This window comes from Hevea brasiliensis, chromosome 2 (assembly GCF_030052815.1).
Source record: "Hevea brasiliensis isolate MT/VB/25A 57/8 chromosome 2, ASM3005281v1, whole genome shotgun sequence".
NCBI lineage: Eukaryota > Viridiplantae > Streptophyta > Magnoliopsida > Malpighiales > Euphorbiaceae > Hevea > Hevea brasiliensis.
Genome location: NC_079494.1, coordinates 14,698,700 through 14,770,788, shown reverse-complemented (window position 1 = coordinate 14,770,788; position 72,089 = coordinate 14,698,700).

Below are 72,089 nucleotides of genomic sequence, written 5' to 3'. Positions count from 1 at the left end.
ATATTCATTGTAACACCCCCGTTGCATAGCCTGGTATATTTCACTGTTCCGGTGACCAGTGTCAGTCCGGACAATTATTGGGATTAGGGCCACACCTAAGACAACTTGAGAAGCCATAAACACAAATAATTAGTAATGTTTAATTAGTTAACTACAAATAAGAAAAAACATAACATAAGAGGTTAAACGAGCCGAGAGTCACAGCGATGAGTGACCTCCTCGGGAACAACTACGAAGTCATTTTAAACTCAAATTTCGAACCATAAAAAGTGACCCTGCGGTCCTTAGGACCCTTATGAACACAGTGGAAAAGAGAAAATCACGAAAAAGAACTGTTAAGCCAGTCAAATAATTAGGTCAGAGAGCCGGAAGAAATATTGGATTATTTGCAAATCGGGTTGAACCGGTGAGGGGCGATTTGGTCAATTGACCCCGAGAGCTGACTCCTGACCTAACTGTCAAATAAAATTAGAAAAAAGAAAATTTTGGAATCAAGAATTAAATTAAAGATCTAATAGAAAAAAATAAAAAATAAAAAAAAAGAAAAAGAAAAAGATGGAAAAGTCAAAGTTGATGACATCATGAATGATGTCATAAACAAATTAATTAAGTGAATTATTAAATTGAAAATTTTGGTCTTCAAAAAGGAATAAAGATGAAAGAAAATAAAGAAAAAAAAACAAAAAAAATCCTTTCTTCTTCTTCTCTCTTTGCCGCCCCATTTCTCCCTCTCATCTCCATGAAAGCTTCTTCCATTTAAGCTTACATTAAGCTTAATTTTTCCTTACCCAACCATAATAACTCTCATAAGAACTTCATTAAAGCTTGTAGTTGCAACTTGAGAAGAGAATTACAAGAAGAAAGAGGAGCTAAAGATAGGGTTTTGAGGATTAAAGAGAGGTGAGCATGTTAACTTATTAATTTCCATTTTTAATGCATCATTAGTTATTGAATTAGCTTGTAATGTGTTAAAATGAAATAAAAATATGGGGAAGAACAAACTGAATTTTCGGGCAGCTTGAGAGGAGTATGGTTTGCATGAATATGATGCAATTGAATGAGTTTAGAAACCTTACTTAGTTAAATGATTAACATTAAAACCATTAGAAGTAGTTAAATGCATGAAAGTGATGAGTTAGGGTTTTGAATGCTAGGGTTTGTGAACCAAATTTTGGAGAAATGCACAAATGATGACTTTGGTCTATTGTGAGATGAAAAATGGTCAATAATGACCAAAAGAGATGTGTGGGAATTGTTGGAATGAAAACTAAATTCGTAGGTCCAATGGTCATGCTGCTGGCAGCATGACCAAACCCACTTTGAAGGACCAAAACTCAAATTTTACAAGCCCAATTGATATGCCACCAATTGGAGATGAAAATAGACATAAAATGTCACAATTTTCATTAAGGAACCATGGCCAAAAACTGACCAAAACTTGGTGAAACAATTGACCAAAGTGAAATGAGAGCAGGCTGCCACTGCACCAAACTGACCAAATGAAACTGTTCATTTGGTCATAACTCGAGTTAGACAGGTCAAATTGACCTGAAATTTGGCCAGGGGTTAGAGGAGATATAGACCTAAAACTTTCATGAAGAATATCACCCCAAATTATGCCATTAACCCATTCAAATTATTGAGCAAAGTTGAGTTACCAAACCTGCAACTCTGCAGATTTTCATTTGAGCAGTAATGTTTGGATGGCTATAACTCTCTCTAGAAAACTCGGATTTAGGCGATTCTTGAACCGATGGAAACCTAAGACATAGTAGAAAATTTCATCTGAAGAAAGTTAGACCAAATTATGAACTTAACTTGATCAAATTACTGACCAAAGTTGGATCAAAATCTGCCAGAACCCAAGATACCAGTATGAACAGTGCACGTGAATAGTAAATTTATTTTGGCCATAACTTGAGCTACAAAACTTCGATTGGGGTGATCCAAAAAAGAGAATACACTTAAGACAATAAGGAACATTTTCTATGAAGGAAGTTTTGTCAAATTCCAACAGTAGATCGACCAATGGAATAGTACAACTTCGGAGCACAAAACCGAAAATTAGCAATTTTGCCAAAATGACCTAAACTTTGAGGAAATGACCGAAACCAACAAGTTTAATGACCAAAATGTGGTATGTGGGTGAAGTTGGAATTCCCATACCTATTAAGCCTTAAAAAGTCAATAATTTGACTTGAATAGTATAGTGAATAGTAACCCAAAACACAAAAACTTCGAGAACATCGAATTTAACGCAATAGAGCTAGTTAAAGTGAAGTTAAATTTATTTTTGGATTTATGTTACGTTCTAGTACTGAAACATTGTAAAATTTTGTGTTTCAGTTGAAAATAATACCGGGAAGGAACCCGAAGAACCGAGTCAAGGCTAAGGGACGACTCGTTTGAGGTTTGTGCACAATAAACCCTATTTAAGCATTTTACCCTTGAAAAATTGATTTAGCATGCATTATGAATTTATGAACTTTGGTGTTGCCACCTTGTGATCAAATTGTAACTTTGGAAATTGATTTGATTTTTTTGTATGCAATATTTGAATGAAATGTTTGAAATGGATTTTTGATTCACACTTAGCATGACAGTTACTTATTATTCCTCCTCCATTTATGGGGTTGAGATCGATTATTTTCCTCCCTCTCTGGCTTACCAGTTGAGGTTGTAGATCGGATGAGTACTCATTAGCTAGCTAGCCACCTCCCTCATTGATTTCGATTAATGGGGTTGTAGATTGCTTTGTCGTGGTGTACAACACCACATTGATCGAAAATTTTGTGTCATTGCTTAAGTTGTGTATGACTTTGGCAACACTGTGTTTATGAAATTGTTTGACTAAACTGTGTTTAATAGATTATTTGACAAAAGGGTGTTATTATGAACTTTGATCATTATTGAAATGTGATTGAGAAACATTTGAATTGCTTTTGGTAATGAATGATTTATTTATTGCATTTTAAATTTTTATTGTGCACCACTGAGTATTTTTATACTCAGCGATAGCTTATTTTGCTGTCGCAGATAAGAGCAAGGAGAAAGCAACAGAGTGAGCTGCTGTTAAATCGAGGACTACTTGGATCTTTTGTACGGGTATTATTTTATGGCCTTGTAGATAAATTTTGATGTAAATATGGAAATGTTATATGTATCAATATAAAGTCGAGCAGTTGTAAATAAATTGTAATAATATTATTTTGGATTTTCTACGGTAATTTACTATTTGTACATATGAATTTGTTAATGAAGATATTAAATATTTTGAGATGAGAAATCTTGATTTGTATTGTGAAATTATTTGAAGTGCCTTGAATTGAGTTTATTTGAGAATTATTGGTGGTTGGGAGTTGTGAAACATTTTGGGAGTGTTTTTCTCAGGTAATTGAAGAACAGTTTCCTCCAAAAACAAACGGAACGCTATCAAAATTTTTATAAAATTTGCGACAAAATTTAAATGGACAAAATTTTTACTAGTATTTAAACTTTGAATAAATGGTTTTTAATTTCTACCAAAATGCTCACCACTTCCAAAATGTAAGAAAATTGTTTTAAAATCCCTTGTAGGGTACTTAATGAGTTATCGGTAGGTGAAGTTCGGTAGTTCATTAAGTATTCTACGGGATCATGTTATGCCTTACGGAGGGGTAAGGTGTGACATGTTTTAGTGGTATCAGAGCATGGTTTTGCAATAAATTTTGACTATGTATGTGAATATTTCTTTGATAAGTACAACTACTCAAGTGTCTTTAATTGATACATATGACATATTTACATCATGAATCTGCACTAATGGAGGCCAACCTCCTTGTGTTTGATCTCAGGAAGTAGAAAATTGTGAAAAACGGAATGGAAGGAGGAGATCATTCCGAAGAACAATCTGTTGAGGCTAAGGTTCAAGGGGAAGCCCCAGCACTCCAGAATGTGAGTGGGTCAACCACTCCAGCTCCTGCTCCAGCACCGCAGTTTCCTGCTCAATTTGTACAGCAGATGGCTGCATTTTTCCAGCAAATGGCGGGTAATGTGCCACCCCAAGCTCAGATGCCAATACCTGTAGCACAACCACAGCCTTGAGCTCGGCAATATGAAAAACTGATGAAATTTGGGGCCACTGAGTTTAAAGGCACTGTGGATCCACTGGAGGCAGAACAGTGGTTGGAAAGAATGGAGCGAGTTTTCAGGAAGCTACAGTGTACAGAAGAATTGAAGTTTGAGTATTCTATTTCATTGTTGCAAGGGGATGCGTTTGAATGGTGGAAGACCATCCCCCACAGCCTGGTTGAGCCACAATGTCTTGACATGGGACAGACTTTTGAGGAGTTCAGCGAAATGGGTTCCCGATGCATATGTGGATATGAAGTTGCAAAAATTTTTGAGTTTGAAACAAGGGAACCAAACTATAGCAGAGTATGAGAGAGACTTCTCAAGGCTAAGCCACTATGCTGGAAGCTTAGTCTCCACCCCCAGAGACAGATGCAAGAGGTTTGAGTCCGGGCTAAGGCAGAGTCTGAGAATGCAAGTTGTGGGTTTCAGACATCAGAATTTTGCTGAATTGATCTCACAAGCCTTGGAATTAGAAAGGATAGAATCCAAAGGGGCAGTGAAGAAGGGTTCACAAGAGAAAGAGAAAACTGAAAAGACTACTGAACAAGTATCTGGAAGTGGTTCTGGGAAGAGGAAACAGTTTGGGGGATCTAGCTCCCGTAGAGGCAGAGGCAGATTTTCTGGCCAAAGACCACCCGATGCAGTCGTGAGACCAGCGAGCACCCGAGGAGCTCTATCGGTCTGGCAGTGTGAAACGTGTGGTAGAACTCATGGTGGGGTTTGTTTCAAGGCTACTGGTGCATGTTTTAACTGTGGAGAATGGACTATGATGTGCTAGTAACTAGTTCATTAGGCCAGGAGGTCAGGGTAAATAGGTTATATAGGGACTGTCCTTTGGTGATCCAAGGACACACTTTTTTGTCTGATTTGATTGAAATGCCCTTTAGAGATTATGACATTATCTTGGGCATGGATTGGTTAACCAGGCATCATGCCATGATTGACTGTAGACTGAAGACAGTCACTTTTGGTCTTCCTCAGTATGGTGATGTAGTAATACATGGGGAGAGGCAGTTATTGCCTTCAAACATCATTTCAGCTGCACTAGCCAGAAAAATGATTAGAAAAGGGTGTGAGGCGTACTTGGCACATGTGATAGACACCCAAGTGGAGAGTCCAGCATTGGAGGACATTCCTACTGTATGTGACTTTCCGAATGTGTTTCCTGATGAATTGCCAGGATTACCTCCAGAAAGGGAAGTGCAGTTTGAAATTGATGTTATGCCTGGTGTGGACCTAATCTCTATAACGCCATATAGAATGGCACCAGCAGAACTAAAAGAATTGAAAGTGCAGTTGCAAGAACTGCTTGACAAGGGCTTCATCCGCCCTAGTGTGTCACCTTGGGGAGCGCCAGTGTTGTTTGTAAAGAAGAAAGATGGCACTCTCCGTTTGTGTATTGATTATCGGCAGTTGAATAAGGTGACAATAAAGAATAGATATCCATTGCCCCGCATTGATGACTTGTTTGATCAGTTGAGGGGTGCAGCTGTGTTCTCCAAAATTGACCTGAGATCAGGTTATTATCAGCTGAAAGTACAAGAGCAGAGTATTTCTAAAACTGCCTTCAGAACCCGCTATGGCCATTATGAGTTTTTGGTTATGCCATTCGGATTAACTAATGCTCCGGCTGCTTTTATGGATCTGATGAACACTATCTTCAGACCATACCTCGACCAGTTTGTTGTGGTATTTATTGATGATATATTGGTCTATTCGAGGAATGCAGAAGAGCATGATAGACATCTGCGGATTGTACTGCAGACTTTGAGAGAGAAACAGCTATATGCCAAATTGTCGAAGTGTGAATTTTGGCTGAAGGAAATATCTTTCTTGGGGCATGTAGTATCAGAAGAGGGCATCAAGGTAGATCCAAGTAAGATTGAAGCTGTCCTTAATTGGAGGCCACCCAGAAATGTCATAGAGATTCGCAGTTTTCTGGGGTTAGCTGGATACTACCGTCGATTTGTGAAGGGATTCTCCATGTTGGCATCTCCATTGACCAAGCTACTTAGAAAGGATGTGAAATTTCAGTGGACGGACAAATGCCAGCAAAGTTTTGATGAATTGAAAAGATGTTTGACAGAGGCTCCAGTCTTGACTTTACCCACACCGGGTAAAGAATATACAGTATACAGCGATGCTTCTCACAACGGGTTAGGTTGTGTGTTGATGCAAGATCGAAATGTCATTGCCTATGCATCACGCCAGCTGAAACCGCATGAGAGGAATTATCCGACACATGATTTGGAGCTTGCAGCCATTGTTTTTGCTCTTAAGATCTGGAGACATTATTTGTATGGGGAGAAATGTTACATCTACATAGATCATAAAAGTTTGAAGTATTTGGGCACCCAGAAAGAGCTGAATTTAAGACAGAGGAGATGGTTAGAGTTGATAAAAGACTATGATTGTCTGATAGACTATTAGCCAGGAAAAGCTAATGTTGTGGCTAACGCCCTAAGTCACAAGACTATGGAAAGTCTATGGGTTACTCCTTTGTCTTTGGTACATGAGTTGAGGTTATTACATGCCAGTTTAGAGATTAATGATGATGGGCAGGCAGCAGTTGCATGGCATGTACAGCTAGTGTTGATTGATCAGATCAGAATGGCTGCTCAGAATGATGAAAGGTATCAGAAGCTGTTGGAAGAAGTCCGGCAGGGCAAGAAACCAGAGTTCTCAATAAGAGATGATGGTTTACTGCTACACCAAGGCAAAATGTGTGTTCCTAATGATGTTGATTTGAGGCAGATCATTTTGAAGGAAGCACATGAGTCTCCTTTTGCCATGCACCCTGGTGGTACAAAAATGTATAGAGGGCTAAAGGAGCATTACTGGTGGATGGGTATGAAGAGAGATGTGGCAGAGTTTGTGTCCAAATGCCTAACTTATCAGCAAGTAAAGGCAGAGCATCAAGTACCCACTGGGTTGTTACATCCACTACCAGTGCCGGAATAGAAATGGGAAAGAATAACAATGGATTTTGTAATGAGACTTCCGCGGACACAGAAGAGTCATGATGCAGTATGGGTCATTGTCGACAGACTGACTAAGTCTGCTCATTTTCTGCCGATCGGATGGACTACGATTTGGACAGTTGGCCGGGTTGTACATTGATGAGATTGTGAGATCGCATGGAGTGCCGGTATCCATTGTGTCGACAGAGATCCTAGGTTCACTTCTAGATTAGGGTAGTCTTGAGAGAGCCCTAGGAACTAGATTGAACTTCAAGATCGCATTCCACCCACGACGGATGGCCGATGCGAGAGGGTAGTCGGATCTTGGAGGACATGCTACGGGCTTGTGTGATTGAGTTTGAGGGTAGTTGGGATACACATTTGCCTTTGATTGAGTTTGCTTACAACAACAGCTACCAATCAAGCATTGGGATGCCTCCATATGAAGCTTTGTATGGCAGGAAATGTAGAACCCCGTTGTGTTGGGATGACGTGGGTGAAAGAAAAATGATTGGACCCGAAATTGTTCAACAGACTGAAGAGAAAATCAAGGTGATCAGGGGTCGACTTAAAACTGCATCAGACCGTCAAAAGTCCTATGTTGATTTGAAAAGAAGGGATATTGAGTATGCAGTGGGTGAGAAAGTTTTCCTCAAGGTTTCTCCTTAGAAGAGGATTATGAGATTTGGCAGAAAGGGGAAACTAAGTCCTCGTTTTATCGGACCATATGAGGTTCTGGAAAGAGTGGGTCCTTTGGCATATCGGTTGGCACTACCTCCAGAGTTGGAGAAGATACATAATGTCTTCCATGTGTCTATGTTGAGGAGGTACCAATCAGACCCATCTCATGTACTACCAGTAGAAGAAATAGAAGTGAATCCAAACCTCACATATGAAGAAGAACCCATAAAGATTCTAGCTTATGAGGTGAAGCAGCTACGGAACAAGCAGATACCATTGGTAAAAGTGCTGTGGAACCATCATTCAGGCCAAGAAGGTACTTGGGAACGAGAGGAGGACATGAGGAGACAACACCCACAGCTGTTCAGAGATTGACACCAGGTAAAATTTTCGAGACGAAATTTATTTAAGGGGAGGAGAATTGTAACACCCCCGTTGCATAGCCTGGTATATTTCACTGTTCCGGTGATCGGTGTCGGTCCGGAAAATTATTGGGATTAGGGCCACACCTAAGACAACTTGAGAAGCCATAAACACAAATAATTAGTAATGTTTAATTAGTTAAGTATAAATAAGAAAAAACAGAACATAAGAGGTTAAACGAGCCGAGAGTCACAGCGATGAGTGACCTCCTTGGGAATGACTGCGAAGTCATTTTAAACTCAAATTTCGAACCGTAAAAAGTGACGCTGCACTCCTTAGGACCCTTATGAACACAGTGGAAAAGAGAAAATTATGAAAAAGAACTGTTAAGCCAGTCAAATAATTAGGTCAGGGAGCCGGAAGAAATATTGGATTATTTGCAAACCGGGATGAACCGGCGAGGGGCGATTTGGTCAATTGACCCCGAGAGCTAACTCCTGACCTAACTGTCAAATAAAATCGGAGAAAAGAAAATTTCTGAATCGAGAATTAAATTAAAGAACTAATAAAAAAAATAAAAAATAAAAGAAAAAAGAAAAAGAAAAAGATGGAAAAGTCAAAGTTGATGACATCATGAATGATGTCATAAACAAATTAATTAAGTGAATTATTAAATTGAAAATTTTGGTCTTCAAAAAGGAATAAAGATGAAAGAAAATAAAGAAAAAAAAAAACAAAAAAATCCTTTCTTCTTCTTCTCTCTTTGCCGCCCCATTTCTCCCTCTCATCTCCATGAAAGCTTCTTCCATTTAAGCTTACATTAAGCTTAATTTTTCCTTACCCAACCATAATAACTCTCATAAGAACTTCATTAAAGCTTGTAGTTGCAACTTGAGAAGAGAATTACAAGAAGAAAGAGGAGCTAAAGATAGGGTTTTGAGGATTAAAGAGAGGTGAGCATGTTAACTTATTACTTTCCATTTTTAATGCATCATTAGTTGTTGAATTAGCTTGTAATGTGTTAAAATGAAATAAAAATATGGGGAAGAACAAACTGAATTTTCGGGCAGCTTGAGAGGAGTATGGTTTGCATGAATATGATGCAATTGAATGAGTTTAGAAACCTTACTTAGTTAAATGATTAACATTAAAACCATTAGAAGTAGTTAAATGCATGAAAGTGATGAGTTAGGGTTTTGAATGCTAGGGTTTGTGAACCAAATTTTGGAGAAATGCACAAATGATGACTTTAGTCTATTGTGAGATGAAAAATGGTCAATAATGACCAAAAGAGATGTGTGGGAATTGTTGGAATGAAAACTAAATTCGTAGGTCCAATGGTCATGCTGTTGGCAGCATGACTAAACCCACTTTGAAGGACCAAAAATCAAATTTTACAAGCCCAATTGATATGCCACCAATTGGAGATGAAAATAGACATAAAATAGCACAATTTTCATTAAGGAACCATGGCCAAAAACTGACCAAAACTTGGTGAAACAATTGACCAAAGTGAAATGAGAGCAGGCTGCCACAGCACCAAACTGACCAAATGAACCTGTTTATTTGGTCATAACTCGAGTTAGACAGGTCAAATTGACCTGAAATTTGGCCAGGGGTTAGAGGAGATATAGACCTAAAACTTTCATGAAGAACATCACCCCAAATTATGCCATTAACCTATTCAAATTATTGAGCAAAGTTGAGTTACCAAACCTGCAACTCTGCAGATTTTCATTTGAGCAGTAATGTTTGGATGGCTATAACTCTCTCTAGAAAACTCAGATTTAGGCGATTCTTGAACCGATGGAAACCTAAGACATAGTAGAACATTTCATCTGAAGAAAGTTAGACCAAATTATGAACTTAACTTGATCAAATTACTGACCAAAGTTGGATCAAAATCTGCCAGAACCCAAGATATCAGTATGAACAGTGCACGTGAACAGTAAACTTATTTTGGCCATAAATTGAGCTACAAAACTCCGATTGGGGTGATCCAAAAATGAGAATACACTTAAGACAATAAGGAACATTTTCTATGAAGGAAGTTTTGTCAAATTCCAACAGTAGATCGACCAATGGAACAGTGCAACTTCGGAGCACAAAACCGAAAATTGGCAATTTTGCCAAAATGACCTAAACTTTGAGGAAATGACCAAAACCAACAAGTTTAATGATCAAAATGTGGTATGTGGGTGAAGTTGGAATTCCCATACCTATTAAGCCTTAAAAAGTCAACAATTTGACTTTAATAGTATAGTGAATAGTAACCCGAAACACAAAAACTTCGAGAACGTCGAATTTAACGCAATAGAGCTAGTTAAAGTGAAGTTAAATTTATTTTTGGATTTATGTTAAGTTCTAGTACTGAAACATTGTAAAATTTTGTGTTTCAGTTGAAAAGAATATCGGGAAGGAATCCGAGGAATCGAGTCGAGGCTAAGGGACGACTCGTTTGAGGTTTGTGCACAATAAACCCTATTTAAGCATTTTACCCTTGAAAAATTGATTTAGCACGTATTATGAATTTATGAACTTTGGTGTTGCCACCTTGTGATCAAATTGTAACTTTGGAAATTGATTTGATTTTTTTGTATGCAATATTTGAATGAAATGTTTGAAATGGATTTTTGATTCACACTTAGCATGACAGTTACTTATTATTCCTCCTCCATTTATGGGGTTGAGATCGATTATTTTCCTCCCTCTCTGGCTTACCAGTTGAGGTTGTAGATCGGATGAGTACTCATTAGCTAGCTAGCCACCTCCCTCATTGATTTCGATTAATGGGGTTGTAGATTGCTTTGTCGTGGTGTACAACACGGCATTGATCGAAAATTTTGTGTCATTGCTTAAGTTGTGTATGACTTTGGCAACACTGTGTTTATGAAATTGTTTGACTAAACTGTGTTTAATAGATTATTTGACAAAAGGGTGTTATTATGAACTTTGATCATTTTTGAAATGTGATTGAGAAACATTTGAATTGCTTTTGGCAATGAATGATTTATTTATTGCATTTTAAATTTTTATTGTGTACCACTGAGTATTTTTATACTCAGCGATAGCTTATTTTGCTGTCGCAGATAAGAGCAAGGAGAAAGCAGCAGAGTGAGCTGCTGTTAAATCGAGGACTACTTGGATCTTTTGTACGGGTATTATTTTATGCCCTTGTAGATAAATTTTGATGTAAATATGGAAATGTTGTATGTATCAATATAAAGTCGAGTAGTTGTAAATAAATTGTAATAAAATATTATTTTGGATTTTCTACGGTAATTTACTATTTGTACATATGAATTTACTACTTTATGTTTTGTTAATGAAGATATTAAATATTTTGAGATGAGAAATCTTGATTTGTATTGTGAAATTATTTGAAGTGCCTTGAATTGAGTTTATTTGAGAATTATTGGTGGTTGGGAGTTGTGAAACATTTTGGGAGTGTTTTTCTCAGGTAATTGAAGAACGGTTTCCTCCAAAAACAAACGGAACTCTGTCAAAATTTTTATAAAATTTGCGGCAAAATTTAAATGGACAAAATTTTTACTAGTATTTAAACTTTGAATAAATGGTTTTTAATTTCTACCAAAATGCTCACCACTTCCAAAATGTAAGAAAATTGTTTTAAAATCCCTTGTAGGGTACTTAATGAGTTATCGATAGGTGAAGTTCGGTAGTTCATTAAGTATTCTACGGGATCATGTTATGCCTTACGGAGGGGTAAGGTGTGACATTCATAGCAAATTGGATTTGACATAAACCATGACTCCAGCTAGAATTGGGATTTGTAACAAAGAGATTCTAGTGCATGGTAACATATGATTATAGGTTCATTTAAGGAAAACCTTATTACTGATTGGGTGGCTATGGCATGCTATGCTAGGTGTTAACCATAGTCTATGAGCTGCCTAAAATGATTTAAAGAAATCATTTATGGTAAGAAAGAGTTCTGATGATATTAAGAGTTGATATCATATCTCATTGCCAATTAGTGATGAGCCTAGTGAGTCACACACATGCACAAGTAATCACCAAGTTAAATATGATTTAATTAATTAATTAAAGAGTTTAATTGATTAATTAAATAGGTTTGGTTTGCAATTAGATTGCAAAGTCCCTAGCATGTCTTGAAACCAAATCTAGGTTATTGGATGTATAGTACAAGTTAAATTTATATTTAAAGTGTTTAAATATGAATTTAATTATGAGAAATTATTTAATAGAGATTAATTAATTAATTTATATTTGATATAAATTGATTAGAAGAAGAGAAATAATTATTTTGGGTTGAGAACTCAAAATTAAGACACAAGGGTATTTTGGTCATTTCACAGGGTGACATGTGGCACCATGAGATGGTGACATGTGGCAGCACTACACATAAGCTTTCCATTTGTCTTTTAATCATATAAGATGATCAAATTCAAGATTAAATCTAAGTTTAACACTTGGCACAATATGATTGGGTCAATTAAACTAAGAGCCAATCAGAAGGTGACATGTGGCAAGGGTTTTAAGTGATGACATAGCTATATAAGGGAAAGGATGAAAAGAAAAATAATAAGCTGCTGTTTTTCTTTTGTGCCACCACCCAAAGAGCCTCTCCCCTCTCTTCTTCTTCATCTCTCATCAATTCAAAGAGAATAGCGAACATTCTTTTGAATTAAAATTACTAAAAATCGTTTCTGGTGTTTTGTATGCATCTGTAATCTCTCTAAAGGCAAAACCTGAATTTCTAATTGATTGGAAAGGCTTGAGAAGCTACTCAAGGGGCTGCCATTGGTGATCTTAGTGTGGACAAGCTAGAGGGACAACATCTGGTGTCCTAGGCGCATCCCAAAGGTGCCAAACACAGCTGCAGTGCATCAAAAGGTTAGTGCACTTGTTCTTGATCTAATCTAGGATTCTAATCAATTAATCTGTTAATTCTAAAATCTTAAATGGCAAATGTAGATCCAAAAACATATTAAAAGAGTTTTAATATGTTGTTTAACATTGAAATTAAATAGATAAACAATGAATCTTGCATGATGCATGACACCCTAGAAGAAAAATTTTGAATTCAATGATCTAAACTTATATTTTTCATGCTTCCGCTCCTTCACAAACAAAGCCACCTAAGAATGCGACAGAAGTTAGAAGCTTCTTAGGGTTGGAAGGTTACTATAGGAGATTTATGAAGGGGTTCTCACTCATTGCAACTCCATTGACTAGATTGTTGCATAAGAATGTCAAGTTTGAATGGAATGATAAATGTCAAGAAAGGTTTGAGAAGTTGAAGGCAATGCTTATAGAAGCACCCATTCTTACACAACTAGTGTTGGGGAAAGACTTTGTGATCTATAGTAATGCCTCACACAATGGACTAGGATGTGTGCTAATGCAAGAAGGGAAAGTGGTTGCTTATGCTTCCAGGCAACTTAAGCCACATGAAAAAAATTACCCAACTCACAATTTAGAACTTGCAACAATTGTGTTTGTATTAAAGATATGGAGGTATTATCTATATGGGGAGAAATACCATATCTATACAGATCATAAAAGTCTCACATACTCACCAACTTAAAAGGAACTCAATTTGAGGCAAAGAAGATGGATTAAATTCTTAAAAGATTATGATTGCATAATTGATTATGACCCTGGGAAGACGAATGTAGTAGCTGATGCTTTGAGTAGGAAATCTTTGGTAGCTTTGAGAGCCATGAATACTCGCCTGACTCTAGCACCAGATGGAGCTATTGTAGTTGAGCTAAAAGTAAAGCTAAGTTTATTGCAGCAAATTCAAGAAACTCATAAGTTAGATAAGAAATTGGTAACTATTATTAGACAAATCGAAGAAGGGAAGGAGAGTGAGTATGAGATCAAAGGAGATGGTCCCTTTTATTATAAAGGGAAGATATATGTTCCAAATGACGAAGAACTTAAGAAGAGCATTCTTAAAGAGGCACATAGCAGCTTTTATGCCATGCATCCAGGAAGCACCAAGATATACAGAGACTTGAAGACTCATTATTGGTGGCCTAGTATGAAGAAAGACATTACTAATTATGTGACAAAATGCTTGACATGTCAACAAGTTAAGGCCAAGCATCAATTTTCATCGAGTTTATTGTAACCAATCACAATACCCGATTGGAAATGGGATTGCATCACAATGGACTTTATCATTGGTCTATCTTTCACACAGAATAAACATGATGCAGTATGGGTGATAGTTGACAGGTTAACCAAGTTTGCTCACTTTTTACCTGTCAGAACCGACTACTCACTAGAGAAGTTAGCAGAGCTATGCATAAATGAGATAGTTTGGTTACATGGAGTGCCTGCATCCATCATATCTGATAGAGACCCAAGATTCACATCGAGATTTTGGAAGAAGTTACATGAAGCCTTAGGTACCAAGTTGAATTTTAGCATAGCTTTCCATCTGCAAATGGATGGTCAGTAAAAAAGAGTGATCCAGGTACTCGAGGATATGCTTAGAAGTTTTATTATTAATTTTGGAGGGAGATGGGATAGATACCTTCCATTAATAGACTTTGCATACAATAATAGTTACCAATCAACCATATAGATGGTACCATATGAGGCTTTATATGGAAAAAAATGTAGAATGCCTCTGTGTTGGACTGACCTTGGTGAAGATAAGTTAATAGGACTAGATTTGGTGAGATAAACAGAGAAAAAAGTAAAGATCATCAAGGATAGTTTGAATGCCACCTCAGATAGACAGAAGTCTTATACATATTTGAAGAGGAAAGATATTGAGTACGAGGTTAGTGATAAAGTCTTCTTGAAGATGTCACCATGGAATAAAGTGCTCAGATTTGGGAAGAAGGATAAGTTAAGCTCTAAGTTTATCAGTCCATACAAGATTATCAAATGTGTGGATTCGGTAGCCTGTAGGCTAGCATTACCACCAGAGTTGGATAAGATTCACAATGTATTTCATGTGTCGATGCTAAGGAGATACAGATCAGATCCCTCACATGTCTTATTGGTGGAGACCATTGGTATACAACTTGATTTTACATATAAAGAGGAACCAGTATAGATCTTAGCACGAGAAATTAAGGAAATGAGGAATAAAATAATTCCATTGATAAAGGTGCTGTGGGAAAACCACAAAGCAGAAGAAGCGACATGGGAGAGCAAGAAGATTATGAGACAACAATATCCACATTTATTTAAACTAGGTACATTTTGAGGATGAAATTTATATTAAGAGGGGAAGAATTGTAACACCCTCACTTTATGTAGTTCTGTATATTCTACTGTTCAGGTGACTAATGTCTGTTCAGATAGCTGAAACATCTGGAACCACTCCTAAATTGATGTAAGGAGTCATAATTTAATTTAATAAAGATTAAGTAAGGTTGAAGGAAAATAAAAGAAATAGATTAGAAATCAGTTAAATGTGCACAAGTCTCGGCAATGAGTAACTCCCCTAGAAAGTGGCTAAAGATCGGTATTTTGGGTCTGTTTACTACTTTAATTCGTGTAGGACCTTGTAAACCTCTTAATTAAGACTTAATTAAGATATAATTATGAATCAATAAGTTAAAGAAATGAAAAGAAGTAAAAGTATTCACATAAGTGGCAAACTAAGTAGGTGTGCACTTGCTTCCTTTTACACCTAGGAAGTTAGCCGCTAAGAGTTAGATGACTAAATTGAATTAATCAATAAGTTAAGGGGAAAATAAGGGCAAATAAAAGGTTGGAGGACTACCTTGAATAGATTATGAAGTTTTGTGGAAAATTTAGAAATAAGAAAAAAATACCCTTTGGACCAATGGATAAAGAATGAAGGACCAATGATTAAAAGCAAATAAAAGTAATCTTATCTTCTTCTTTTCCCAAACAAGCCGGCCAACCTTCCCGCAATTCTTCTTTCATTTTTCTTCTTCCAATAGCCATTTCACTCAATTTGAAGAGAAAATTTTTAGCTAAAACCCTAGATTCCACAAATTTTTAGAAGCCAAGCAAAAGGAGTAAGAAGAGTTAGCAATTAAAGCTTAAAGAATCCTAATTTCATAAAGGGTTTGGAGGAGAATTGGAAGAAAAGGAAGACTAGCAGCTGGTTTTCCCTTAAGGTTAGTGCTATAACCTTTAATTTTGATCAAGTTTGAGTAAGGATATCACTAGAGATAAGGGAGAAATATAAAATAGTGAGAAAGATAGTTGGTAGGGGTGATGGAACCCTAGTTTTGCCAGTAGGGTTGCAGGATCAGTCAATTTTAAAAATTCATAACTTGAGCTAAGAAGGTTGGATTTTTGTGAACTTTATGTCTATGAAAACCTTAATAAATGTCTAAAACTTTGTAGTTTTATGCCAGACCTAATTACCCTGTTAAGATGGTGTTTGAGGGCAAAATATTTTGTTGCTCAATTCTAGAAAACTGACCTAATGGTTTCTAGAAGTAGGACAACTGACTTTGAAAATTCATAACTTGTACTCCTAAACTTGAAATAATGTGATTCTTGAACCATTGAAAATCTAAATGAATTCCCTAAAACTTTGTGTTATGACTGAAAATTAATTTTATTGGCTGTATGGTGAAATTCTTGCATTTCCTGTTACTATTTTGACTGTGATTGGAGTCTGGAATAGTTTGTACATTTTCATTTATAACTTATGTTGTAGCCTTGATTTTGATATGATTTAAATTAGAGATTGAAATAGACATATGAAAGTTCAATTCTGGAAAAGGTGCCATAAAACCCTTGTTGCTAAAGTTTTTGGTGAAATTTTAACTTTGCTGCCTTGTTTACCAGAATTGACTAGAAATTTTAGGACAACAATGATTCATAGGCCAATAATATTCATTCTGTAATTCTATATGACATGAAATTTGTGGAAAAAGAAAGTTAAGACGTAAACCTAAAACTTTCATGAGGAATGCTACCCAAAAAATTGTGTGTAAGTGACCTTAAAATTGACTGAAAGATAGGGCACAGAATCTGGAACTTGGTAGGAGTGCATTCTGGATTGTCTAGAGTAAAATAGGTATAACTTACCTTAGAAAACTCCAAATGAGGTGATTCTTATTTTGTTTGGAAATTTAAGATCTGAGGGATCAACTTTCATGAAGAATGAATTGACAAAATCTGATTGCAACCTATTCAAATTTGGACTCCAAAATTTGTCCAGAACCTGCCCTGTAACTGGTGAAGTAGAAATTTTGCTTAAAAACAATTATTGATTAATTGACCATAACTTTTGATCTTTCAATCCAAATTAAGTGATTCAAAAATTATATTAAAGTTAAGATATGGATTTAAAAATATCATAAAGAAAGTTGAATTTCATTCCTATAATTACTAGGTCAAAATGATTGAGCAAAGTAATGCATAAAGTCTGATTTTTATTGGAATTTGATAATGGTCATCATATATGTAAATTTTGTCTAAATGTATGAAATTTAAATGCATGCAATATAAAAATATGGTGATGGCAAAAGTTTATGTGCATACAAGTATTGTTGATTGCATCATGTGAAAATAAGAATGATAATTACCTTATTAGGCTCAGGTAAACGTAAATAGTGAATTATAGTTTTGGATAGATTAGCATGCTAATAGAGGACATCATTAGCAATACTGCATTAATTATGTTACTAGATTGATGAATGACTATTAGAGGCATTGGGTGCCCATTGTTGAACCGGTCAGAGACACCGAGTGTTCAATACTGGGAGTCTATGATGACAGTTATATAAAGACACCGAGTGCCCATTGTTAAACCAGTTAGAGACACCGAGTGTTCAGTACCGGGAGTCCCATATCCAATCTATACAGTTCTATCATAGGTTACTATAGGCACATAACAAATATTAAAATGTGATTTAATTAAGAGAATGTGCACAAATATAATGAGAATTGTGTTAAACCTTGAAACTTTAAAAAACAAAATTCATATTATGGAAATGGTCATGGATTTGATATTTGATATTTTCTTTATTTTTGAATATTATTTATAAAATTCTCTTACAGTATGGATGCAAGTTTTGATTTTATTTTATTTTTTAAATTAAGAGAACACCACTAAGCTGTAAAGCTTAATGCATAGGTTTTCCCTCACACAGGTACAGAAGGTAAAGACTAAATAGAGAGACATGAGAGGAGAGAGTGGATCTGCAGGAAAGTCCGAAGTCACCTCATACTTGGACTTTGTGGTAAACGTACTACCAACAATAGATGTATTTTGTAACTCATGTTTGTATGTCCATCTTGCCATGTACTAAAAAAAAAAAAACACATGATGTAAATTTATTTTTGGATGACTATAAATTTAAGCATAAACATATTTTGTTACATTTATAGGTTTATAAACTTATATGTTTAACTAAAGGGTGTCTGAACATATGTTATGTTATTATTTATATATGATGAAGGAATGAAGTTGAATACAAATATGATGAAAATTGATTGTCAATAATTGTTGCAATCGGAAATTGTAAATATTGTTGTTAACCGGTGGATGTTAAATGTTTAGGGGAAACTCTTACAGTTTTTCCATTTGAAATTTGTTAAAAATAAAAGGTAAACATTTTGAAAGAAAAATATTCTAAGACAAGTTTAGGTGCTCCGTGCACAGAATGTGGCATTCCTTTGCTCGGCTTCACTGTAGGTCGGGTAGGGGGTGTTACAAGGGAAATGACAATTAAATCTAATTTAATGAAATAAAAATCTATAGCAATTAACTAAACTTGAATATCAATTAATAAAAGCATTCCAGAGCTAGGGGTTCATACTTCAATCAATTATAAATTCAATCCACTTCATTCAATAAAAGGGAGATTAGTGCTTTGAAGGAAATTAATCATAAATCATCTTAAATCTTTTCTTAAGGCACTCAAGTTGTATTTTAATTAACCTAAACACTACTTTCATGGTGATTAAATTAATTAAAATCTATTATGTTCTTTGATTAATTGTTAGATTCATATAAAATTCGAGCCTATCTCTAGATCAAGAGCCCTAAGTTCAAAATCCCGTTTATCCAATATTAATTTTAACCTTTCACTCCTTCATTTAATATCTAGAATCAATATTAAGTGAAGCTCAACACATAGCATGGATTAAGAACACAAGAGATTGAATAAAAAAATAAAATACCAAATTTATTAAATAAAATAAAACCAAATCTATGACTGAATTGAAAGTGCTATATTCGTAACCTTAGAATAATGAAAACTACTGACACATGGTGAGTTTTACAATCAAGTTTATAAAATAATAAAGTGGAAACATGATAGCAAAATAGAATGCAATAACCCAGATGGAGAATTGTAACTTTGAATTTTTTGGAACTTCACATGAGAATCTCTTCTAGAAATCTTGCCAAACAATCTCTTCCTAGGTAGAATCGCTATGCTTGAATGTAAAAGAATCAATCTCCCCTTTATTCCTGACTTCTTGTATTTAGATCTAGTGTAAAAACTCTTGTTTTAGAGTTCTAGTAGCTTTGGAAGTCCTTATAGGTCGAGCAAGAAGGAGAGAAGTCGAATTAGGACTCTCTGCTGGGGGTTATTACATGGCCTGTATAGCATTCACAGGGTGGGCTATGTAATTCTTTGGACTTTTTTGCCTTGAGTTTCCCAAAGTAGGCAGAAGGTTACATGGGGTAGGGGGCAGTACATAGGGTGCATTACATGGCCCATGTCGTTTATCTTCAACAGTGTTTGGTTGCACGAGCCGTGTAGTCTGCTTGCATGCCTGGTGCAACCCTTCTAGCCTCTCGTTCTTCACTTTTTAATCTCTGAACCTTTTTCTAAACTTGTCATTCGCTCAAGAACTACATCAAAACACCTAATATAATGTAGAAATCAAATAATTGGTTTAGATCAACATCGTTTCTAAATTATAACATAAATTACCAAAAATTATGCAATTAACTATGTCACACCCTACCCCTCTATAAGGCATAACATGATCCCGTAGTATACCTAAGCATCTGGTCTACATAAGCATCAGGGACATATTTCTGTCTGAATTCCCTGAGAAAGTCATTCCGTGTCAAGATCGCAGTTCTACTGCATCGTGGGGAATGGTTTTCCACCAATCATAAGCATCCCCCTGTAACAAAGACACTGAGTATTCAAATATGAGCTCCTCTGTGCAATGCAGTTTCTTGAATACCCTATCCATCCTCTCTAACCATTGTTCAGCCTCTAGAGGATCTACTGTCCCCTTGAACTCAGTAGCCCCATATTTCATCAATTTATCATACTGCCTTGTAGGAGACTGTGGTTGTACCACTGGTGTCTGTATTGGGACTTGAGTAGGTACATTACCAGCCATTTGTTGGAACATTACAGCCATCTGCTGAGCGAACTGAGCAGGAAACTGCGGTACTGCAGGGGCTGGTGCTGCTGAACCACTGACATTTTGTAGGCCTGGGGCATCCCCTTGCACCTCAGCCTCAATAGACTGATCGACTGAACGATCACCCTCTTCCATATTCAATGCGAGGATTCTAGATCTCCTGAACAAATAACACAAGGAGATTTCCTCCCGTTAGTGCATATTTATAATGTAATGTACTGTATGTATCAAACAATGATATTGAGCAGTTGTACTATGAAGAAAGAACATTCAAATAACAGGTGAAAATGGAATTTAAAAACTTTGCTCTGATACCACCAAGACATGTCACACCCTACCCCTCTGTAAGGCATAACATGATCCCGTAGTATACCTAATGAATTACCAACTCCATCTACTGATAACCCATTAAATATACTACAAGGGATTTTAAAAACTTTTCTTACTTCTTTTACAGTGGTGGGCACTATTTACAGGTATTAAAAACTTTGGTGATCTGAAGTGAAACAACTAACTCGTTTGGTTTATTTGGAATTTCTGTAAAAATTTTGGCAGAGTGCCATCTGTATTTTGGACAAAAGCTTCTTGTAAAACCGTAAAAGCACTTCAATAATGTTCTAAATCTCAACTCCAATACATTTCTCAACACAACAATTTATCAACTCAATTCCATAGAAATTTTTCAAAGTCTGAGATAAGGAAATATAATACAATTTTTACAAGTCAAATAACTCATAATTAATTTACAACTTCAAGGTACAATTTGAATTTACAACTGCTCAAAACCAAGAACAAAATATATATACAGTGTCATACATTACAGTACAAAATGCAAAATATTGGTATACTCATTATACCAGGTAATCCCTCGCTGGATGTATATGCAACCTAGTCTGCTGCCCTGTCTGTCTCTCTACCTGCGACAGCAATAAAAAGCTATCGCTGAGACAATGTCTCAGTGGTGCACAACATTAACCAAATACAAATTTAAATCACAATTCATAAATCATGTAAATAGTGGATACTTAAAACCATAGTCAATTTTAAGACAATAAAGGTCAATAAGAATTTAAACTCCATTTCCCAATATCACAATAGATTTTCATAAGTCAGGTCATGTTTGATTTCAAAAAACAGTATATGTCAATGAGAGTTTAAATCCATTTCACAATCTCACAATACAAATCAATAAATCACACACAGCTTAATCATGATCCATAGTTCAATTCGTCCCAAAAGCCGATGGCTAATGAGGTATTCAATTCGTCCCAAAAGTCGATGACTAATGAGCAATAACATGGCTAGCTAGCAAAAATATGAGTACTCATCCAATTCGTCCTCAACAGGCACACACCTCAACACTTCGGTCAGAGAGGGAATTCAATTCGTCCCACTAGACAAGCTAATGAGGAATACAATCAATATACATGATAGCTGTGGTTTCAAACCATTTCCAATGCTTTTCAATCAATAAGTATCCATCAATGTCATTCAAACAATTTTTCACAGTTTCAAACCATTCACAATATTTTTCAATCAATAAGTGTCCATCAAACACATTTCCACAATTTAAAACAATAATATACAAATAGTCAATATTTATTTCAATTGAAAATAATTCAAAAGAAACAGTTGTTGTGCACAAACCTCTGATATTTGTCTCCTGGTCCTGACTCAGTATTTCTTTCCCTTTTGCTGAGTCCTTGTTAACTGAGAAACACAATTTGAAGTGTTTCAGTGCTAAATTAATTTGCCTCTAACGATAATGTTCGATAAACAATTCACTGAATACTTTTATTTGCTAAATCACCTAATATACCGACCCTCGATGTTTTCTAGGTAAATTAGGTTTTAGTGTCATTAATATGTCACACTCGATAGGGTTTTAGGTTTGGTACGTTTTGCCAAACTCGTTTCCTTGTTTAGTGCATTTTAATGCAACTTGCTGGATTCCGGGATACTAGTTTGACCTAGCCGGACGGCCTAGTTCTCTCGGTTTTCGATTTTCGGTCAAAACTACAAACTTGTAGATCTATGTCTTATGGACCGCGGTGCAAAATTTTAGGTCGTTCCGAGTTAAGTAGACCAAGTTATGGTCATTACACTATTGCTGGTCAAATGGCATCAAATTAGGTCATTTTTTTGGTCAATTTGGTCAACTTTGGTTCGGCCAGTTTTTGGACCCGAACTTGTGCAAGCTTTTTGACTTGCTTATGGTCATTTCTGGGCTTTGGTGTCTTCATAAGACTTGTAGGTATGGGTCTTAACTATTCATGGTTAAAAGTTCATGTCAATCGGACCTGTTTTGAGTGAGTTATGGCCTAAACACTCACTGCTGCCCAATTGGTCATTTTTCAGGTCCTAATTGCACCTAATCCGAATTGGTCATTTTCTTAGGTCACCTTGCAAGCAGAATTTTGGTATGTTTTCTCAATGAAAGTTGGCACATTTTGTGCCTAGTTTCACCTCCAATTGGTCTCATACCAATTGAGGTTATACATTTAAAGTTATAGGTCTATTTGCACACTGTCCTCTATATGCCTTTCAAACCCCAATTCAAACACACATTTAACTTGCTCTACTTTAAATCCCCATACCTAATTCTGATTTTATACCATTCCATATTCATTTATCACTTCTTACTATGGTCAATTTGGACAGAATACAAATATTCTCAATACATCAAATACAACCCTAAACCACAAAGTCCAAATTTAGCAATATATGTACATAAATACACCTAATCATTACATATAATTTCCACTACTAATTTACATACACATTCATCAATTCTTCTATGTCAACATTCTGCCAACACTTCCATGAATATATACATTTATTCAAGTGTCCCCAAGCTGCCGAAAATCTTCTTCAACACCAAATTGCCCTACAATTCATCAATTCTCATCCAAGTGCCAAAAATCACCATATAAATATGAAGTAATTCACTAGGTTATTAAATCATCATGATCAACACCATTTCTCATCAAATATATGCACAAATATTTCATCAAATACATGACTCCATGGCTGTCCAAAATGAACACAACAATAACTCTTCAAACTCAAAATTTTCCTTCACAAAACCAACACCCATAACATGCACACAAAACTTAACAAAACTATCTTCAAAAACACTAACTTACCTTATGGTTGGAGCTTGTTAAACCTTGCTTAAACTTCTCAAATTTGGTATCAAACTCTTCCTTGTGATGAGTAGACAAACTTTAATGAAGAACCCTAATTGATTGGAGTTGAAATGGAGGAGTGCATGGAGCTTGATTGAAAAATGGCCATGGAGGATTTTTCTTCTTCAATTCGGCAACTTTGGTACAATGGAGGAGATGAAAATTTTCAGCTTGGATAATGGAATTACAGCTGCCCATTATGTGTTTATTTTATTCACTAATGGTCCACTCACACCATTTAACAATATAATAAGCTTAAATGTGTTATTTACACATTTTTCACTCCATTTTTGGCTATTTGTATTAGGTACCACTAAACTAATTTTTCATTTTATTTTCTAAGTGTAATATTATTTATTTTTAATGGACATTTAGGTCAAAAGACAATTCGGGATGTCAAATAACCAAAATGCCCCTGTTCGGGTTGCATTCTCGATTTTTCGGTAATACCGGGTTTTGTCCGTTTTTCGATTTCTCACTTTTCTTTGTACTAATTATTTAATTTTTCTTTGATCTTTCTAATGAGATTTATTCTTCAATAAGGGTCTATTTAAGTCCTAAAAATGTTTTCCAGGGTTCCCCGCAGTCCAAGGCTAGTCAACGGTCCACGCCGTGGCTTCCCGGTGCGGTCACCCATCGCTAGGGTTTCCGGCTCGCTTAACTTGGTTACATTTCTTTGCTATCATTTTTCCTTTGTTTTTCTTGTACTTTCTTTTCTTATATTTCATTATTTTATGTCTCCTCACTCATATCGAAGTGTAGTTCTAGGCATCCTAGTCATGCGAAAGACTGGTCACCGAGCAATGACGCACTACCGAACTTAGGGGTGTTACAATTCTCCCCCCCTTAAATAAATTTCGTCTCGAAATTTTACCTGGCACTAGTCTCTGAACAGCTGTGGGTGCTGTCTCCTCATATCCTCTTCACTTTCCCAAGTAGCTTCCTGGCCTGAATGATGGTTCCACAACACTTTAACCAGGTGTACCTGTTTGTTCCTCAGCTGCTTCACCTCATAAGCCAGAATTTTTATGGGTTCTTCCTCATATGAGAGGTCTGGATTTACTTCAATCTCTTCAACTGATAGTACATTAGATGGGTCTGATCTGTACCTCCTTAACATGGACACATGGAAGACACTGTGTATCCTTGCTAGCTCTGGAGGTAATGCCAACCGATATGCCAAAGGACCCACTCTTTCCAGAATCTCATATGGTCCGACGAAACGAGGACTCAGTTTCCCCTTTCTGCCAAATCTCATAATCCTCTTCTAAGGAGAAACTTTGAGGAATACCTTATCACCCACTGCATACTCAATATCTCTTCTTTTCAGATCAACATAGGACTTCTGACGATCTGATGTAGCCTTGAGTCTATCTCTGATCAATCTGATCTTTTCCTCTGTCTGCTGGACAATTTCTGGCCCAATCATCTTCCTTTCACCTACTTCATCCCAACATAAAGGAGTTCTGCACTTCCTGCCATACAAAGCTTCATATAGAGGCATCCCTATGCTTGATTGGTAGCTGTTATTATAAGCAAACTCAATCAAAGGCAAGTGTGTATCCCAACTACCTTCAAATTCAATCACACAAGCCCGTAGCATATCCTCCAATGTCTGAATAACCCTCTCAGACTGGCCATCTGTCTGTGGGTGGAATGGTGTGCTGAAGTTCAATCTAGTTCCTAGGGCTCTCTGAAGACTACCCCAGAATTTAGAAGTGAACCTAGGGTCTCTGTCAGACACAATTGATACTGGCACTCCATGTAGTTTTACAATCTCATATATGTACAATCTGGCCAATCTTTCCAGGCTATAATCCATCCGAACTGGCAAAAAGTGAGCAGACTTGGTCAATTTGTCAACTATAACCCATACTGCATCATGACTACTCTGTGTCCTTGGAAGTCCTGTAACAAAATCCATAGTTATTCGTTCCCATTTCCACTCTGGTACTGATAAAGGATATAAAAAACCAGCTGGAACTTGATGTTCTGCCTTTACTTGCTGACAAGTTAGGCATTTGGAAACAAATTCAGCTATGTCTCTCTTCATACCCATCCACCAGTAATGTTCTTTCAGCCCTCTGTACATTTTAGTTCCACCAGGGTGCATAGCAAATGGAGACTCATGTGCTTCCTTCATAATGACTTGTCTCAATTCCACATCACTAGGAACGCACATTCGCTTCGATGTAGCAATAAACCATCATCTCTCACAGAGAATTCGTGTTTCTTGCCTGCTGGACTTCTTTCGGTAGCTTCGATATTTTTCATCACTGAGCACCATTCGATCCGATCAATCAACACCGGCCGTACATGCCATGCAACTACTGTCCCCTCATCATCAATTTCTAAACCGCATGTCAGGCTTTAAACTCATATACCATGGACAAAGGAGAAACTCTGAGACTTGCCATAGTCTTGCGACTTAAGGCGTCAGCCACCACATTTGCTTTCCCTGGCTGATAGTCTATTAAGCAATCATAATCTTTAATCAACTCTAACCATCTCCTCTGCCTCAAATTCAATTCCTTCTGGGTGCCTAAGTACTTCAAGCTCTTGTGATCTGTGTAAATGTAGCATTTCTCCCCATACAAATAGTGTCTCCAGATCTTCAGAGCAAAAACAATAGTCGCTAACTCGGATCATGCGTTGGGTAGTTCCTCTCATGCGGTTTCACCGGCGTGATGCATAAGCAATGACATTCGATCTTACATCGATACAGCCTAACCCATTGTGAGAAGCATCACTATAAACTGTGTATTCTTTACCCAGAGTAGGTAAAGTGAGAACTGGAGCTTCAGTTAAGCACCTCTTCAACTCATCAAAACTCTGCTGGCATTTATCTGTCCACTGAAATTTCACATCTTTCCGAAGCAGCTTAGTAAGTGGAGAAGATAACATAGAAAACCCCTTCACAAACCGACGGTAATATCCACTAAACCTAAAATCGCGAATTTACGTGATGTTCTGGCGGCTTCCAATTAAGGATAGCTTCTACCTTGCTGGAATCTACCTTGATCCCTTCAGCTGATACAACATGTCCCAAAAAGGAGATTTTTTTCAGCCAAAATTCACACTTCGACAATTTGGCGTATAGCTGTTTCTCCCTTAAGGTCTGCAGCACAATCCGCAGATGTCTGTCATGCTCTTCTGCATTCCTCGAGTATATCAAAATGTCATCAATAAACACCACCACAAATTGATCAAGATATGGTCTGAAGATAGTGTTCATCAGATCCATAAAAGCAGCTGGAGCATTTGTCAACCCGAATGGCATTACTAGAAACTCATAGTGGCCATACCGAGTTCTGAAAGCAGTTTTTGGAATACTCTGCTCTTGCACCTTTAACTGATAGTAACTAGATCGCAAATCAATTTTGGAGAATACAGCTGCACCCTTCAATTGATCAAATAGATCATCAATGCGAGGCAATGGATATCTGTTCTTTATTGTCACCTTATTCAACTGCCGGTAGTCAATGCATAAGCGGAGAGTACCATCCTTCTTCTTAACAAACAACACTGGTGCTCCCCAAGGTGACACACTAGGGCGGATGAAGCCCTTTTCAAGTAGTTCTTGCAACTGTATCTTCAACTCCTTCAACTCTGCTGGTGCCATTCTGTATGGCGTTATGGAGATTGGATCCACACCAGGCATAACATTAATTTCAAGTTGCACTTCTCTTTCCGAAGGTAATCCTGGCAATTCATCAGGAAACACATCTGGAAAGTCATGTACTATAGGGATGTCCTTCAATGCTGGACTCCCCACTTGGGTGTCTACCACATGTGCCAAGTATGCTTCACACCCCTTTCTGATCATTTTCCTGGCTAGTGCAGCCGAAATGAGGTTTGATGGCAATAACTGCCTCTCCCCATGTATTACCACATCATCAGCATCGAGGAGACCAAAAGTGACTGTTTCTTGACCAAATCAATCATGGCATGATGCATAGCTAACCAATCCATGCCCAAGATGATATCATAATCTCTGAAGAGCATTTCAATGAAATCAGACAGGAAAGTGTGTCCTTGGATCACCAAAGGACAATCTCTATACATTCTATTAACCCTGACCTCCTATCCTAACGGACTTGTTACTAGCACCTCAAAGTCCATTTTTGTACATGGAACAGCAATGCAATCAATGATGCTAGCACTCACATAAGAATGGGTAGAGCTCGGATCAAATAACACAAACACATTTTGGTTAAAAGTTGAGAAGGTACCAGCCACAACATCAGATGTCTCGGCCTCTTCTCTCTGTCTCATGGCATAGACTCTGACTGGACCACTATCTTGCTCTGAATGTTTTACTGTGCCTTGGCTGCCTGCTTGGCTACCTCTACCCCTGCCTCTACCTCTGCTAGGTGGTTGTGAGCTTCTGGTGACAGGGCTCTGAACTGACCCTTCTGCAGTAGTAGGAGGTGGTCCAACTCTGCGACCATCGTGCGCCTCCTTGGCAAAGTGTCCTGTGCCTCTACAGTTATAACAGGCTCCAATAGCCTTGTAGCAGATCCCACCATGATTTCTTCCACATGTTTCACATTGGCGGGGAGGGTAGGAACCTCTGGTACTCTGTTGTCCAGATAGGGGAGGTCTCTGTCCTGAATATCTTCCCCTACCCGACTTCTTGCCACCTCTGCCATGTCCCCCATGGTTCTTCCTCTTTCCAGTATGACCACTGGAACTCTGTTCCATTGATTTTCCCTCTTTCTCTGTCTTCTCTGATCTCTTCTTCTCAGGAGCAGTCTCAAACTCAATTCTTTCCAACTCTAGGGCTTGAGAAATAAGTTCAGAGAAGTTAGTGTGTTTGAAGCCGATCACTTGTATTCTGATACTGGGCTTCAAGCCAGTTTCAAACCTCTTGCATCTCTCCCTGCTGGTAGAGAGTAGACTCACTGCATAATGGCTAAGGTGGGAAAATTCTCTTTCATACTCAGCCACTGATCTGTTCCCCTGTTTCAGACTTAGGAATTCTTGCAGCTTCTGGTCTACATAAGCATCAGGGACATATTTCTGTCTGAATTCCCTGAGAAAGTCATTCCAGTCAAGATCGCAGTTCTACTGCATCGTGGGGAATGGTTTTCCACCAATCATAAGCATCCTCAGAACAAAGACACTGAGTATTCAAATATGAGCTCCTCTGTGCAATGCAGTTTCTTGAATACCCTATCCATCCTCTCTAACCATTGTTCAGCCTCTAGAGGATCTACTGTCCCCTTGAACTCAGTATCCCCATATTTCATCAATTTATCATACTGTCTTGTAGGAGACTGTGGTTGTACCACTGGTGTCTGTATTGGGACTTGAGTAGGTACATTACCAGCCATTTGTTGGAACATTCTGACCATCTGACGAGCGAATCGAGTAGGAAATCATGCTACGCAGGGTGGTCTTCTTGAACCACCGACATTTTGTAGGCACAGGGCATCCCTTGCACCTCACCTCAATAGATCGATCGATCAACGATCACCCTCTTCCATATTCAATGCGAGGATTCTAGATCTCCTGAACAAATAACACAAGGAGATTTCCTCCCGTTAGTGCATATTTATAATGTAATGTACTGTATGTATCAAACAATGATATTGAGCAGTTGTACTATGAAGAAAGAACATTCAAATAATAGGTGAAAACGGAATTTAAAAACTTTGCTCTGATACCACCAAAACATGTCACACCCTACCCCTCTGTAAGGCATAACATGATCCCGTAGTATACCTAATGAATTACCAACTCCATACTGATAACCTATTAAATATACTACAAGGGATTTTAAAAACTTTTCTTACTTCTTTTACAGTGGTGGGCACTATTTACAGGTATTAAAAACTTTGGTGATCTGAAGTGAAACAACTAACTCGTTTGGTTTATTTGGAATTTCTGTAAAAATTTTGGCAGAGTTCCATCTGTATTTTGGACAAAACAGTTCTTCAGAAAACCTGTAAAAAGCACTTCAATAATGTTCCAAATCTCAACTCCAATACATTTCTCAACACAACAATTTATCAACTCAATTCAATAGAAATTTTTCAAAGTCTGAGATAAGGAAATATAATACAATTTTTACAAGTCAAATAACTCATAATTAATTTACAACTTCAAGGTACAATTTGAATTTACAACTGCTCAAAACCAAGAACAAAATATACATACCGTGTCATACATTACAGTACAAAATGCAAAATATTGGTATACTCATTATACCTGTAATCCTCATTGGATGTATATGCAAATAGTCTCACGCCTGTCTGTCTCTCTACCTGCGACAGCAATAAAAAGCTATCGCTGAGACAATGTCTCAGTGGTGCACAACATTAACCAAATACAAATTTAAATCACAATTCATAAATCATGTAAATAGTGGATACTTAAAACCATAGTCAATTTTAAGACAATAAAGGTCAATAAGAATTTAAACTCCATTTCCCAATATCACAATAGATTTTCATAAGTCAGGTCATGTTTGATTTCAAAAAACAGTATATGTCAATGAGAGTTTAAATCCATTTCACAATCTTACAATACAAATCAATAAATCACACACAGCTTAATCATGATCCATAGTTCAATTCGTCCCAAAAGTCGATGGCTAATGAGGTATTCAATTCGTCCCAAAAGTCGATGACTAATGAGGAATAACATGGCTAGCTAGCAAAAATATGAGTACTCATCCAATTCGTCCTCAACAGGCACACACCTCAACACTTCGGTCAGAGAGGGAATTCAATTCGTCCCACTAGACAAGCTAATGAGGAATACAATCAATATACATGATAGCTGTGGTTTCAAACCATTTCCAATGCTTTTCAATCAATAAGTATCCATCAATGTCATTCAAACAATTTTTCACAGTTTCAAACCATTCACAATATTTTTCAATCAATAAGTGTCCATCAAACACATTTCCACAATTTAAAACAATAATATACAAATAGTCAATATTTATTTCAATTGAAAATAATTCAAAAGAAACAGTTGTTGTGCACAAACCTCTGATATTTGTCTCCTGGTCCTGACTCGATTTCTTTCCCTTTTGCTGAGTCCTTGTTAACTGAGAAACACAATTTGAAGTGTTTCAGTGCTAAATTAATTTGCCTCTAACGATAATGTTCGATAAACAATTCACTGAATACTTTTATTTGCTAAATCACCTAATATACCGACCCTCGATGTTTTCTAGGTAAATTAGGTTTTAGTGTCATTAATATGTCACACTCGATAGGGTTTTAGGTTTGGTACATTTTGCCAAACTCGTTTCCTTGTTTAGTGCATTTTAATGCAACTTGCTGGATTCCGGGATACTGGTTTGACCTAGCCGGACGGCCTAGTTCTCTCGGTTTTCGATTTTCGGTCAAAACTACAAACTTGTAGATCTATGTCTTATGGACCGCAGTGCAAAATTTTAGGTCGTTCCGAGTTAAGTAGACCAAGTTATGGTCATTACACTATTGCTTATCAAATGGCATCAAATTAGGTCATTTTTTTGGTCAATTTGGTCAACTTTGGTTCGGCCAGTTTTTGGACCCGAACTTGTGCAAGCTTTTTGACTTGCTTATGGTCATTTCTGGGCTTTGGTGTCTTCATAAGACTTGTAGGTATGGGTCTTAACTATTCATGGTTAAAAGTTCAGGTCAATTGGACCTGTTTTGAGTGAGTTATGGCCTAAACACTCACTGCTGCCCAATTGGTCATTTTTCAGGTCCTAATTGCACCTAATCCGAATTGGTCATTTTCTTAGGTCACCTTGCAAGCAGAATTTTGGTATGTTTTCTCAATGAAAGTTGGCACATTTTGTGCCTAGTTTCACCTCCAATTGGTCTCATACCAATTGAGGTTACACATTTAAAGTTATAGGTCTATTTGCACACTGTCCTCTATATGCCTTTCAAACCCCAATTCAAACACACATTTAACTTGCTCTACTTTAAATCCCCATACCTAATTCTGATTTTATACCATTCCATATTCATTTATCACTTCTTACTATGGTCAATTTGGACAGAATACAAATATTCTCAATACATCAAATACAACCCTAAACCACAAAGTCCAAATTTAGCAATATATGTACATAAATACACCTAATCATTACATATAATTTCCACTACTAATTTACGTACACATTCATCAATTCTTCTATGTCAACATTCTGCCAACACTTCCATGAATATATACATTTATTCAAGTGTCCCCAAGCTGCCGAAAATCTTCTTCAACACCAAATTGCCCTACAATTCATCAATTCTCATCCAAGTGCCAAAAATCACCATATAAATATGAAGTAATTCACTAGGTTATTAAATCATCATGATCAACACCATTTCTCATCAAATATATGCACAAATATTTCATCAAATACATGACTCCATGGCTGTCCAAAATGAACACAACAATAACTCTTCAAACTCAAAATTTTCCTTCACAAAACCAACACCCATAACATGCACACAAAACTTAACAAAGCTATCTTCAAAAACACTAACTTACCTTATGGTTGGAGCTTGTTAAACCTTGCTTAAACTTCTCAAATTTGGTATCAAATTCTTCCTTGTGATGAGTAGACAAACTTTAATGAAGAACCCTAATTGATTGGAGTTGAAATGGAGGAGTGCATGGAGCTTGATTGAAAAATGGCCATGGAGGATTTTTCTTCTTCAATTCGGCAACTTTGGTACAATGGAGGAGATGAAATTTTTCAGCTTGGATAATGGAATTACAGCTGCCCATTATGTGTTTATTTTATTCACTAATGGTCCACTCACACCATTTAACAATATAATAAGCTTAAATGTGTTATTTACACATTTTTCACTCCATTTTTGGCTATTTGTATTAGGTACCACTAAACTAATTTTTCATTTTATTTTCTAAGTGTAATATTATTTATTTTTAATGGACATTTAGGTCAAAAGACAATTCGGGATGTCAAATGACCATAATGCCCCTGTTCGGGTTGCATTCTCGATTTTTCGGTAATACCGGGTTTTGTCCGTTTTTCGATTTTTCACTTTTCTTTGTACTAATTATTTAATTTTTCTTTGATCTTTCTAATGAGATTTATTCTTCAATAAGGGTCTATTTAAGTCCTAAAAATGTTTTCCAGGGTTCCCGCTGATCCGAGGCTAGTCAACGGTCCACGCCGTGGCTTCCCGGTGCGGTCACCCATCGCTAGGGTTTCCGGCTCGCTTAACTTGGTTACATTTCTTTGCTATCATTTTTCCTTTGTTTTTCTTGTACTTTCTTTTCTTGTATTTCATTATTTTATGTCTCCTCACTCATATCGAAGTGTAGTTCTAGGCATCCTAGCTGTCCGAACAGCACTGGTCACCGGAACAGCAGAACGCACTACCGAACTTAGGGGTGTTACAAACTAACTAACTATGAATGAAAATGCAGTAATGACTACCCTTTTATTCCTATACGATGTAGGCGTATCACTAGGACAAGTAGTTTGAGAACAACTACCATTAGCCATAGCTCATCCTACGAACTAGTTCCAGATAACCAATATCCCTTGCCTGCACTCCTCTGTTCCATGGGCAAGCTTGGCGTTCCAAGTGTATAACCACCTGTGTCATGATTCACTCAACTATTTCAAAATCAATAGTTGACTTTTAAATGAATAATATGTGGTAATTTTGTAATTAATAACAAATATTAAATAGTGTCATATCCATTCATTTCTTTCCTTAAGAAATCCTATCATCTCTATAACTATAAAAAGTGTAATGGCATGTATTGTACATGAAATAATTAAGCTTTACATGCATGGCAGTTTTTATAAATATGACTAACACCTAAAACCATTCCAACATCAAAAGGCAGTGGTAGCATTTAAACTTATGCAATAACAAATCAATGGCATTTTACATGAATGCATTTAAATCCAGGTAAATATTATACATGCCATATTTTTCCTTGAGTTAAGAAAGGGAACACAGATTTGAATGACCACAACCTCCTCTGATCATTCTTTATCCATTAAGCTAGTCATATGAGCTCATCCGCATGTCTTTAATGACTTATTTTAGACAACTAGCATCCTCTGCTTATGCTGGTCAAGTTATTAGTCAAAGGAAGTTTATTTCAATTATGAGCTTAATGTCCTAGGGCAAAATATGGATGTCTAAGAGTTATTCTATCCAGTCTGTGAGCTCGAGTGTAACCACTGGTGGTCGTAACTCACCCAACTAGTTCATCTTGGCTGATTAACATCCCTAGGCTTCTTTTAAGTCATTTAAATATGCTTGGCCATAGTAATCTATAACCTATTCGACCTTAAACTATTCTAAGCAAAAACAAAACTTTTCTTTAAGAAAGTTATGATGGCCAATTTTATAAATAAATCAAAGCTTTATAATTGGTAGTGGTTTGTGTAATATACATGTAAGGGCGAGTAAGGCACTTACTTGTGAGACAACCATGACGAACCTTGGTCATTTCTTACTTATCCTACGAGTAGTATGAACTTGTCTTATTTTGTAAGCTAGACAAGCACCGTGCTTGTGAAAGCACAACCTAGCTCACCTATTTTGGATGGCTACGAGCTATACAAGCTTGCCTTAGAATTTGAGCTAAACGAATGCGATGACTATAAGCTCAACTAGCCAACTTACTATAAGGTCATCCAGTGTTCAAGAAAGCAATATATTATCTATGTACGTGTGTTCAAAATTCATGAAATTATAATAGACCTTATTTTGTCTAGATATTTTATTTAATCTCATTTGAATGAAATAGGATAGAGAGATGAAATTGTAAATTAGACATGTTACTGTGACATTTGAATTCAAAAAATATAAGGTTTTTTTGTCTTTTCAAGATTGATAGGATTGAAGAAGATATGATAATATTCCATGTATGTATTAGCAGTATCAAATGTGGATGATGTAATTTCATAATGTTTTGCAATTACTCTTGTGGAAATTATTATTATTTTGGAGAGTTCGTGCCCCTTTGAAAGGGCTCTCTTATTATAAGAGCTTTTATAACTTTAAAAACTTTTTTAGGCACCATTCAGGAATGCCCCCTATTATGTCCTTATTTTTCCTTCTCTTCTCTCTCTCTCTCTCTCTCTCTCTCCCTCCCTCTCTCTCTCTCTCTCTCTCTCTCTCTCTCTCTCTCTCTATCTCTTCAATTTTAATTATGGAGCATTTAGCTCTTAAGGTTGGGTTCTTTGGCCACTTTAAGCAAGTAAATCATGAAGGAAATAGTAAACTTAATAATAATTTTAAAACAATTTCAATAAAATGTAACTTCCTTTTAATTTTAAGACTCTTGGCTTTACAAGTGGTACCTTAAGGGCTTGAATGTAGAGCCTCAAGGGCTTAGGAGCTGGAGCTCTAAATGTGGGGCCTTGGGGCCTAGGAGCTGTAACCCTAATTATAGGCCTTGAGACTTAGAGCTAAAGAGCTCGTCTTCTAAGGCTTAAGAGCTTATCTTCAGTTTTCATGCCTTAAGAGGATCAAAGGATTAAGATCTCATCAAGGTGCCTTAAAAGGCTCAGAGGATGGTCCCCTATCATAGTGCCTTAGGAGGCTCAAGGGGTGGTTCCCCATCACGGTGCCTTAAGAGGCTCAAGATGTGGTCCAATATCAAGGTGCCTTAAGAAGCTCAGGGATTAAGATTGCTTCAAGGTGCCTTAAGAGGCTTAGGGAGTGGTCCCCATCAAGGTTCCTTAAGAGGCTTAAGTAACAGTCCCCCATTAGGGTGCCCTTAAGAGGCTCAAGGGGTGGTCCCCCATTTATCTCTAGTAGTCTTCAATGGCTTAAGAGTCTTTGATTTGAGGTCCTTGACCTTTGTTTTGGACATCTTTCAGCCTTTTGATATTTATCTGCAAAATAGTTATTGTAGACACATATTAGTGAAGATAATCACATATATGACATGCTATAAACTTATTCAATATTTTCAATAAATATTATGATATATCAAATGTATAATACATATTTTCAAGAGGTTTGTGTACTAATTTTAATTAATAACAAAGTCTTTCAGGCTTAGAGAATGTTTGAAAATAATATGCTATGATTACACAGATATTTATATATGCATGGATATAGATGACTTTAATTTTAAATAGATTTGAAGTCTATAGTATTATATCCTAAAAGAGTTTTAAATGTCCCAGCTTTATCACCAAAAATAATATGAACTAAATGTAGTCCAATTAAATCTATATACTTGTCATCAATTAATTCCAAAAGTTAATTTCTAGAATTGACATTAAATTAGATAATTTAATTTTAATATGAACTAAGTATAAAATTTGCCTGAAATTAAAAATTTTGATTATTACTTAAAATGTCTTATCTTTATCATTGAATACTTAGTCTTTTGAATTTATTTTTGTTTCTTATTCAATTAGCATTTTAATACTTATTTTTATGTTATTAGGTATTTACAGGAGCTTATAAGAGCTTATGAAGCACAAAAAGGTGAATTGAGCACAAAAATAAGTAAAACACACATTAAGCATTTTATGGCAAAAGGAGCTACAATTTTAATGAGGACTTAGCCAATGATAAAATAGGCTTAAAAGTATCTTATTCATGGTATTTGGAGGCTAATGGTGAAAAATAAATAGTTTTGGACATCAATCCATGTTGAGCTTTTTTGGACAGTCTTAATGAAGCTTGTATGTGATCCACTATTTAGAGTGTGAATCTGACCTTGTGGGCTCAGATCGACCTTAGTTGATATATTTTGAGATGATTTATGAAAAATGAGAGCAATTGGCCTAGATTACATTGAGGGTCACATGTTAAGTGCATTTGGGCTATTTATGGTTAGTTATGTGTGACCAAAAGTTAGGGCCTTAATTAGTGGGTTTAATCATTTTATTTAAAGCCCAAAATAAATAAAATAGAGGTGTGTGGGTTCCCAAATTCATGCAAGTGGTAGAACTATATAAGGAGAGTTGTTTTTAACTTATTTTCTCACTTTAACTAGGATTCTTGAGAGAGTTTTAAGTTAGAATGCAACTAGGACTTCCAAATCAAATCCGGAGTCTTAATTAACCTATTTTGCTAAAAAGGACCCAAAATATAGATATGGAGCTTTTGAATTCCTTTCTACCCATAATGGCCAAATTCCCTCTTTGTGCATTCAAAGATATCAACTGCTTGATTTAGTTACTAGTGTGATTTCTTCTTCTTCTTTTGGCTTATGGAGTGCTTCTACATCCTTTAGAGTGTGTGGCATCATCATCAACATCAGATCCAAGTTGTTTGAAGTACTTGCAGCATGCTTTTCTCTTTTTTTTTTTGTTACTTTGTTTATGTTTAATGTTTTTGGTTATGTATGAATAATTGTGTAATTTAGTAGAGAGATAGTTGAAGCCATGGAACATATTACCATGAGAGTTTGATTTGAGTTTAATAAAAGCTAGATTTGTTTTATATTAAGTATCACTTATCTTTTAGTTTATGTTATGAATGTTAAATGTATGGTTAGTTAGGGTGGCCAACTAATTATTTATGCATGAAAACATATTGCTAAGTTGAGATAATTTGAGTATGTAATAGCTTGAATAATCTAACTATAAGTAACACATAATGATCTATTTCATTATAAGATGAGTGTCTAGGTTAAATGAACCATGCTGAATGAGTTTGTTACCTTTAATTGAGATGTCTTTCTAATGATTAATGCTGCCATTAGACTTAATTATAAACTACTTTAGTCCTAGACTGAGTGTAATGGTAAGGGATTAATTGTAGAACACTTCTTGGTTAATCTAATTTGTAAGGAAAGATAAGGACGTTATTAACTTCTATAATCAATTTACTCAATTGAATAAATTTACATCTTTGATCAATGATTGATACATGTTACATGGTAGATACACCCTCTCTATTGAATTTGTTATAATCTGGTCGTGTTGAGTATTCATAAGTGTCATTAACCTTAGTTTACATTCTAGCATTCTTAGTTTAGGTTCAATAGTTTAGCGAATACAAATCAAAACCCCCTTTTTATTTTACTTTGCATATTTATTTTGATAGATTAGGTGTTTATTTTATCTGTTTTAAGTTCCTTTTGTTTATTTGTGTCTCTAAGATCTATTTTCTTATTTTCATTTACTCATTCCCTATGGGATCAACCTCTGCTTACCCTATATATAAGTAGTTTAGGTAAAGTATTTTTAATTAGTGCATTTGGCATGTATCAAATTTTAGCACCATTATCGGGAGTGCTTGTTATTTTTTTAAAACTTGAATTCAGATCTATTTATATTTAGTTTTTGTGTTTATTTTGAGGTTGTATGTCTGAAGAAAAACTTGATATAGGCTTAAACGTATCAAGGAATTTGTTAAGCATCAAGGCGAATCATCCATTCCATTCAGAGCTTAAACTATTGTTGGAAACAAACCACAATTAGGAGAAAACACTTCTCATCTTTTTTAGTAAGAACCTTCAGATTCATCAAGTGATCCATAATTAGAAATCATGGCTGCTAATGCTAATGAAAATTACACCATCAGGGAGTTTGTAACCCCTGACATGAACCAACAACCATTATGCATTAACTTTTGAATTGAAATCTGGCTTAATTCACTTATTACCTATTTTTCATGGTCTTGCAGGTGAAGATCCTCACAAACACCTCAAGGAGTTTCATGTTGTGTGTTTAAGCATAAAACCTATAGGTATTATAGAGGAGCAAATTAAGTTGAGAGCATTCCCATTCTCATTAGGGGATGCAGCTAAAGATTGGCTTTACCACCTACCTTTTGGTCCCATAAACACATGGAATGACATGAAGTGGCTATTCTTAGAGAAGTACTTTCCAGCTTCAAGGGTAGCCAACATCCAAAAAGATATTTGTGGCATTAGGCAGTATAAAAGGGAGTCATAGCATGAGTGTTGGGGGAGATTTAAGAGATTGTGTGCAAGTTGCCCACATCATCAAATAAGTGACCAACTACTCATCCAATATTTTTATAAAGGTCTTTTTCCTATTAACAAAGGCATCAAAGATGTAGCTAGTAGAGGTGCTTTGGTAGATAAGACACCTAAAGCAGCAAAGAACTTAATATCAAAGATGGCTATAAATTCACAACAGTTTAGAGTAAGGAATGATCCACCTCCAAGATGAGTCAATGAAGTAAGTACATCTTCCTTAAGAAATCAAATAACTAATTTGACTTCTCTTGTTAGCCAGTTGGTTATAGGGAATGTGCAACAAGTGAAGAAATGTGGTATATGTTTAGCACAAGGACATCCAACTGATATGTATCTTACATTGCAAAAGGATTCCATTGAGCATGCAAATGTAATTGGAGGATTTCTTGGTCCACCACAAAGGAAGTATGATTCTTACGCAAACACAAACAATCAAGGATAGAGGGATCATCCTAGACTTAGCTATGGAAATCAAGCGTAAAGGAACACCTTTCCTAATCGACCCCATGGTTTTAATCAAGTGCAACCTCAATTTCAAAGGCAACCACAACCAGTAGCTTAAGATCAAGGTATGTTTCTAGAGGTTATTGTCAAATTTCTTGCTACTAATACTATGAATTTTTAAAAAGAAACAAGGGCAAATATCCAGAATTTGGAGAATCAAATGAGTCAGCTGGCCATATTAGTTAGGAAATTGGAAGCATAAGGGTCTATTAAGCTTCCTTCTCAACCAATTAAGAACCCAAAAAAGAATGCATGTGCCATTGTGTTGAGATGTGGCAAGGAAGTGGAAGCACCAATCAAGGAGACTCCAGCTAAACAAAAGTTCTACCATAGAGTTGAAAAAGAAAAAGTGGTTGACAAAGACAAGGAAGGAGAGCAAGGCACAAAATTCTATTTAAAGGTAATTGCTTTTATACCTCTCACAGATTATAAGCTTATACCTCCCTTTCCTAGCAGGTTTGCAAAGGCAAAGAAATAAGAGTAAGAAAATGAGATTTTGGATATGTTCAGGAAGGTGGAGATCAACATCCCTCTTTTATATGCAATTAAGCAATTGCCAAGATATGCAAAATTTCTCAAAGAGTTATGCACATCTAAAAGAAAGCTAAAAGCTAATGAGAAGGTAAGTGTAGGAGAGCATGTCTCTACTGTGATACACAAGAAATTACCTCTCAAATGCAAAGATCCAGGTACGTTTACTATTCCATGCAAAATTAGTAATACTAGATTTAAGAGGGCTATGTTAGTTTAAAAGCTTCTATTAATGTTATGCCTAGATCCATCTATACTTCTTTAAATCTTGAGCCTTTTAAAAAAACCGGTGTTATTATGCAGCTAGCTGATAAATCTAATGCATATCATGATAAGGTAACTGAAGATGTTTTAGTTCAAGTTAATGAATTGGTTTGCCTTGTTGATTTTTATATTTTGGATATGGAGGATGATAATTCTCCTAATACTGCACCTATATTATTAGGAAGACCATGTTTGAGTACTTCAAGAACTAAGATTGATTTGCATGATGGTTCACTCACTATGGAATTTGATGGTGAAATTGTGTGTTTCAATATTTTTGATGCCATGAGATAACCTAGTGATGTGCATTATGTTTGTCATGTTGATATTATTGATCCATTAGTGCAACAAACTTTTGAGTTAGGTTGGGAAAACAAGCTGAATGTAGCTATTAACTATAATGTGGAGAAATAAAGCAAGACGAATTCACAAAAAGAGCTTGCCATTGGTGAAGAATGGGAAGAGATTTTGAAGTTCCTTGATGTTGAATGAAAAAAAAAAAAAAAAGGCTTAAAGTTGAGCATAAGACTCTAAACAAATGCACTACTTGGGAGGCAACTCAAGAAATAAACAAATTTTGATTTCTATCTCCCTACTTTTTATTTTCTTATTTTTAGTTTCTCTTCTTTGCATGATAACTTACATTGGGACAATATAAGATTTGAGTGTGAGGGAGGGTCTCTATGTGTTTAGTTCATTTAGTTAGTTAGTTAGTAATTCTTTTTGATTTTTGTGTTTTTAGGTTCTTTCCATAGATCTATGAACTTATGCTTGTTATGAGTATGGATTGATCAAGTTTGACAAAAGCATAAATAGAATGGATATGTTGACTTGCAACTTAGGCTTTCTTGATATGAAAATTGAATTGAAAGGTTGAATATGCTAATATGGAAGATCAACACCTTTTGTGAGCTTTTGAGCCTATAATTGAAACATCAATATCAATCTATTTCTTTGTTGCGTGGATATTCATTCCTTGATATTATATCTCTAGAACTTACTTTAAATCTTTTTTCAGATTACATGGATAAATGAATGCATTTAAATGATAAAGGCAAATTAGGTGTAATCACTTGAGCTTAAATTATCAAACTTTTGATAATAAAAAGTTATGCCAATTATGTGCCTACATTATTCCTATTCTTTGTGATTGAGCCACATTATAAGTCTTAGCCTGTAAAATAAGTGTTTCTACCCTAACCATAGGATTAGTAGAGCATCGAAAACTTTTTGAATAGATTTTGGTTGGAATGCTTATAAAAGTGGTAATGAATTGGAGATATGAGTTTGAAAGTACACAGTTGATGTTCTTGTAACTTAAAAAGTAAAGTGAAAAGTATGCATTACAATGCAAAAAGTTCAAAAGAAAAAAATAAATAAAAATGTCAATTTGCATTCATTCTTATAATGAGAGGACATCAATTGTTATAATTTTTATTGTTAAAAATGTGTGAACAAGAAAGTTAAAGCTAGAAAAGAGCTTGAATTTGGTTAGTATTTGTTTAATATTGTGAATTCATGAGTTTTTGATGCTCTACTAGTTTCTTTGGTTCTTTAACTTAATATATCCTTTGTTCCATATATTGTCCCTAGGCCTATTACAACCAAATGAAAGACCTTCTGATTTATGATATGCATATGATGAAAGTAGTGGAGATTAGATGAACAAACAAGCTTATGGTAGTGCATTTTCATTAAATTGAATTGAGAGTAAACACAATGCCTAAACACATGAGAGATAGAGTGATTATTCTACCATGTGAGGATCTTTCATTATGGCATGCTTAGCTTTTTGATGAGATTGCTATATTAAGTTAAATTCTAATATTTCTTGAGTAAATATGTTTATGATATTTATGAAACTTTGAGAGCTTGGTGTTTTTCATGCTTATAGTATGCATGATTAAGATGTTTATGGGAAGATTAGATGGAGTCAATGTTTTAGGTTTTAGTTAGTTTTGATTGAGGATGACCAAAAGCTAAGTGTGAGGGAATTTGATAATTGCTTAAAATATTATATCTTTATCATTGCATACTTAATATTTTGAGTATGTTGCTTTTTCAATTAGCTTGTTAATGCTTATTTTTATGTTATTAGATATTTACAAGAGCATGTAAGAGATTATAAAGCATAAAGAGGTGAATTGAGCATAAAAAGAAGCAAAACACGCATCAAGCATTTTATGGTAAAAAGAGCTGCGATTTTGATGAGGACATAGCCAATGCAAAATGGACTTAAAAGTATCTTATTCATGGTATTTTGAGGCTATGGTGAAAAATGAATAGATTCAGACATCAATCCATGTTGAGCTTCTTTGGACAACATTAATACAGCTTGTATATGATCCACTATTTGGAGAGTGAATCTGACATTGTGGGATTAGATGAACCTTAGTTGATATATTTTGAGGTGATTTATGAAAAATGAGAGCCATTGGGTTAAATTACATTGAGGGTCACATGTTAAGTGTGCTTAGGCCCTTTACGCTTAGTTATGTGGGACCAGGAGCCAAAACCTTAATTGGTGGGTTTATTTTTTTTTTTTTATTTAAGACCCAAAATAAATAAATAGAGGTGTGTGGGTCCTCAAATTCGTGAAAGTAGTAGATCTGTACAATGAGAGTTATTTTTAACCTATTTTCCTACCTTAACTAGGATTCTTGAGAGAGTTTTAAGTCAAAATACAACTAGGACTTCCAAATTAAATCTGGAGTCTTAGTTAACTTATTTTTCTCTATAAAAAGGGTCCAAAGCAAGATCTGTAGCTTTTGAATTCTCTTTCACTCTAGTGGCCAAATTCCCTCTTTGTGCATTCAAAGATATCAACTACTTAATCTAGTTGCTGGTGTGATTTCTTCTTCTTCTTTTGGCTTGTGGAGTGCTTCTATATCCTTTGGAGTGTGTAACATCATCATCAACGTTAGATCAAAGTTGTTTGAATTACTTTTAAAAGGGGCAGTGTGCTTTTCTCTCTTCTTTTGTTACTTTGTTTATGCTTAATGTTCTTAGTTATGTATGAGTAGTTTTGTAATTCAGTAGATAGATAGTTGAAGCCATGGAACATGTTACCATGAGACTTTGATTTGAGTTTAATAAAATTTAGATTTATTCTATATTAAGTATTACTTATCTTTTAATTTTTATTATGAATGTTGAATGTATGGTTAGTTAGGGTGGCCAATTAATTAATTATGCATGAAAACATATTGCTAAGTTAAGATAATTTGAGTACATAAGAGCTTGAATAATTTGACTACAAGTTATAAAGATGAGTGTTTAGGTTAATGAACCATGTTAAATGAGTTTGTTACCTTGAATTGGGATGTCTTTCTAATGATTAATGCTACAATTAAACTTAATTATAAGCTGCTCTAGTATTAGATTGAGTGCAATGGTAAGGGATTAATTGTGAAGCACTTCCTAGTAAATCTAATATGTAAGAAAAGATAAAAAAGTAGTTAACTTCTATAACCAATTTACTCAATTAAATAAATTTACACCTTTAGTCAATGATTGATACCTGTTACATGGTTGATACACCCTCTCTACTGAATTTGTTGCAATCTGATTGTGTTGAGTATCCATAAGTGTCATTAACCTTAGTTTATATTCTAACATTCTTAGTTTAGCTTCAATAGTTTAGCGAATATAAATCAAAATCTCTTTTTTTTTTTTATTTTACTTTGCATATTCAGTTTGATAGATTAGGTATTTATTTTGTCTGTTTTAAGTTCCTTTTATTTATTTGTGTCTCTAAGTTTTGTTTTCTTATTTGCATTTACTCATTTTCTGTGGGATCAACCTCTACTTACCCTATATGCAAGTAATTTAAGTAGAGTATTTTAATTGGTGCATTCAGCACGCATCAATTTTATTCTCCAATCACATGCTTATAGCTCATAACTATAGCAACCAATCTAACAAGGGATCAGTAGCATTTTTGTGATATTAATAAATGATCCAATGACATGTAAAGTATAAATTATGCATGCTAGTAACAATATAGTGATGAGTGAAATTTCATTTAATAAATGGATGGTAATTATGTGATATTGTTGATAACATAGGCCCTTCAAGTAACATATGGTGAGTGGTATTATGGTAAATAGATCAAAGCTATGTCTTTCTCCTAACCATTAGAACAAACAACAGTAGTAATGACATGATTGTAATGTTTGACAAAATAAAGGCATTTCTATAGATTAGTGGCTAATTTGTAAATAAGCCCAAAATAAAGAAAATTTTAATATGTTTATCCTTTTACGGTGGCATTGTTATAATAATGACCTAAGTCATGTCTATTTTATCATTAAAAATTAGTGGTAACATTGTGATGAGAGTGCATCAATGAATGACACATTTAACAAATAATTGACAAATTAATGACATCAGTTAGAGGGAAATTTTTACAAATGGCTAAAAGAAGAGTCGAAGTACAAGCAATAAACCAATCACATGCTTATAATCTTTTAGTAAAACTAAAGCAGCAGATAGTTGGCAATGTTTATAAATAATATCAAGACTAAGGCCTTCCTCATACCGGTATTTATTTCCATTGGTCTAAACTTGCATGTAAAAGTCACTTCTACCACTATTCACAAACCAAAAGTAAACAACGAGTTGTATGGGCTTGCCTCCAATCATTTCGACCCCAAGTTTAAGGTACTTAGAGCTCTCCCTTCAAGGTTGGATGAGCTTATTCTAGGCACATGATTATCAAGTCCTATGACTATGGCTAATGTAACAACTCATCTGTGAGTATGATGACTAGGAAATTTTGGATGTTCTCATCGTAGGTTCTTTCTTTCCCCTTATAATGTAGTGGTGGCATTATAATTATAACCAGGTCGGCCTACAGGATGATGACCTCATAAAATGTTTGTCCAATGAACAAAATGACTACTAAGTGCTCAGCTAGTGAAGATAACTATTGCTTATTACTTTGCTACTGAAAAAGATGACTGCTTATTACTCGGCTAATGAACTAGACAATTGCTTAGTACTTGACTAATGAACTTGACAACTAATTACTACTCGACTAATGAACAAGATGACTACTGGCTACTTGTCTGACTACTAAATGCTCATCTAATGAGTAAGATGGCTACTTAATGCTCATCCATTAAATAAGACGACTACCATATGCTCATCTAATGAGCAAACTAACTACTAAATGCTCATCCAGTGAGTATCGGACTACTATATTTAGAGTCCTTCAAAGTTGTTGGTCATAGCTCAACCATATAGACTCCAAAACTCATCACAACTAGATCGTTCACATTAATCCATGAACACGATGTTGTGCAGCTCTAAAAGAACACCCACTTAACTTTTTATGTTTATTTGTATGGGTTCATGACTAAAAAAAAAAACCAAAATAATACTATTTCGACCAAAACATATTTCCAAATCTCATCTAACTGAATCTAAAGAGAGGAAGCTTGAGTCTAGGGTTGTGAACACATATAAACCACATCGATTTTAGCTACTTACCTCAAAGTTATATCATGAGATTTTCAAGCAAACTAAAATTTCTTTTGGTCAGGTTGTCATAAACCACCAGCCTCCACTTTATGCAATCTTAGATCTCTTCAACAGTAGTTTCTTCTCTCATTTCAACTCGAAATATGAAAACTACTAATTTTTCTAACAAAATCAAAGGAAGAAACACAGCTTCTCGTGCCTTTTCCCATAAATGGTACCATTTAATAAAGCCTAAAACTATAACTTCATTAATATATGTCTCATTCTTAGTATCTCAACTATAAAGGCCTTGCAAATAAAGAGAAAACGATTGAAGGGAGGTCCCCGTTAAGGACCCTTCAACACTTAAGTTAAAAGTGGTGGTATTATGGTAGAGATAGAGTATGGAGAAAGTAGAGAGAAGAGAGGTAGAGTAAAGAATAGAGAGAGAGTGAAAGGGGAAGAGAGGAGTAGGAAGGAACCCCTTTTTCCTCTTACTTAGCTCGATTTATAGGAAAACTAGGTAATAACATTTTCTTGGGAATATTTCCTAGGTATATTTCTTGATAAAGGGGCATATATTTTATGTTAATTTTTTTATATATTTGGTCACCATCTTAGCTAACACCAAAATTTTAGTTCATGCCATTTTTACTAGTGAAGTATGGAAAAGACAAAATCATTATTGTCACCAAATTTAAGTTAATAAAAACAAATCAATTTCACATAGGCCACCAATATCTCATGTTTTGGTATGCATTTGCATTAAGTATTTAATGCATGCTGAATGCACCAATTAAATATACTTTACCTAAACTATCTGTGTATAGGGTATGCAGATGTCGATTCCACAAGGAATGAGTGAATGTAAATAAGAAAATAAATTTTAGATGCGCACAAATAAATAAAAGGAACTTAGAACACCTAAAGATTAACCACACACCAAACACTAATAAGAAGGACTTGATCTAAATGAAACTAACACACACAATAAACTTCTAATCTATCAAACTGAACATACAAAGAAGAAATAAAATGGATTTTGATTTGTAATTACTAAAACTACCCAAATTAAAAAAACTAAGAATGCTAGAATATAAATCTAAAACTAATGACACTTATGAATATGATAAACAACCAAATTACAACAAATTCAATAGAGAAAGTGCATCCACTATGTAACATGTATCAATTATTGACTAAAGATGCAAATTTATTCAATAGAGTAAATTGGTTATAGAAGTTAACAACTTCCTTATCTTTCCTTACATATTAGGTTAACTAAGAAGTACTCTACAATTAATCTCTTACCATCACAATCAACTTAAGACTAGAATAACTTATAATTAAGTTTAATGGTAGCCTTAATCATTAGAAAGACATCTCTATTCAAGGTAACAAACTCATTCAGCATGGTTCATTCAACCTAGATACTTATCTTTATAATGAAATACTTCATTATGTGCCACTTGTAGTAAGATTATTCAAGTTATTACATACTCAAATTATCTTAACTTAGCAATATGTTTTCATGCATAAATTAATTAGTTACCCTAACAAGTCATATATTCAACATTCTTAAAATAAACCAAAATATAAGTTATACTTAACATAAAACAAATCTGGAATTTATTAAACTCAAATCAAAGTCTCATGATAACATGTCCAATAGCTTTAACTATCTCTCTACTAAAGTACAAAACTGCTCACATATAGCTAAGAACATTAAACATAAACAAATTAATAAAAAAAGAAAGAAAAGCATGTTGCCCCTCATGAATGTAATTCAACCAACTTGAATCTAATGTTGATGATGCCAAGCCACTCCAAAGGGATGTAAAAGCGCTTCACAAGCATAAAAAAGGAAAAGAAATGACACTAGCAACTAGATCAAGCAATCCACACCTTTGAATGCATAAAAAGGGAATTTGGTCACTCTGAGTAGAAGGGAATAAAAGAGATTCATATATATTTTTGAACCTTTTTCACTAAGAAAAATAGGTTAACTTAGGCTCCAAATCTGAATTGGTAGTCCTAGGTGCAATATGACTTATATCTTTCTCAAAACTCTTAGTTAAAATAGGAAAACAAGTAAAAAACAACTATCCGCTGTCTAATCTGCCACTTGCATGAGCTAGGGACCCCATATGCTTATATTTTATTTATTTTGGGCCTTAAAAAAATAATTAAATCCACTAATTAAAGCCCTAACTGGTGACCCCATATAACTTTACATAAAGAGCCTAAACACACTTAATATGTGACCTTTAATGTAATATGGCCCAATTGGTCTCATTTTTCCTATTTCATCTCAAACTATGTCAATTAAGGCCCCTCTAGGCCCATAAGGTCATATTCAAACTCTAGATAGTAGATCACATACAAGCTTCAATAAGCCCATTTTGTCATTGACTAAGTCCTCATCAAAATCACACCTTCATATGCCTTAAAAGTGCTTGACATGTGCTTTGCTTCCTTTTGTACTCAACTCACCTATTTGTGCTTCATAAGCTCTTCCATGCTCTTATAAGCATCTAATAACATAAAAGCAAGCATTAACAAGCTAATCAATTAAGAAACAAACTCAAAAGCCTAAGTATGCAATGATGATATGACATTTTAAGCAACTATTAGTATTATGATCCTCTTTTTACTACATTGGATGCTTTGGATGAAATTATTGCATTAGCGGCAATTGCAGTCACTGAATTGGCTATAAAATGAAACTCATATATATATTTTGCCTTACCTCCATTGTGATTTTTGAAGTATCTTATTCAACTCCAATATAACAATCATAATCAACTAAAAAAATCACATATACCATCTAATTTAAGCCTATTATAAAAAATTTAAAAAAAAAAACAAGCAATAAGATAAACTAAAGCAAGTTATTTAAAATAACTTAATCATTTTCCTTCATTATTTATATATTTCCTTCATTATTTATATACATTCTTTCAAATCAATATCATTTGCATGATCCGTTAAAAAGAAACCATATTAATATATTTGATGTGCCTTAAAGTTATAATAAAATAAACTAAGAGAAATCAGAGTGAAAGTAATAAGAAGTCATTTGACCAATAAGTTATAATAGCTAAACTTGCACAATTGCAACTCCAAACAAATTTACCCTAAGATCTAATCTCACCCAATAGAACCAGCAATTCAAATAAACCCATACAACTTAAAAATAATCAAAATAAAGAAAGGAAACAAGCACACGCCAACTTGGGGTGCGCCAATTGAAAGGAACCAAAACTAGGGTTTTGGCAAGTTTAATGCACACCTAAGTTGAAACAACTCCAAATTTGAATTCTCCTCGATGCAACATGGCAATTTGAACATAAGCAAGTTAAATAAGCTTGATTGAAACTCCAGCAAGTTATTCTTTAAGTTAGGGACAACTAATGTTTTTAAAAAAAGGTAGAAAGGAGAAAGAAAATAACTTGTAACCTTCTTAGATAAGTTGCACACCACCAAAAAAATAACAAGGATCTTATATGTCAATCTTTGATAAGCAAAGCATCATAAAGAAGATCACATAATGGGGTTGTCACCACTTTTTATGGGAAATAAGACCTTATGCCAATCTTGAATTAAAAGAGATAAGTGAAAGAAGAAATAAGCATAAGCTTAAGAATTTTATTAATGAAATCAAAAGTCCTTGTACACACCATAAAGAAGTATATTTATAGACTTCAAAAAATAAACCTACTCCTACTAGAATAAGAAATAACAAAACATCAATAAACTAGGAAATTAGAAACATAAAGAACTAAGAAAACCTAAGTAAACTAGGAAAACATAAAAAAAATGTGTTTAATCTCCCCCATTGGATCTTGATCAACTCATATGAACCCTTGGATCATACCACACTTTTTCTTAATGTAATGGAAGAGAAGAAAGTCTTGCTTGAATGGGATTTACAAAAAAGAAGTAAGGATAGAGTAGGACTCTTAAAAGATAGGGATGGATAATTATCTGAATCAAATAAATCCTTTTCTTCCTCAAAGTTCTCCCACTTGTTATAAGGTCCCCACCATACTTATCCATGCACAGTTTGTCTCTCTTGGGCCCCTATGTGTTGTCTCAAAGCCCACTAAGCCATTTAAACATAGACCTTAATTTAGGGTCTCTTTTAGGTCTGGTTCTTTTAACACTAAATAAATTAGGTCTATTTGAATAAGTCGAACCTTATTCCTTTATGTTTATATGCCCCACATGTCTACTAGCCCATTCTTGACCTATCCCATGTTTTTCAAGAAAGTGGTCTGTACATAAGCCATGATGGACCACACATAACCCCCTTCTAAAGAAGGATTTGTACTCAAATCCAATGCTTTGCATTTGACCATTGACTCATATGAATCTTGAGTCTCCCCTTTTCTTGTCATCTTGTTCATTATTAAGTTCTCCTTTTTGAGCTTCATAAAGGCTTGTTGATACTTTTAAGCTTGTTGTGGACTCATTAGAATAGGACAATCTTTTTGCCATCTTTGATAAAAGAGTAGGTATTTTTGTAAAAATCATGCTCCACTGTTCCATCAAATTGCCAATGTCTTCTCAATAAGAGATGGCTTGCACCATTAGAACTACATCACAAAGGACCTCATCTATTTAATTCTTTCTAATAGAGAAGGAACCATAACTTGTTTAGTCACTTTGATTGGCTCTTTGTTATTGAACCAGTATAGTTTTTTAGTAGACAATTTCAGTTTCTCCACCAAGGTTGTTGAAGCAACATTGGTGTAACTACCTCTATCTATGATCGTGCCATAAACCTTACCTTGGATGGTATACCTAGTTCTAAATAGGTTTTCAATTTGCTCATTCTTCACCTTGGCTTGCACATGCAAGGCATGGCAGATCACAAGTAGTTTGCCTTGATCACAACCCTCCTCCACCTCTAACATATCCTTAGGTTCAAAATTAGCCTTATCTTTGCTTTCAACCTCTATAGGAAATTCTTTGATAATCATCACCCTTCGATTAAGATATTTAAAAGCAATATATCCCTAACTCGAACATTTGAATCATTTAATGTCTGTTACACATGTGGTAGCTTTAGGCTATCCATCTTGCCCTTGAGTTTATTTGTGTCACCTTGATCCTTCTTGAAACTATCCCCTTTTTCTACTTGTTTTGGATTAGGCTTTGAAGTAGAAAATGAAGTAAAAGTTGTGGATTTGGTACTGTAGGTGCTAGGTTTGGATGCACTGAATTTGGAACCTCCCTTCTTTTTTTTTCTCCACTTTGATAACAAGCTAGATAGCATCCTACAAAAAGGCATAGTTTTGCAATTCAACCACATTGGCAATTTCATAATTAAGGCCTCTGAGAAACCTTGCAATAGTTTATTCTTATGGATATTACAAGTCACATCTCACTATGAGCATATCAATCTCTTTAACGTAGTCTTTAACACAAATGCCTCCTTATCTCAAGGTTTGCAATTTTTTAGTATTTAGGGACAAACCTTTTTTTGATCAACCTTTTCATAACATGCTAAGAGATAATTTCCTTATAGCCATCCCTCCTTCGTTGGGCTTTAACATTCTCTCACCAAAGGTGTGCATAATCAGTGAATTTAATAGCGGCAAGCTTACACTTTTTGGATTCAGTATCATTATGGCATTCAAATATTTTGTCCACCCTTTACACCTATTCCAATATTCTCCAAGAAAACTGGTGCCTCTAAAGGTTGAAATCTTCATCTTGATGCCCCCACTATTGTTTTACCTCCTTGGCCTTAGTTGCTCATTAAGGTCATCATCATCAAGGTCATGGTCAACATCAGGGTCATTGGGAACAACCCTATGAACACGATTTAATCTCATTAGATTTGGCTTATTTGGTTGCTCATTGAGAGTAGCTAGTGTTTTGGTCAAATTATTCTTTTATCTCACTTTGCAGTCAATCAAATTGATCTCGTAATTGGACTTGAGTTAATTTAAGCCTAGTCAACACAGCCAAATCCATGTTGTTGCCACCATCACCTTCTTATGCCATGCTTAGGCTCAGATCTGAGCTCTGATACGAAACTAATGTGTCTTAAAGTTACAATAAAATAAGCAAAGAGAAATCATAGTGAAAGTAATAATAAGCAATTCGACCAACAAGTTAGAATACCCAAACTTACACAATTGTAACTTTAAACACATATACCCCAAGATATAATCTCGCCCAAAACAACCAATAAATAAAAACAAAACCAAACAACTTAAAAAAAATCAAAACAAACAAAGGAAATAAGCACACACCAACTTATAGTGCATCAATTAAAAGGAACCAAAACTAGGGTTTTGGTAGGTTTAATGCACCCTAGGTTAAAACAACTCTAAATCAGAATTATCCTCAATGTAACATGCCAATTTGAACATAAACAAGTTGAATAAGCTTGATTGAAAGTCCAAAAAGTTATTCTCCAAGTTAGGGATATAATTAATGTTCACAAAAAGGTATAAAGAAGAAAGAAAATAACTTGAAGCTAGTTTAGATAAGTTACACGTCACCAAGGAAACAATAAGGATTTTGTTTGTCAGTATTTGATAAGGAAACACCATAAAGAAGAACACATAATAGGGTTATTGCCATTCCTTATTGGAGATAAGACCTCATGCCACTCTTTAATTAAAAGATATAAGTGAAAGAAGAAATAAGCAAAAGCTTAAAAATTTTATTAATGAAATCAAAAGTTATTGTACACGCTATAAAGAAGTCTACTTATAGACTTTACAAATTAAACCTACTCCTACTAGGATAAGAAATAACAAAACATAGATAAACTTGGAAAACTAGAAACATAAAAGAACTAAGAAAACATAAGTAAACTAGGAAAACATAAAAGATGTGTTTAATCTCATCCATTGGTTCTTGATCAAATCATGTGTATCTTTGGATCATCACACATGTTTTTTTGATATAATGGAAGAGAAGAAAGTCTTCCTTGAATGGAATTTGCAACGAAGAAGTAATGATAAAGGAAGACTCTTAAAGGATAAGTATGGATAATTATATGAATCAAATTAATCCTTTTTTTCCTCCAGTTCTCCCACACACTATAAGCGTCCCAACCATGCTTGTCCACATGCTACTTTGTCTTTCTTAGGCCCTTATATGTTGTTCCAAAGCCCACTAAGCCACTTAAACATAGACTTTAATGTAGGGCCTCTTTTAGGTCTAGTTCTTTTAACACTAAATAAATTAGATTTATTTGAATAAGTCTAGCCCAATTCCTTTATGTTTATACACCCCAAATGTTTATTAGCCCATTCTTGACCTAGCTCATGTTTTACAAGAAAGTCATCTATACATGAGCCATGATGGAGCACATTAAGATTCAATTAAAAATAATTGAGAAGTTGTCTCGTAAACATGCAAAATGGATTCAAAAACTTGCAAGAGAACACTTTTTTTTTGCAAATATTTTAATTATTTAATTTGGATCACATGTAAATAATGGATAATGAGATTTAACAAATGCACATAACAAATGTCTATATTCATATGTTTGTTTTAACATTTTATAATTGAAATTCCGCTTTATAGAGACATTTTTTAAAAATTTTCTAGGATGCATATTTTTTTTCTCTACAAAAAAATATATAATCTTTCATTATACTTGAATATAATGATAGAAAAAAAACTATATATTTTTTTACTATTTGTTTGCACCCTAGGTTGAAATTTTATTATTTTAGACCCAAATTAATTAATGGGTTTTAGATATAGAACTAAATTGTCTAATTAATGGCTTGGCCCATGGTTCAAGTTGGGAGAAGACTAAAAGATAAAGTGCGTTAATTATCCTGAAGCAATATCAGTTAAGGAAGGTGTTTACCAAAATTAATGGGTAGTTACTTGAGATAATGGGTAGTTACAAGATAATGAGGCACTTAATATTAGTTTCCTAAGATCAAGCTATAGGTGGTTGAGGTTATTGCAATTGGTTACCAAGTAGTGGAAGTTAGTGGATTGGTGGTTGTAACCTTAGAGAGCAAGTATCAGAATATAAAGCACGTAAGTTTTATTGTAGACCAGATATAGAAAGTTACAACATGATGCAGCATACTTGGTCACCAAGTTTCCCTATTGCAGAACTTAGCCACCAAGCAACTCAAGTCTATAAATAGGGCCTTAAGGCTTCATTTTTCAACACAACCATTCAACCAACATTACCTGAGAGACACAATGTCTTAGTTCAATTTCCCTTAATTCACCATTTTCTTTACATTTCATAAGTTTTCTTTATTTTTTTGATCTAGTATCAGTCTCATTCCAACCTTTTTATTTTCATTTCAAGCAATCAATTTACAATTCTTCTACAAACATTTCAATTTTTGTAATCAAGTTCTTCAGCTTTTAATGGAATTTTTAGTTCTTTTGCACATATCAACAATTTCAGCAATCAGCCTTTAATTTTCAATTCCAACTTACAATTTCTTATAAATGTTTTTCATTTAAGCGATCAATCTTTAATCTCTTAAAGCAGCAATTTACATTTCCTGCACAAATTTACATTTTCCAATAATGAACATCCTTTATTTTTTCAACCACAGTGATCTTTCAATTATAGCAGTCAATCCCATTTTCTTAAATTTTAAAAAGTTGATACAAGTAAAGATTTTGACAAAGTGCATCCTAGCTAAGTCAAGAAACCCAAGGGAAAATTCAGTCATTTATTTCTCGCTAATTGTCAAATTAAAAGTTAGATTAGCGCATTTATATTTCACACTTGGGATCTTAGCATCCTTAGCACGCCCGAAATCTAGTTCATATGTGAGAAAGGGAAAATGTACTTTTCACATGCTCAAATTAAGTAAAATCAATTTAACTCAGAAACATTATTATAAATAGTAAATTAGTCCTTTCACATCATAAAAAATATAGAAAGAAAGAAAAAAAAATTGCACATCAAAGAAAAAGGCCAACAATCCAAAATTGAATCGTTAGCCATTGTCATTTAAAGGGACGGTATGCACAACATCAAAGGGTGCCTCCTAGAACTCTCTATGGGTTCCACACAATGCACACAAAGTGCATCGTGTGACACCGTTTGGTGCAGGTGCAACCATATAATTTTTCTTTAAAATTGATTTGGATCAAATTAGAATCAATGATTCCGATTCAAGATTAAGGGGAGACCGTAATTAATTATCCTACTAGGCGGTCTCAATTCAGGGCAATTCATTAAGTCATTGACTTAGTTTGATATCGAATTTAACTCATACTATATATAAAAAATAAGGCCAAATAATGCCAAAAATCCAAACCTTTACTACTTTTGGAATTTTAATCTAATTCTTTCAATTTTTTATCAATTGTCCAAATTTTCAAAATTGGATGAAATTTTATCCAAATTTCAAATTGAAATTAAGGGAAGTGTGGCTTTGCTGAGGTGGAATGACAGGTGGAGTTTTTTTATTATATTTATATGGGTCCCATATGCCACTTAAGATTACTATACTCCACCATGGTTGAGTTAAAAAAACCCAGCTTGACTATGGTTAAAATGCTAACTATAGTTAAGTTAAGTAATTAAGAAAACAATAAAAATAAAATACAAATTCCTAAAACTAATTTGTGCAAAGGACAAAGGGACAAGTGAAATCCCTAAATCCCCATCATTTTTACTTAGGAGAACGAGAGTGGAAAAAAGAGAGAGTGCCGAAGGGCAGTGTGACAAAGAGCAAAGGAATCTATGTTGGTTGAAGGCGATAACCATTGTGGACCCAGCAAAGTGGAAGGTTAACTATTGGTTTGGGACTTGACATAGTGTATCAAAGTATGGTGTGAGATGGTCCACATGAGAAGGATAGAAAGTGGTATCAATGGTGGTCATCCCTTTGATAAGCCAATTGAAGAAGAAAGTAGGTGATAGGAGGCAACTATTGAAGACAAATAAAAAGAGGTATTTTATATTTATTTCAAAACTTGTGTAACACCCCTCACCCGACTATAGTGTAGCCGAGCAAGGCGTGCTACAATCGGTGCCGGAGCACCCTATCTTATCTTACTTTATTCCTTTCACATTTTGATCTCGTTATATTTTAATATTAATTATTTTTCGACGAAGAAATCAGCGGAGTTTCCCATATTTCATTACCAGTTGACGTGTTTTACTATTTACCTGTTTGAAAGTTTCAATAATATTTTACAAATAAAATCTCATCAATTATTTTCATAACCATCTCATAATTCACATCTCATTCATATATCTCAATTTCATATTCATTTCCATGCATTTCTATTCATACTCAATTCGTATGTAAACATTCTCAAATTACATAAGCAAAATTTTCAAATTTCCTTAATTTACAAATTTTGCAAATAATTGCAAAATTTCATAATTTACATGATATATAAATTAATTACATATGAAAAAGCTAATTAATTAATTTACATCACATTCCCATTAATTACTTGTTCATAATATACATTACAATAAAATTTCTAAGCAATTTAAACAAAATATAAAATATGTTCTATATGGGCCCTATCTACATGCATTGCTGAGGAGGTGACAACCTTGAATACTTCAGACACTTCTGCAGATCTGGACTCTTAAATCTCTGTTTAGTATTCGCTGGGCTTAAACTTCAGTACCTGCGCGAGGAAACAATTCCATCGCGCTAAGCATTGCTGCTTAGTGGTGCAATAATAGAACAAGAAAATAAAATATACAAATAAAGAAAGAACGAAGCATAATTTGAATATTTAAGAATCAATTTAATTTAATACAATGTCTCTAATATTAATTATCTTTTGTTCTCATTTGTTTCGCTTTGGAAGCGTTTAATTCCGAAATTCACTGTGATAATGTACAACATATAGAATAAATAAAAATACTCAGTTTATATTTATATGGCAATAGAAGGTACATTTAAAATATTTAGTTAAGTTATACCAATTTTTGCAACTCTTTTATCATTTTACTTAACAATTTTTATGTGGTTTGGATCATTTCATAATTGTAACTAATTCTTTTGAAGTCTTATTAACTCATTTATTTGATTTCTAACATTTTTAATTACTAATAGTCTTAATTTGTTTCAATAAATTACACTGCCCAAGTAACCTATGACAGGCTGACTAAACTGGATAACAGGTCGTTGGCACAGGATACCGCGGTGCCTCGGGCCGTCATACCATGGGACGCAGAACGTCAACCATGTATGCAGTCAGTATGGCTAAAAAGCCATGATAACACATAATCGGGCATAAAGCCATGAATGCGGGCATAAAGCCATGAATACGGGCATAAAGCCATGAATATAGGCATAAAGCCTTTCGCAGTACTGCTAAAACAATACACTATTGGCATGCTAATCTATCCAATCTGACACACGTGTCTAGGCAATACAAGGGCACATAATATCATTAAATATTAATACATTGTGTTTTATGAATTCATTATTTCATGATAAATTTCAATTATAATTCATACATTCATTTGATCATTTATATGATCACAATTCACATCAATTATCCTTTTTTTTACCATTGTACTCAAAATACTTCTCCTCTCTACAATAATGAGAACTAATGTCTCATTCATACATTAATATGGTTCATTTATTCATTCATTATGTTATTCATATTGATCATAATTCTAAACAATGGTTCACATGTACCATTGTATTCAAAACATTTTTCCTTTCTCATTTATACATTCAAGAATCTATTTATTTAATTACAAATTTTATATTTCAAGTTGAGTTACTAATATTTTATGAATTCCATTTGTGATGGGCATATAAGCCCTAACTATCTATTCACATCAATTAGGTGACTTATTTTTCATGTTTCAAGTAATCCATGAATATTTCATGGATTTCAAATTTATGGTCTTAATTTCCTTTTAACAATTTTGACTAAGATACATAGTCCACATTTGTCATACAATTCTAAGCATTTAAGCTTAGAATTGGTTCTAGGTCTTCATCTTAGTTTGTTACTCACTTTGATTACTATTCACCTTACTAGTCAACCAAAATGTTGACTTTTTCATAATTAAGGGATATGTTAATTCTAATTACACCAAGATCCCACATTTTGAGTTTTACATTTGCTAGTATTAATTGCCAATTGCAATTTAAAGTCCCCTAGATGCATTTCTAATTTCAAATTTTTGAATTTCAAGTTTTGGTGTCACTATTCACCTCATTGATCAACAAAAATGTTGACTTTTGGATAGAAAATAGGTACATTGGTTTTGACACTCCCAACATACCACATTTTACATTTAAAACTTGTTGGAATTGAGCACCCATACCATTTCTAAACTTAAAACCAAGAGGGCAGAATTTTCAGTTTTTGAAGCCTAAGTTTACTGTTCCATTAAGCACTGTTGCAGTGGGAATTTAAAGAAATGGCAAACATGAAAGTTGTTCCTTATTTTGTCTAGTTGAATTTATTTTTTTGAATCACTCCATTTGGAGTTTTGTAGCTCTAGTTATGGTCCAAAAACCACAGCTGGCCGGATTTCCATTCTGCAGAAATTACCATATCTACAGTAACATGAACAGTGACTAAAATCACTTTGTTGGATGGGTTCTGGCCATAATTTGGGGTAGGTTTCTTCATGAAAGTTGTTTGTCTATGTCGTAACTTGTTTCTGTAAAAATTTCAGGTCAATTGACCATATCTACAGTGAGTTATGGCCAAATGAACAGTTACTCTTCATTTGGTCATTTCTATAGGTGCTGTTGCAGGGTATCCGGATTGGGGCCAACTTTTGGTCCTCTTGCTTTGGTCTTTTGGGCATGGTTTCTTCAGAAAAAATGTGCCATTATAAGCCTAGTTTCATGTCCAATTGGCCAAACACCAATTGGACCAACACAGCCAAAGATATGGCAGTCCAAGTGGACTGAAATTTCAGTCACCATGCTGCTGTCTTTAGGCAGCCTTCCATTTCAGTTTGCCATGCATTAACTCACTTCAAATTATGATTAACTTGCCTCAAATGGTCACTAATTGACCATTAGAATGTCCATTAATCATTTCATAAGCCAAGTCCAATTTTTCACTCCCAAAACCCTAATTTTTCCTTTCAATTCACCCATACACCTAGTTAAGCACTTTCATTCATTATATATGTGTATATACACCTTAAACATAATCTCTAATTCATTCTACGTCCATTAAAACCATCAAAAACACTCCATCATTGTTCCTTCCTTAGGGCTGCTGAAATTCATGGTGGACATACACATATATTTGGTTCATTTAATTCACAAATTCTTACCTATTTCAAGTCTCTAACATGGAATTAATGAGTTTTAGATACATATGTGCACTAACCTCTTGTAGGGCAGAATTTTCCAAGCTTAAACTTCACTTCTTTTCTTTTTCTTGGCTGCCAAAAGGTTATGCAAGGTGCAAGGATAAATTTTTGTGAAAGAAGTAGGAGAATTTATGGTGAAGGGAGGAGGGAAATGAAGCTTTAGAAAGTTTGTTAATGGAGGAGTGAGGGAGGAGGTGTAAAACGTTTTGAAGAAGAAGAAAAAGGGCTGCTGCTTTCTTTAATTTTTTGGCCATATTTATCTCTTTTTATTTGTTAATTGAATGTTTGTTTAAATGTGATTGGTGGTAGCTTTTTAAATGACATCATCATAGGTCATAATTTGCTTTTTATTTCATTTTTCTTTTCTTTTCATCACTACTCATTTTCAATTTAATTTTTAGTAATGTTTATTCATATTTTATGTCATAATAATTATTTACTTAACTGGACAAGTCGGCCAAAAATCGTCTCTGAAGGCTAAATGACCAAAATGCCCTCCGTTTGGCTAAACGGGTCAAAATTGTCTGTACCGATTGAAAAATTTTTCTAAATATTTTCTTGGCATTCTAATGCCATAGGAACCTCAATGACCCTTCTCTGGAGTCCCAAAAATTATTTTATGAATTTTCCCCCTGGTCTAGGGCTCCTAGTTGCGAGAACCGCAACTTACCTCTGGTTACCCATCGCTTGGGCACCGGCTCATTTGATTTAGTTGTATTTTATTTCTAAAACTTTTACTAAATTTTTCTTATTAATATTTGAGTTAATTATGGTCTCTCACTTTAGTTTAAATATTTTTTCGGACGTTCTAGCTGTCCGGACCGACACCGGTCACCGAAATAGTAGAATGTACGGAGTTGCTTCCGGGAGGGTGTTACAACTCTTCCCCTCTAATTTAAATTTCGTCCTCGAAATTTACTGGGTGTAGGTATCTAAGATAATTCTTTTACCTTTCTATTGCTCCCTCTGTCTACTTCTTTTATATATATGGTACTATTTAGTTTTTTTTTTTTTTTTAAATCTATCATTATACACTTAGGCATATCAGAAGGGAATGATACTTTACCTTAAATTCACATTTGGGGCTTCTTGCTCCTCTCTGGCTTAGTGACATTTGGAAGTGGTGTTACTATTGTACTTGGTCCTTCCACGACCTCTGTTTGGGTCCGTGGTAAATTCCTCTTAGGACAATCTTTCAGACGATGGTCTATGGCCCCACATCTAAAACAGGCTCCAATCAATCCCCTACATTCACCTTTATGCCACTTGTTACAATGGCCACATTTTCTTGCTAATCCTGGCGCACTCACTACTAGTGTTTCTGGTTGATCTCTTCTGGGTATAGGCCTGGGTCTAGATCTCCTACTTTGATCAGATGCCTGACTTAACTGTTCTCTCGGCCTCTTATTACTAGACTGTCCAAATGTCCTCTTTTGCTGATCACCACTCCTCTTTCGTTCCTCTTTATGAACACAACTAATATATTTCTTTCTGAACTCTATCAGAAAGAATTCCCAAGTTACATCAGCTGGTGGCACTACCTTGGTTACAACATCCCACCATCGATATGCAGCTTCTTGTAACAATGAAACTGCACACTCCAAACTCTGTTCTGGTGTGCAATGGAGCTGCTGCAGGACTCTTTCAGTCCTTTCTAACCAATACTTAGCCGCTGCAGAATCGTCTTCCTTTCGACCATTGAAATCTACAGCTCCATATTTCCTAATTTTTCCTAGAGGTGATTTCTGCTGAGACAATGGTGGAACAACCCCAGTCATCTGTCGAAAGAATCCAGTCATCTGTTCAAACAAGGCCTGTTGGGGTTGTACAGGCACCTCTTGCACTGGTGGAGCAGGATCTCCCCGATTTCCAATATCACTCTCAGTCGGAATACGGCTTACTAGTTCTTCTTTTACTGTCCTCTGCGATTCTGAGTCCATATCTTAACCTAAAATAACCAAGAAAATAGATCTGCATTAGTGTCACCTCAACTCATATGAATGCAATGCATGTTATGCAGTCTATCTAGGTCCAGAAACGCCTAAACCGCGCTCTGATACCAACAAATGTAACACCCCTCACCCGACTACAGTGTAGCCGAGCAAGGCGTGCTACAATCGGTGCCGGAGCACCCTATCTTATCTTACTTTATTCCTTTCACATTTTGATCTCGTTATATTTTAATATTAATTATTTTTCGACGGAGAAATCAGCGGAGTTTCCCCTATTTCATTACCAGTTGACGTGTTTTATTATTTACCTGTTTGAAAGTTTCAATAATATTTTACAAATAAAATCTCATCAATTATTTTCATAACCATCTCATAATTCACATCTTATTCATATATCTCAATTTCATATTCATTTCCATGCATTTCTATTCATACTCAATTCGTATGTAAACATTCTCAAATTACATAAGCAAAATTTTCAAATTTCCTTAATTTACAAATTTTGCAAAATAATTGCAAAATTTCATAATTTACATGATATATAAATTAATTACATATGAAAAAGCTAATTAATTAATTTACATCACATTCCCATTAATTACTTGTTCATAATATACATTACAATACAATTTCTAAGCAATTTATACAAAATATAAAATATGTTCTATATGGGCCCTATCTACATGCATTGCTGAGGAGGTGACAACCTTGAATACTTCAGACACTTCTGCAGATCTGGACTCCAAAATCTCTGTTTAGTATTCGCTGGGCTTAAACTTCAGTACCTGCGCGAGGAAATAATTCCATCGCGCTAAGCATTGCTGCTTAGTGGTGCAATAATAGAACAAGAAAATAAAATATACAAATAAAGAAAGAACGAAGCATAATTTGAATATTTAAGAATCAATTTAATTTAATACAATGTGTCTAATATTAATTATCTTTTGTTCTCATTTGTTTCGCTTTGGAAGCATTTAATTCTGAAATTCACAGTGATAATGTACAACATATAGAATAAATAAAAATACTCATTTTATGTTTATATGACAATAGAAGGTACATTTAAAATATTTAGTTAAGTTATACCTATTTTTGCAACTCTTTTATCATTTTACTTAACAATTTTTATGTGGTTTGGATCATTTCATAATTGTAACTAATTCTTTTGAAGTCTTATTAACTCATTTATTTGATTTCTAACATTTTTAATTACTAATAGTCTTAATTTGTTTCAATAACTTACACTGCCCAAGTAACCTATGACAGGCTGACTAAACTGGATAACAGGTCGTTGGCACAGGACACCGCGGTGCCTCGGGCCGTCATACCATGGGACGCAGAAGTCAACCATGTATGCAGTCAGTATGGCTAAAAAGCCATGATAACACATATTCGGGCATAAAAGCCATGAATACGGGCATAAAGCCATGAATGCGGGCATAAAGCCATGAATACGGGCATAAAGCCATGAATACATGCATAAAGCCTTTCGCAGTACTGCTAAAACAATACACTATTGGCATGCCAATCTATCCAATCTGACACACGTGTCTAGGCAATACAAGGGCACATAATATCATTAAATATTAATACATTGTGTTTTATGAATTCATTATTTCATGATAAATTTCAATTATAATTCATACATTCATTTGATCATTTATATGATCACAATTCACATCAATTATCCTTTTTTTTACCTTTGTACTCAAAATACTTCTCCTCTCTACAATAATGAGAACTAATGTCTCATTCATACATTAATATGGTTCATTTATTCATTCATTATGTTATTCATATTGATCACAATTCTAAACAATGGTTCACATGTACCATTGTATTCAAAACATTTTTCCTTTCTCATTTATACATTCAAGAATCTACTTATGTAATTACAAATTTTATATTTCAAGTTGAGTTACTAATATTTTATGAATTCTATTTGTGATGGTCATATAAGCCCTAACTATCTATTCACATCAATTAGGTGACTTATTTTTCATGTTTCAAGTAATCCATGAATATTTTATGGATTTCAAATTTATGGTCTTAATTTCCTTTTAACAATTTTGACTAAGATACATAGTCCACATTTGTCATACAATTCTAAGCATTTAAGCTTAGAATTGATTCTAGGTCTTCATCTTAGTTTGTTACTCACTTTGATTACTATTCACCTTACTAGTCAACCAAAATATTGACTTTTTCATACTTAAGGGATATGTTAATTCTAATTACACCAAGATCCCACATTTTGAGTTTTACATTTGCTAGTATTAATTGCCAATTGCAATTTAAAGTCCCCTAGATGCATTTCTAATTTCAAATTTTTGAATTTCAAGTTTTGGTGTCACTATTCACCTCATTGGTCAACAAAAAAGTTGACTTTTGGATAGAAAATAGGTACATTGGTTTTGACACTCCCAACATACCACATTTTACATTTAAAACTTGTTGGAATTGAGCACCCATACCATTTCTAAACTTAAAACCAAGAGGGCAGAATTTTCAGTTTTTGAAGCCTAAGTTTACTGTTCCATTAAGTACTATTGCAGTGGGAATTTGAAGAAATGGCAAACAAGAAAGTTGTTCCTTATTTTGTCTAGTTGAATTTCGTTTTTTGAATCACTCCATTTGGAGTTTTGTAGCTCTAGTTATGGTCCAAAAACCACAGCTGGCCGGATTTCCATTCTGCAGAAATTACCATATCTACAGTAACATGAACAGTGACTAAAATCACTTTGTTGGATGGGTTCTGGCCATAATGTGGGGTAGCTTTCTTCAGGAAAGTTGTTTGTCTATGTCTTAACTTGTTGTTGTAAAAATTTCAGGTCAATTGACCATATCTACAGTGAGTTATGGCCAAATGAACAGTTACTGTTCATTTGGTCATTTCTACAGGTGCTGTTGCAGGGTATCCGGATTGGGGCCAACTTTTGGTCCTCTTGCTTTGGTCTTTTGGGCATGGTTTCTTCAGAAAAAATGTGCCATTATAAGCCTAGTTTCATGTCCAATTGGCCAAACACCAATTGGACCAACACAGCCAAAGATATGGCAGTCCAAGTGGACTGAAATTTCAGTCACCATGCTACTGTCTTTAGGCAGCCTTCCATTTCAGTTTGCCATGCATTAACTCACTTCAAATTATGATTAACTTGCCTCAAATGGTCACTAATTGACCATTAGAATGTCCATTAATCATTTCATAAGCCAAGTCCAATTTTTCACTCCCAAAACCCTAATTTTTCCTTTCAATTCACCCATACACCTAGTTAAGCACTTTCATTCATTATATATGTGTATATACACCTTAAACATAATCTCTAATTCATTCTAAGTCCATTAAAACCATCAAAAACACTCCATCATTGTTCCTTCCTTAGGGCTGCCGAAATTCATGGTGGACATACACATATATTTGGTTCATTTAATTCATAAATTCTTACCTATTTCAAGTCTCTAAGATGGAATTAATGAGTTTTAGATACATATGTGCACTAACCTCTTGTAGGGCAGAATTTTCCAAGCTTAAACTTCACTTCTTTTCTTTTTCTTGGCTGCCAAAAGATTATGCAAGGTGCAAGGATAAATTTTTGTGAAAGAAGTAGGAGAATTTATGGTGAAGGGAGGAGGGAAATGAAGCTTTAGAAAGTTTGTTAATGGAGGAGTGAGGGAGGAGGTGTAAAACGTTTTGAAGAAGGAAAAGGGCTGCTGCTTTCTTTAATTTTTTGGCCATATTTATCTCTTTTTATTTGTTAATTGAATGTTTGTTTAAATGTGATTGGTGGTAGCTTTTTAAATGACATCATCATAGGTCATAATTTGCTTTTTATTTCATTTTTCTTTTCTTTTCATCACTACTCATTTTCAATTTAATTTTTAGTAATGTTTATTCATATTTTATGTCATAATAATTATTTACTTAACTGGACAAGTCGGCCAAAAATCGTCTCTGAAGGCGAAATGACCGAAATGACCAAAATGCCCTCCGTTTGGCTTAATGGGTCAAAATTGTCTGTACCGATTGAAAAATTTTTCTAAATATTTTCTTGGCATTCTAATGCCATAGGAACCTCAATGACCCTTCTCTGGAGTCCCAAAAATTATTTTATGAATTTTTCCCCGGGTCTAGGGCTCCTAGTTGCGAGAACCGCAACTTACCTCTGGTTACCCATCGCTTGGGCACCGGCTCATTTGATTTAGTTGTATTTTATTTCTAAAACTTTTACTAAATTTTTCTTATTAATATTTGAGTTAATTATGGTCCCTCACTTTAGTTTAAATATTTTTTCGGACGTTCTAGCTGTCCGGACCTACACCGGTCACCGGAACAGTAGAATGTACGGAGTTGCTTCCGGGAGGGTGTTACAACTTGTATACATATGATTTTGTGAACTTTTTAGTGTATGCTATATGTGTGCGATAAATACATTTACACAAGTTAATTTGAATATTCTATGAAATTTGTTTGTTTCCATATTCATGTGAATCATATAAATGCAAAAGTACATGGAATGGGAACTGTTTGCATGTTAAGTTAGGGTTTCTACTATGTAGTTAGGGTTTATGTTGTTAAAAAATAAATTAATACATATATATCTATTTCTTAAATATTTAATTGCATAAAAAATATTATATTATTGCAGATGCCCTGTTGAGATTCATATTGGTGGGAAATTCACTAGGGGACCAATTTATATCTACGTGGGTTTGTATTATATTGTGAATGATTGGAGTGGTTGTCATGATTTGGGCTATAGAGATATTGTTATGAAGTGCAAGGAGGAAAGGTATGGTGAGGTGTTTAAGGTGGACAGGTTTAGCAAGTAAGCGTAGAAATTTCTTATAGTAAGATAGAAAGTGGGCATAAGACCATCTTAAGAGGTAGCCAATCAACTCAAGAGTAGCATTTCTTCCTAGCTATTGTTTATTTTAAACCTAGGGGAAATGGGACTTCTAAATACTAGTTTATAATAATGCTAAGGTTAAACAAATGTGGGAGGAAGGGAATGAATTTGGTCTTGTTAAGGTTTTCATTACATTAAAGGAAGCTAATGGAGATATTTTAGGGACTAATATAAGGAAAAAGATAGAAATGTAGATGAACTTTATAGGCTATAATATAGTTCTAGGTGCTTGAAAAACATCAGCAAGAATAGTGAAGTTATTGATGACTTCTATAATGATGACCCTATATATGAACAAGAATTAAGGGCTAATAGAGGAACCTCAAATAGAAATGCCACTCCATGATGCACCAATGTTTAATGAAAGTAGTGAGGATAGGGAATTTCAGCCACCCAGTAATTGTGATGAAGACAATTCAGTTAATGAAAGTTTAGTTGATGAATATGAAACTGATGATGAAGAGTTTCTAATTGCCTTAAAAAATAAGAAAGCATTTAAGGATACACCTATTGCTCATGGTGCAAGTATTGATGCATCTGATGACACATTAGGAAATAGTCAGCCTGAACATACCTCTAATGTGAATGGGGTTAGTAATGTGGGTGATGAAACATAATGTGCTAGTGAACATAAAGAGTTTGAGGATAAAGATTTGAAACACCTTATAGTAGTGATGAGTATGATTTAGAGGAACCCCTTTAGAAAAGAAGGAAAGGCAAGTTTTATACAACCATAGTTATGACCACACTTCATTTGACTTTGTGATAGGCATGATATTTGAGAATTGGCAATAATTCAGGGGCTTGTTCAGAAGTATGGGATAGGTAATGGTTACAATATAGGGTGGAAAAGAATTTGTAATTTAAGGACAGAGGTTAGATGCTATGGAAAATGCCCATGGACTATTTATGCTGCTAAGAAGATAGGGAAAAGGACTTACCAAGTAGAAAGATACAATGGGGTTCATAAATGTTATAGGAGTTTAACTAATAGGCAGGCTAATTTAAACTAGATTGCAAAGAAGTTATTAGAAAGATTTAGGAGAAATCCAGATTATGGAGTGGATGAAATGGCCGTTAATTTACATGACAAATATTCACGATTAGTTTCTAAGTGGGTAGAGTAAGAACCAAAGCCAGAAAGATATTAAAAGGCAGTTTTGAGTTACATTATGCACAGTTGGCATCCTACAAAGCAGAACTGCAAAAAGTTAATAAGGAAAGGAAGTTTGAGTTGCTTACTAATGCTACAAGGCCAAATGAAAACCAATGTTTAAAAGGTTTTATATGGGATTTAGTTGCTTAAAGAAAGGTTATTTGGAGTGTTGTAGGCTCTATATATGTTTGGATGGTTATTTTCTTAAAACAATTATTGGTGGTGCACTACTTAGTGCCGTAGCTAGAGATGGAAACAACCAAATGTTTCCAATTTCATGTTGCACTATTGAAGGTGAAAATGAGCATAATTAAAGATGGTTTTTAGAAAAGTTATTTGAGGACTTAAATGTCATTGATGGGCATCAATAAAAGGTAACTTTTTACATCTAAATGCTTTCATTTCAATATTATAGTATCTAAATATTGTATTTATTACTCACATTTTCATAAATGCTTATGTAGGAACTTGCAAAAGCAACCAGAGAGTTGGTTCCTTAAGCAGAGCACTAAAATTATGCTAGGCATATATATGCCAACCAGAATAAGAATCATAGGGGCTAAGAATTCAAATCCCTCTTTTGGAAAACTATCAATATAACACATGTTGAAGCTTTTAACAAGTTATTGGAGAAACTAAAAGAGATTTCTAAGGAGGCATATGAAGATGTAATGAAGCAAGATCCAAAGGTATTCTACAAAGTATTTATGAATACATGGCCAAAGTGTGATGTTATTACCTCTAACTTAGCTGAGACTTTCAATTCCTATATTTGTAAGGCTAGGACAATGCCATGCATATCAATATTAGAAGAGATTAAGACTAGCCTAATAGAGAGAATGTTTACAAAAAATGTGTTCATGATGAAAAGTGAAGACTCAATTTTTCCTAGGATTAGGAAAAAGATAGAAGATGCTAAAATGTATACAAAATTCTATTTAGTGAAACTTACAATTTGCAACAAATTTCAGGTTTCAATTGGTGAAGATGGTTTTGCAGTGTGGTTGGATAAGAATTCATGCTCATATAGAGCATGTGATCTTTTTGGTGTCCTTTGCTCACATGCATTAACATGTAAGCATGATGTAGAAAATTATGTTGACCCTTATTTTAGTAAGGGACAATACATTACATTATACCAACAAGCCATAGAACTATTAAATGGTTCTAACATATGGCCTGTAGTGGATGAAATCAAAATTTTACCACCTAACAAAAGAAGATGCCTGGTAGACCAAAAAACAAATAGAAGAAAGGACATTCAAGAAGAAGGGACATCTTAATGTAGAGTAAGTAGAGCCAGACTTGAAATAACTTGCCAGTATTGCTTGGAAATTGGCCGCAACAAAAGAGTTTGTCCAAACAAAGACAAACTTACAGCACAGAAGCCCCCAAAGTTAATGTTATTAAAAACTTATAATTTTATCATTCATTTTTTTATCAAAAAAAATATTGGTATAATTGATTATAAACATTACATTTTCCACATACTAGAATAAAAGAGGCAAACCAAGATTGCATCCAATTAAAGCAAGAAAATCAAGTGGGAATGTCCACTCTAACCCAAAAATTGGGACATAGCCTGGTATGGAAAGTGTGACACAGGAGCAAAGTGTGCCACAAGGGTCAAGTCACCCACAATCTATATGGCAAAGAGAAATCAGTCAATGGAAAGGAGATGGTAAGGAATTTTTCATCCATATTTCACATTTTATGTTCTTATATTTGACTAACTTATTTAAACATTTTCATGTCATTTTATAAGCAAGAGGTGGATATGGTGTCATAATATCTGAAAATTCAGGATTTATGTATGCAAGGGTAAATAAAGGCAAACCAACGTTATGTGTTCATATGCTATTGTTTCTAATTAGCTTAAATGGGTTTGATTAATTGGTGCTTCTTTAAAATGGATGCCAGGTAAAAAGACTTGAAGTTATTAATGGACTAGCAGCTATAGCAAAAATTGATAGGAGAATACCAACATAACCTTCATCCTAGCCAATTAGTTGACAAGCACCATTTGAGCCTATTGGTTCTCAAATATCATCTGAGCCTCAATCTCAGCCTTCATTACAAATATCATCTCAGTTAGGTGGTCCATGGACAAGGTCTAAGACAACTGTAACACCTACTAAAAAAGGGAAAGAGAAGTGCACTTGAAGCATTTTGGACTTGAATACTATTTTCTGAAGCTAAAAGGGTAGATGTCAATAGTTATATGATTGTATATATGGTTTTTAGCTAAAATCTCATTTTTTCATAAGCTATTAGGTATTTTTGCATACAATGGGGTACTTAAAGTTTATTTTGCTATAAGTTGTATATGGATTAGCTTTTACTACTGCAATTGGGGAGCATATTATTAATGTCTCATTTTGTTTGATATGTTGAAGCAGATAGGTTAATCACATGTTTATATTGAACATATTTTGGCAATCAATAAATATCCAATATATTCATTATATCTTTGATTGTAAATATATACTTATTTACTTATACTTTCTGCTGTAGCATATGTCGACACCATATTTTGGTCGATCTCCGAAATCAATAAACTTTGAAATCGATCTCCATCACCAAGTCTCCATTCATTTTCGATCTCTCTTCATAGGGATTTAAACCGACACCAAGTCTCCTTGCCAGACGATCACATTTTCGATCTTTCTCCAAAGAAACCAAACCAATGTCAAGTTTCCATATCGCTCAAATCCTTACCGATCTCTTGAACCAATTATTAAGTCTCTTGGCCAGTTAATCACATTTCCGATCTCTCGTCAAACGAAATCAAACCAACATTAGGTCTTCGTGCCATCCAGTTTTATTTCCGATCTCCCTTTTAAAATTTTATGGATAATCAAGTTAAGGCTTTAATCCGGTTTAATGATGCTTCCGATCCAAAGTGTTCAAATCAGGTTTCCAATTTTAATAATCTCAAGTCCCGTGCAGTGTTTGTTCTCAGCCGATCTCATGCTTATAATATTTTCCGACCTCTTATTCTTATATTAATAATCACTTTTAAGTTTGATGTTTTAATTGGTTCAGACAGTCAGGCGCTTGTACAACTTAGATTCTTTCCGATCTCCTCAAGTCATTGAACAAAAGAAAGAACTTCATTTCATTTCAAAATAAAAAAATACAAGTCATTCGGCTGGAGGATCACCCCTAGCCTGTTCTACATTGCGTTCACCCTCTCTATCACCCTCAATCTCTTCCTCGCTATCCTCTTCGTCTTGGGGAGCCAGATCCACCATCCAGGAGAAGTCCTCCTCAGGATAACGCTTCTTGAGCTCGGCCAAAAGATCCCCATGGGCGTTCACATAAGCCCCGGCCTCCCTCGTCACTGCCTCTTCTTCTTTTGCTCTGAGCTCTTCAGTGAGGCGTGAGACATCAGCGGCTCGGAGCGCCCGAGCTTCCTCAAGAACATGAGCCTGTTTGGCCAATTTATCCTCATAGAACTTCATCCGCCCCTCAATTTCAGCTATGTAGCCTTGGGCGAATGAAAGTTGAGCTCGGGTGGAAGCCGCTTCCTGACTCACCTTTTGGATCTCCTGCTTTAAATGATGAGCCTTTTCCCAGACGATATGTTGGTTCACCAAACTCTCCACACTCAGGCTCATAGTCTGGGTCAGGATATCATCGAGACTGTTCGGGGTTAGCCTATCCCGATCCTCCCGAAGGCAGATGGAGGCCCCTAAAACCTTAGCCAAACCCGGATTCTCCCGAACAATTTGGTTCTTATCCAGGGAGTGGATCAGTACTTGAGCGCAGCGGGAGAGGGTCCTCGAGGTAGGTTGGGAAGGACCCCCTTCCGCACTCGAAGTAACTGGTGGAGGTGGTGTCGGCTCTTCATGTCGAGGAGGAGACCAGATCACTTCTACTTCAGGGATAGGCGGTCCCGAGGGTCTGGACGAGCCTCCCTGCACCTCCTTTAGGTCGTGCCTTGGCGTCTGAGAGGCCTCAGCGTGCTTCATCTCTCGCACTTCTTTGGAGACCTCTCTCTTCCGCTTTCGGCTCTCCTTGGAATCCTCGCCGCTCGCCATGCCTGCACAAAAGAAAAGTCAGTGAGTTCGCTAAGGCCCAAAGATCAGAGATATAGAAAGTACCGAGGCGGAGGTCAGAGAGTTGAAGCCCGCGTTCTTCGCCGGTAATCAGCTGCATTGTCCAATGATGCAGTTCAGCCATCACCACATCTAGATAGGAGAATTTCTAAGTGGCTGCCTGATCTTTCAACTCCATCACCATTATGCCCTCTTCCCTATTCAGGGTGATGCGCTTCGGAAGTAATGGGCCCTGATGCAACCAGCTACGCAGGAAACCCTCAAAACTGCTCGGAACCTTGCTCCTCAGAATAAAAAAGCGATTCTTCCAATTCTTCAGGGAGGAGGGTAGTCAGTAAAAAGCCCACAATGTGGTTTCGCCTGAAAGAACCAGTATTCATCATCCTTTCGACGAGTTAGCCTGTGTAGCTCGGCGAACACCTTCGCTGTAGGACTGAGTCCCTTAGCTCGGCAGAGACCTCTGAAGGCTACCAGGATCCGCCATGAGTTCGGGTGAACTTGAGCTATGTAGACTTGGTGGAATTTCAGAACTTCCTTGAAGAAGTCATCGAGAGGAAACCACAGCCCGGCTTTTAATTGCTCTTCATATACCATGATCATATCATTTTCTTCGAAGAAGTGATCAGCTCGGAGATCGCCATGGCATCTGATAAGTTCGTATGAATCGGGCTGAAGGTTATATTCTTGGCTAAATGTTTGCAGATCAGTTTCTTGAAGGATTTACGGTAGCTCATCCACAGGAAGGTTTTCTCTCCCTGAGGGATGCGTCCGTCTTGAGGGTCCCGCTTGACCACGGGCTGGAACGGAGGATGTAGGAGGATCAGATCGCCCGCTTGGTTCGACCACCTCAACTTCATCAGACGTCCATGAAACATGAACGAAAGGGGGGCTCGTCGCTCTCTGACCCTCGGCACCGCTCATTTTCAAAGAAAAGAGAGAAATTTAACTAAAGGAAAGATCAAAACCCTTACCGGAGTGTGATCGGCGTCATAACAACTTAAAGAAACGAGAGAATTTTGGAATCGCTCGCGAGGTGCTGAAAATGACATAAGGGAGCAACTGGCTGTCCCTTCCCCTATTTATACCCGTCTGAGCATTCAATGCTCACGATATCCCAAGCGACGCATCGGTCAGCGAAATTTGGTAGCTTTTCTGACACGTCGCAAGAACATTCCAGAAACTCATTAAATAAATGAGGAGAGATCGGCTAGTTAAAGATCGACGAATTAAAGTAGATGTTCAGAATTATAGATCGGTTAAGGGATATTCAGTTAGGAATCGGATCGGATATGCACATTAGAGATCGGAAAGTAATTAATGCAATAATAATAAAATGATAATTGTCAAAATAAGATCTCATTTCCAAAAGGTCGGATTACATCATTTGGGCGATCTCTAGAGATCGA